The following is a 72,089-nucleotide window of genomic DNA, read 5'->3' as shown; positions in this document are numbered from 1 at the left end:
CTTCCATCTCTCTATCACCCATCTCTCTATAATTCTCTTTTTCTCTTCATCCAACTTATTTTCTATCCACTATTATGTGGCAAGTGTTAGTAAAATTGGTAGTACCCAGAACTCCCTGATGTCAGCCCTTTTATACTATTTGTCATGAGTCCCTCTTCTTCAAGTCACTTGTTCTTGACACCCATCACTTACACAGACCATTGTCCTTCTCTGTTACTATCCATCACTTCATCACTCTCTATTACCCTTTCACCCCAATCACTTTATTTCTACCATCACTCTCTTGCCAGCTCCACTCAATCATCCTCATTCTTCAATCATCAATTCCTCTTTTAGACAACCTCTTGGTCACTTCCCTTGAGCAAACAAATCCATCATAGAATAGTGATGATTAAAATGTCCACTATCCTATGATTTTTTAGTCTTACAGGATGCAAAAATTCAGTAGTGCCAGTGCCTTGATAAAATGCACCCAGTACTCTTTTTAAAGCAGTTAATAAACAAGTGAAGATAATATTAGATCAAGAGAACACTTTTACTCGTGATTAGGATATAAAATTGAAAGGATCACTTTTTACCACCTGGGACGTAGTCAGTCCACCTGTGCATACCTTCCTTATTGTGACACTTGAGAAGACCTGTTGAGACAAGTGAAAATCAAAATCAAAACCAAATCAAAATAGATGTACATCAATGGAATTTGTATCCTATTTGTATCCTTTATGGTACCAGTGCCGGTGGCACATAAGAAAACCATCTGAATGTGACCGTAGCCAGTACCGCATCGACTGGCCTCCGTGCTGAGGGCACGTAACAAACACCATCCGAGCGTGGCCGTCTGCCAGCCTCGTCTGGCACCTGTGTCGGTGGCACATAAAAAACACCATCCGAGCGTGGCCGTCTGCCAGCCTCATCTGGCACCTGTGTCGGTGGCACATAAAAAACACCATCCGAGCGTGGCCGTCTGCCAGCCTCGTCTGGCACCTGTGTTGGTGGCACATAAAATCACCCACTACACTCTCGGAGTGGTTGGCGTTAGGAAGGGCATCCAGCTGTAGAAACACTGCCAGATCTGACTGGCCTGGTGCAGCCTTCGGGCTTGCCAGACCCCAGTTGAACCGTCCAACCCATGCTAGCATGGAAAGCGGACGTTAAACGATGATGATGATGATGATGATGAAATATGTTCCAAACATATTCAGACTGATCTAAAGTCTTGTTTATCCTGCAACACTACTTTGCAAGCCTTCTATATAATTTGTTCAAGCCTGGTGGCCATTTGCTGCAGTTAGTGAATATTTTCTACTGATTTTCTATAAGGAAGCTATGATTTCCAAAGTCATTTCAGGGTTATCCTGCTTGGAATCCAGTGCTGACAATAGTTAAGGAGCTTGAGATGCATTCATCAGTCCACAGGGAGCACTTTAAATGGCTGTTCTCTGATGCAAGAAATGTTTCCTTGGCAAACCACAATAAAAATGATATTTTTACAGATCAGATATGTCCCAAACATATTTGAACTGATCTAAGTTTGTTTCTTTCACAACACTGCTTTGTGTGCCTACATTATAACACACACACATATGCACATACACATGTGCACACACGTGCACATACACATGTGCATATGCATATGTCTTTAGATGAGAGTATTGCCTATCATATGATGCATAACTTTGGAAATATATTTTTGTCTCATCAAGAAATATGGCTTACATACAATATTATAATTTAACTTTCATATATAATTTCTTGTTACTTATACAAAATTATGAAATGAATACTAATTGTGAAAAAAAATGTTAATTACCTTAAAATAAAAATAAATTTAAAAATTTCTCATTTGAATAATATCTCCTATAACTAATCTGTCATTTGCTCCCTCTCCCCACTCTATCTTTATGATTATTTCTCACTCTCTGTGTGTGTAGTGTTCTTTTACTCTTTACCTGCCACCAAACCAAGTATGTGCACTCATCCTGCACCTCTTATATTAACTCTCTCTCTGTACCTCACTTTTACTCTCTCTCCTCCCTTTCTATATAATGCAAAATGTGACTGGAGAAATCATCCAACAAAGCAACATTTATATCCACTATAATTATAATTTCATCTTTTGTAGCCCAGAAACTTGGTATTGTTGAATGCCCAGCAAAACGGTTATCAGAATTTGACTGGAAGACTGTAAAAGAGAAATCTAACTCAAGACATGATTCTTGTCAACCATGTGTTATCTGTAAAGAAAATTTTGGAGAAGAATCTCAAGTTTGTTGATTTAAGAACAAATATTTTATAAATAGTGATGTTTTTTTTAATATTTTTCAGACTTGAAAATCTTAGCTAATCGTTTTGATGTAGCTGTTTCATTCTGTCCTTAAATGTCTTAATTCCTTGAACTAAATTTCGAAAATTCAGACACATAATAAATAAGGTACTATAAGGTTGTCTGGAAAGTTCTGAGTATTTTTAAGCTAAATTTCTTAACATTTCATTGAACACACCTGAAATGTAACACAGTTAAAACTTTGGCATTGCTTGAAGTGGTAGTGCATCTCTTCTTTGTTCCTGACTAAAAATAGATTTATCTTTCATTCTTGTTACTCCTTATTAACATTTGAAATAGATAACCAAACATTTTCTATTCACTCTGTCATGCTTTTCGGTTTTTTTAAAAGGAAAAAATTCTGCAAAGTCTTGCAAAAACATTTGTGAAGTTTATGATGATGCTGCTGTAGGTTAATCAACTGTTTGAAGGTGGTTTGCAAAATTTAAAGCTGGAGAGTTTAGGTTTGAAGATGACAGTCACAGTGGAAGATCTTCAAAATTGGATGAAGATGTTTTGAAGGCAAAAATTGAAGAAAACTCAAATATCACAACTAGAGAACTTGCAGAGGAGTTGGGTTTCTAGAAGTATCGCTCATGAATACCTAGTGAAGCTAGGATACATTTCACGCTATAATGTATGGGTCCCTCACAAACTCTCAGAAAAGAATTGCTTGGACTGGTATTCCGTTTGTGATATACTTTTGAAACAGAACGAGAGCATGCCTTTTTTGAAACAACTTGTGACTGGAGATGAAAAATGGATTGTGTATGGAAATGTGTGTAAAAGATCCTAGAGTTTGTGTAAAGATCCCCCAAAATAGCAACTAAAGATGAATATCCATGACAAAAAAGCTATACTTTGTATTTGGTGGGATCATAAAAGTATTATTTATTATAAGCTTCTCCTACAAAACGAGACCATTAATTCTGACGTGTATTGTCATCAGCTGGCTAATTTGAACCAAAAAATCAAAGAATTGAGGCCAGAGATTGCCAACAAGAAAGAGGTAGTGTTCCAACAGCAAAATTAACTTGCTCTCAAGTTGGAATTGAGACAATATTGCTCCTGAGAAACAAAATTGTAGACTTATCCTTTGTAAATGAACCATCTTGTAAGATACTGTTCTATTTTTACAAATTGGCATCGCCATGATTTCAAAACCTTGCATTACTCTCCAAGTGGAAAGGAGAGGAGTATAGTTCATTGAATTTTCCCATTTGTATGACGACAATGACGACCATCATCATCATCAGCAGCAGCAGCAGTAGCATAATCTTGTTTATTATAGGTACAAGGCCAGAAATCTTGGTACTAGACAAATACACCAACCCCAGTGCTCAACTCACACTTAATTTACCAATCCAGAAACAATGAAAGGCAGTGAAATTTGAACTCAGAATGTACAGACATACAGACAAAATGCCAGTAAGCACTTCATATTGCATGCTAACAGTTCTGTCAGCTTACTGCGTTAATAATAATAAAGCAGAGACACAACAAGGTAGCCAAAACCTTCTCTGGCTACTATGCCAGAAGTATGGATACAAGGCAACAGGTGCTTGGTACCAACATACATTGAAAAAAGTAATGAATGAAAAGAGGAAGGCAAAGATCCTCTAGGACTTTGACTTCCAGACAGACAAGGTGTTAGAACATCAAAGGCCTGACATAGTAACCTTTAAGAGGGACAAACAAGAGTACCAAATAACTGATGTGGCAGTGCCAGGAGATCAGCATATTATTTTGAAAGAAAGAGAAAAGATTGATAAATATGGAGATCTGAGAATTGAGATCACCAAGATGTGGTAGCTCTGAGAGTCAAACGTAAAGGTTGTCTGAAGAAACATCTGGAAACATTAGAAATACCCTACAATCTATGTGTATTGCAAAAATCAGCTTCACCTAGAACTACATGCATATTGTATAAAGTACTGTCTGTTTGAAGTCCTTGTTATGACTTGACAGTCAGTACAAACCCTTGGTAAACACAATATCTTCGATCAACAACATCATGGTATTGAATACTGTGCGATATCTTAAGTAATAATAGTAATAGTAATGGTTTCAAATTTTGGTACAAGTCCAGCAAGTTTTGGGTAAGTGGGTAAGTCGATTACCTCGACCCCATTGTTCAGCTGGTATTTTATTGACCCTGGAAGGATAAAAGGCAAAGTTGACCTCAGCGGAATTTGAACTCAGAATGTAAAGATGGATGAAATGCCACTAAGTACTCTACCTGGCCTGCTAACAATTCTGCCAACCCTTCAGTCAGTTATGAACGTTACACAGTCACTTTCTCTTTGTGTATAAATTTTCTAGCCTCAGTCTAAGTAAGAATTCAATGTTAATATTATTATTATGAAAGCAGCAGCTTCTGCTGAGGTCAACTTTGCCTTTCATCCTTTGGGGGTCGATTAAATAAGTACCAGTTGAGCACTGGAGTCAATGTAATTGACTTAATCCCTTCCCCAAATTTGAGGCCTTGTACTTCCAGTAGAAAGGATTATTAGGACAACAGCAGCAGCAATAGTAGTAGTGGTAGTAGTAGTAGTAGTAGTAGTAGTAGTAGTAGTAGTAGTAGTAGTAGTAGTAGTAGTAGTAGTTAGAATATATGAATAAATTGATCAGCAAAACTTGAGTTGATGAGTAATCATTGGATGAATCTGTGTGTATTATCTCTGTTATGTATTTCAGGTGCTGCTTTCTTGTTCACACGTCTTCCATAAGGTAACTATAATTATTCAAAACAGATTTGATATGTCTATAATTTCATGTCACTTCAGATAGTTAATCTCTCTCCAGGAAGCAATGCAATTAATATTTTTGGTGAGTAACTCTGGTTAGCTTTACTCAAGCAGACTTAAGCAACTGAATTTTTAATTACTGGTGATAATGTGTTAAAATTTGTAACATTTGATATCATATACATATAACTGAAGATTTATTAGCATTATATTAGGTTTCATTTTATTTTTAAATACCAAATCCCAATGCAAGGCAAAACAACATACATTTTCTAAGGTTTTACATCAAGTTTCCTAAATGATGTAAACATATTTGGTACAAATTGCTGGTGTAACTTTTTTTAAAGATTTTATAAATTATTACTCAATAGCAAAAGAGAAATACTATATTAAATACTAGCAGTATCACCTAGCGTTGCTCGGGTTTGTAAGGGAAATAACTGTATAAGCATTTTCAGAGATTAAAAATGCGGAAAAATGATGGTAAATTTTTTTTAAATCGTAGACTCATCGTAGACGCGCGCTAATACCCAGAAGGGCTTGATATGAATCACAACTATAAGATACCCGCTTTTGGTTAAACTGCACCGCAAAATGTGGGAGTAGTTAGGAATCTAAATCGGAGTAGACAGACTATCACACAACTTCACTTTTATATATAAAGATTAGCCAAATAAAGAAATGTATGATGATGTTTTCACTAAGGCCAAAGCAGAACATCTATAAAAGAATTTACTTCATGAAGCATTCTAGCATCATAGCTTCATAGCCATATTCTTTATAATTGTGCCTTAGAAGCCAAAGTTGAAGATTCTTCTTTTTGCATGATGATCTTCATTTAGGAGAGATTATTGAATAATCACACACTGCTTATATTCAAGATGGTTTTCCAGATAATTAAGAAGTTTGATGTGAGGCTGTTCATATTCTTTTTCAAAATGGAATTTGTTTCTAAACAAAATTATATATAAACACTTCATATTCAATGGGCAGAGGTCTGAATAATACCTTTTATATTATTACATAATAGACTTGTCTCCAGGCTTTTGAGAAATTCAGTAACAGGAAGTCATGTCCAATGTGTCGACAGCAACAATATGAGACCAGGGTAATACACGAAGGTAGAAAACAGCACTACCACAAAAATGCAACCATGTACGTGAGTACATCATCTGAGCCATAGTACTAAATGCTAGATGCCATTTTTTTAAAAACTTTTAAATGATTATATGTTGAACTTTTAGAACCAGTAATACATTTTGTTTGAGTTGATTAAACAAGGATGACCAATCACTGCTAAGGTACAAGATTAAAACAGTGATGTTTTTAAAGGCCAGAATTGAAAATCCCTCATACTACACAAGCCTTTTCTCATTTCTGAAGTCTTGAGCAAAGTCTTGTGTGTAGTGTTTGAGGGAATGAGACAAATGTGGATGATGAGAGATTTTCAATTCTGGCCTTTAAATACATCACTGTTTTAATCTTGTACCTTAGCAGTGATTGGGCATCCTTGTTTAATCAACTCAAAGAAAGTGTATCACCTTCTGAAAATTTTTCTATTCCCATTTTTCCACTCGTCAACAATATGCAAAAGTTGAAGCTGAACATCAGCTGCATTGGCTACCTTGTCGGAGGGTCTACAAAGGTGTGCGCTGCTACATCAGAATACATGGTAAATTGTTTTAAATCTCAGTTTGCCTTCAACTGGTTTATAAAGTTGAAAGAAAGCTGCTCTAAATTCTTCAATGATTATTAGATTTAATCGGTTCGTTAATATAATAGCTATGAAATGTAGGTAGTTTGTTTTTAGGGTCAGCACAATTATGAAAACAGCTGAAAGAAGCTGCTCCCCGAAAATAATGATGATGATGATAGAATTGATGATGATGAAAGTGATATTGATAATACTGATGATGGTTTCAATGCTATCCAGATAATTAAATGTTGTTATTTACATATTAACATTGCTGACAGAATTCAAGCAGCATGGCGGGGTTATGTTGTCCGCAAATGGTACACAAAATTAAGAGAAACAACACCACCAAACAATCCTATCTTGAGAAGACGATTTTTTGAAAAAAAGGTAAATAGAACTTTTAGATATATATATACTAAACTTAGGTTTTGGGTAATATTGCTTCAGGCAAAAACTAACTGAGTAGCACAACATACACACACACATATATGTGCGTGCGTGTGCACACACACACACACACACACACACACACACACACACACACACACACACACACACACACACACAGGTACACAAACCAACAGACAGACACACACACACATGTACACATATGAAGTGTGAGTGTGCATATGTGTGTAGACTTTGTCATCTCACGCAGTTGGTTGTCATTCTTTTGACCTGCTGTCTGTCATGCTGTTATTTATTCTTTCTATTTCTAATAGTTGGAAGAAATTGTCGACAAGACACTTAAAAGTTACGATATTGGTGTTGATGAATTCTTGGAGGAAATGGATCAGAGTATTGCAGCACACCGTCAACTGTTTAATTCCTTCAATCACTGCCAGATTGGCTTGGAAGAATGGAAAAAGATCAAATCAAAGGTGAGTAGAACATTAGCAAAATAATTTCAAGTCATAAAATTCTCCTGAAGAATAATTTCAGAAAGATGAAAAGTTTTGAAAGATCTTTTTGAAAATAATTTTGAAATAATAAAAGCATACAGTATCGAAAAATGAATTTCAAAGATAATCATTGCATTACATGGTGGTGCTCTATAATGTATAATATTGTCCTTTGCCTCCAGAATTGGTTTATTGTGTTAAATAATCAATGAATATTTATTATCTCATACTTGAATGAAATAAACATTGGTTATACTTGCATAACAAATGGAATAATTTATTTGATGCTTCCTAACTAGATGCTCCTTTGTATTACCTCTATTGTCATGCAGAGAGTGACCTTTCCATATAGTGTCCATGGATAAGTTGAGCTTATTCTATTTCATTTTTGACAGGTGGCTTGATACGCTATAAACTCAGTCAGTGACAACTTTCTGCTAAAGTTAGGTAGTAGAAAATTTGATGTAATAAACTAAAAACATTTTAATTAATTAAAATTATACACTCAGTGGTGAGAACAATCATAATCTAAATGATTAGTTTTGATTTTTAAAAAAATAAGGGGCACAACTTCAAAATTTTAATTAATTAAAATGAATTGAATATGGAATGTATCCAGGAGCATTAAATTTGTAAAATGCTTATATTTTATTTAATCTCTTTGAAGAATGTAAGCAGAGTTAAATAAACATGACTAAAACAACAAAAAGAAATAAGTCTCAGGATTCTTCAGAAACTGCATTGTATGTAATACATTAGTGATTGACCAGATTGCAAATATCTTGATCCAGGTGCCATTACACTATATTTTATAGTATGTGGGGTTACATTCGATATCATTTAATAGTAACAAGACAATTTTAGTTTAGATCAACTGTATGCTATTCATATGTAGCAAGCCATACTAATTATTTTCAGGTAAACATTGCATTCCAGGGAGTAAGATTCTAAATTTAAGATGTCTCCTTTAGAAAGACACTTGCTTACAGTTTGCATATGGCTGAATGCCTGATTACACTGTGCAACAAATTTCAGGTTCAAAAAAAGTACAAGTGAAGTAAGACTTGTTTCTGGGTCAAAAGATTGTCCTGATTCTGATTCTGACCTTTATTTCTCCAGATTAGGCACCGTTTTCCTGTACCATGAACCATATGTTTTATAATAAACTGCATAATATTGCATACTGAACACAACGTTGCAAATGCTGAAAGTTACAAAAAACAAAACAAAAATTTAGTTGGTATAATAAAACATATATTGGCTATGAATTAAAAACACACCTGTCAGTTTAAACAACTTTTGTCCTTCTAAGCCTCTTGTGCGGAGTGTGATCTTTTTTTATACCCCAGCAGTAGTCTGCCAACATACCAGAGTTCCATTTTCCTTTGAATCATTGCTCCATCACTGAAATATCCTGATGGAATCTTTCGCCATGTTCATCACTCACATTACCAAGATTTTCCACAAAAAAATCCAAATGAGAGTGAAGCACATGAACTTTTAGAGACATGTTACATCCCATATCATGATACCAGGCACTCAATGTCTTCACACATGTAAGGCAACACACATGAGGCGCCCATGACTTATCCTGGTCTCCTAAGTAACAATCGAAGTATGCCTTGTATATTTTCTTGATATGGCATGTGCTTTTCTTTAGCAAAAGTCACTCTATGTCACCACCACTGAAAAAGTTTAAGATGCAAAAGTCAGCTGGTAAAATCATGGCGTCTGTCTTTTGGGATGCTCAAGGTGTCATTCTGGTCAATTTTCTGCCAAAAGGAAAAACAATAAACTCTGAGGCCTATATTGAGACCCTAATGAGGCTCAGAGCAAGAATCCGATGAGTAAGACCCAACTTGCCAATTGACAATGTCCTCCTTCTGCATGACAATGCTCAACCACACACGAGCATCAGGACAAGAGAGACAATGGTCTCATTTGGGTGGAAAACTTTACCGCATCCTCCATATTCACCTGATTTAGTGCCTTCAGACTATCATCTCTTTGGCCCCATGAAAGAGGGTTTGAGAGGCAAACATTATTCCAGTGATGAGGAAGTGAAAACTGTTGTGAAGAAGTGGCTCAAAGAACAGCCAACAGAATTTTACGGGGCAGGGATACAAGCTCTCGTTCAAAGTGGAATATAGCTATTGTGAGAAATGGTGACTATGTTGAAAAGTAGGGATGTGATCCACAGAGGACCAGCTTCATTTTAATGTATGATACATGTTCCTGTGTTGGTAATTATGCCTGTCCTAAACAAAATGGCATTACTTTTTGACTCACCCTCGTAATACCAGACTAGATCCAAAGTAAGAAACCAAAAGTAATAATACTCTTCTTCACTACTAGTATATGCATCAGTGGATAAGACTCCTAATTTATTAATAAAGATTGTTATTTCAAATCCATTCTAATACTATCCCTTTACTAGTTTCAGTCACTGGACTGTGGTCATGCTGGAGCACCACATCAGAGAATAAGATACTTAATGATGCTTAGAAATATAAATGTAATGTAGATGTAAATATTAAGAAAAGGTAATTAAAATCAATCTATAAAGATGAAGTTAATGACTGAAAAATTGAAGAGCATACTGCTAAAAGTGCCTGAGACATTTATTTTTGTGCTTTGTGTGATTTAAAGTATAGGGCTTTCAATTATAATTTTTTTAATAACAAATCATCTAAGACTTAGGTATCACTAAGAGAATATAAGTTTAAATTACTTTTTAAAAAACAATCTCTTTTTTTACAGGCTCTACAACGTGAACATTTGGACTGTCCCATTTGTGTTACTTCAATAACTGTTGATAATGGACCAATTCCTGAAACAAACTCTATATTTGATTTGGAGTGCAAATCTCAGGATCTTTCTGGAATACCGTACACTTCAAATTCACCAAAACGAGTAGCTTTGCTTTTGTCATGTTCCCATATTTTCCATAAAACCTGCCTAGAGACATTTGAATCTTTTATGAGAGATTCTGCTCCACTGGTATGTCCTGTATGCAGATCATCGTACAGCAAAAGGTTATTGTCAGCCATCTAAATGAAAACAGCCATGATCAATGCAGCATATTTATATCAGTGCACAAACATGCATGTATACATGGTAATCCTTAAGCTTGTGGAATGTTATCTTGCTGTGAGAATACTTATTGAGAGACTTATGTATTTCATTTACAAAGCATTGAAAGACAAATTAATTTTATTCTTGACTATATTCCACACAGTTGATACTTGATTACTACTAAGTAGGGATGATTGTTTTTTTTTTTTTAGATGAATATAATTAAAGTGTACAAGATGTAATGTCTGAGCAATTGCATGATAGAGGTTATAATGATGATAGGTATCGAAACTGTAAACACAGAGAAAAATGTTTCTATTGAGATACTTTCTTCACTTTGTACAAAAAAAATAAATAGATAAATATGAAATAAAAGATAATACAAATATCACACAGTCTACATAGAAAAATAAATCGGATGAAATGAAAGTGAAGTCCTCTTTCATATTTATGTGTGTACATGTATTTTATTTCTTTATATTTTTTTCACATTTTTCAAAATCCTTGCTTAAACAGAAGGAACAAAATGGAGACAACCTAGAAATGCTTTAGCTTTATCGAGGATAATTTTTCTAGTGTCAGTAGCATTATAAGATGTACCCAATCTATGCAGTAAAGTGATTTGTGTTTAGAAGAACATTCAGCTTTAAAAATCATGGTGAAAAAAAGCAACAAACAGTCACAATGCAGGATAGAGGAAAACTCCTTTAACACTGGTGAAATGATAAAATGCCCCTCCCCTGTAAAATAGTTGATGATGGAAAAGACACCAAGCCATAGAAGCCATGTGTGAAATTATAATATAGGCGCAGGAGTGGCTGTGTGGTAGGTAGCTTGCTTACCAACCACATGGTTCCAGGTTCAGTCCCACTGCATGGCATCTTGGGCAAGTGTCTTCTACTATAGCCTCGGGCCGACCAAAGCCTTGTGAGTGGATTTGGTAGATGGAAACTGAAAGAAACCCGTCGTATATATGTATATATATATGCGTGCATGTATGTTTGTGTGTCTGTGTTTGTCCCTCTAGCATTGCTTGACAACCGATGCTAGTGTGTTTATGTCCCCGTCACTTAGCGGTTCGGCAAAAGAGACCGATAGAATAAGTACTGGGTTTACAAAGAATAAGTCCCAGGGTCGAGTTGCTCGACTAAAGATGGTGCTCCAGCATGGCCACGGTCAAATGACTGAAACAAGTAAAAGAGAGTAAAGAGTATACCAACAACAGAGCTGGCTGAGTTTTTTTTCTCTGTTACTGTTTAAGCAAGATTACAAAAGATGGTGTGATGCAGCAAGATGTTTTTGAGACTCTGCCAACCCATGCCAACATGGAAAAATGGACATAAAATGATGATGATCAAATATCAAACATATAAACCAATCTATACCAATTATGATCAAACACTTGAGTTATTCAGTAACAAACTTCTTTTTTAGAAAACATTGTAGTGGTTTGCTAATGCAATGCAGGATGATATTGCTTAACTGACAACAGTATAATGAGGCCAGCAAAGGTCATAAGAACCATCTATCCTCCTTGAACTTAGGGGGCTCAGTCTGAAGCCTTCTATTTTAGATATAGTTTCAACTGAATTGATGCATGCAATATGAGAAGGAAACTTTCATGAGCTACAATAGAAAGAAGTTAACAAGAATGGGTATAAAAAAATATATTTTCATAGGTAATGTTACTAAATTAAGTTATATGTTCTTAAAGTAGATTTGAAGACATACATGTATTGTTTCTAATTTCGGTACAAGGCTAATAATTTTGGGAGATGAGGTTAGTTGTTTATATTTACCCATTATTTTTTGGCCTTTATTTCATTTTTCTATTTTATATGAATAAGAAAAATTGCCAAACATTTTAAGATAAATTTTAAAATCAAGACAAATTACAACCAGTGAAGTCAAAATAGTACTGGACAACTACGCTGCAGTTCTAACCATCCTACTCTATGCAGATGACATCAGCCTGCCATCTAACTGTGGAAGTGAGTGCAAGAGCTCTTGAATAGAGTTTTGATGGTTTACCAAGGTTGATCTTCAGTTAGTTACTGTAAGAACCATTCTTGGACTATCCATCTCTAATGACAAGAAGCACTGCTCTGTGTGAATGACTTCTAATACCTAGGCTCATGAATCAACTCATCAGAATAAGACCTAATAGTAAAAGAAAAGGTAGAGAGGGGATCAGAGGGTGGAATGTGTTGGCAAGGAGTTTCATGCCAATCATTTGAATGGCTTAGTGACTAATACTAATTTAATCTACATTTGGCAAGTATGGATGACAATTGTGGACACGTTTCAATCTCAATAAAAAACAAAACAAAACAAAAACGTAACTTGACTGTTATGCCACATACAGATGGGGACCCAAGTAATTTCCCTGTTTTTATTCTTTGATTTACAGGGTGTTAGCATAGACCTACTTGGTTGCCGTTGAAGCGCTATTAAGCAGTTGTTTCAACACAAACATAAACAAATATAACAGGATCTTCAATATTTCCCACATGCGCTACTGTCACTCATTTCAATGTATATCATTCATTTGAGTCAAAGACCAAGTAAACGTATAAGATTCTACAGAGTTGCTTGACCTGCTCAACCTAACACCTAGTTTTCAAACTTTTCTGTATAGTTTCCAGACTGGAAACTACACTGATAATATAAATGGTAATAACATTTTATTAGTGTCTTGAGTATCAGAATGTTGAAATATGTTCTCAGAGGCACCCAAGTTTTGATTTACAGTTGTACCTCTTTCATTTTACATGGTAATGGTATAAACGTAATATTGGAAAATTGTATTTTAGTCTTCAAAAAAATCGCAGGCTGAAGTGGATAAAAGAATTATTAAAGTTTTATTTTCTTATAGAGGAAAAATTGTTTGCTTACTTAGGAAAATTTTTGACTGAAAACTTAGAAATGATACAATGATGAATCAAGATGGAATTGGATTGAAAATGTCTAAAGTTTCAAGTAGTATGTTTCTGCATACTTTTGTGTGAAATAACTGAAGATTTATTTTATATATTTTGAAGATATTGAAGTAAAAAGATTCATTGTTTTGACCTTTATTTTAATGTAAACACCCATCACAATTTCTCGTTTTTTTTTTATAATAAGAGTTTTACAATTTCTTGAATTTAAAAAACATTTTGGATTTTTACCTTTTGACCTACAGATTTAAAAAATAATTTTTTGTAACTAAACACTTTCAAACTTCATATATTGGTAGAATGTGTCTCATAAAACATCGTTTACTCTTGGCAGTCATCATCATCATCATCATCGTTTAACGTCCGCTTTCCATGCTAGCATGGGTTGGACGATTTTGACTGAGGGCTGGCAAACCAGATGGTTGCACCAGGCTCCAATCTTGATCTGGCAGAGTTTCTACAGCTGGATGCCCTTCCTAACGCCAACCACTCCAAGAGTGTAGTGGGTGCTTTTTACGTGCCACCGGCATGGGGGCCAGTCAGGCGATACTGGCAATGACCTCGCTCGAATCCTTTTACACATGCCACCAGTAAAGGTGCCAGTAAGGCGACTTTGGTAATGATCATGCTCGAATAGTGCCCTTTTACGTGCCACTGGCACGGAAACCAGTAGGCTGCTCTGGCAACGATCACACTCAGACAGTGCTCTTGGCACCCTACTAGCATGAGCACAAGTGCCAGTAAGGTGACGCTGGTAATGATCACGCTCGAATGGTGCCCTTTAAGTGCCACTGGCATGGAAGCCGGTTAGCCGCTCTGTCAATGATCAAGCTCACTTGGTGCTCTTTTGCACCCTGCCAGCACGGATGCCAGTCATCGAATTTGATTTTGATTTTGCTTTTGATTGATTTGAAAAATCTGCAATTTGTAAGTTATTTGTTAAAGTTATCGTATTTCGGTAATTTCAACCAATCACTGACGTCTATTGAGGTGAATACAATTACTGCTGTTATTTGTCAACAAGAAGTTCCGGTGGTGTATATTTCGTTTGTCACTGTTATTTCTGACATATTTTGTTTGAGATACACGTGTGTATAATTTATTTTGTTTGTTAAATTATTTTCATTTGGTTTTAGCATTTCAGTTCATTTTGTTTATTAAAATATTTTCGTTTGCTTTTAGCATTTCAGTTTCTTTTATTTGTTAAAGTATTTTCGTTTGGTTTTAGTGTTTCAGTTTATTTTGGCTGTGGAGATGTGCATGGCGGGTTTGTTTCAGAGGAGGATGACTGCATTGGATTAAGGAGCATTGAAGAATGTAGCTTTGGAGATTCGCATTGGCGAAACTTAATAAAACTTACCGACAGCCTTCACAAAAAGAGACCTAGCCCTTTAATCTAACTCAATAAACATCTGACAAAGTGAGAATTGTTTCCGTTGAGGATACCAATGCATTTACAAATGCTTATCCAAAATCTCATTGTAAACAATATTGCGGGTTTTACTTCCAACACGGGAACAGGCAACATAAAGTTGCCCATGCGAAAAGCCGGGCTTGTCCAAATGTATTCCTGTAACTGAGAGTGTCTGTCCCTGTGATTTGTTAATTGACATTGCAAAGCAAGGCTTCACCGGAAATTGCGTCTGGCGGAACATGAAGGGAATGTTTTTTTAATGGCTTTCTGGGGTGACTGGGGAAATGAATAGATCTTCACGACCACCCTCAGTCAGGGCTAGGGTTTTAGGGTTAGGGTTTTACGGTTAGGGTTAGGGTTTTAGGGGTAGGTTTTGAGGGTAGGGTTTTAGGGTTAGGGTTTTAGGGGTAGGTTTTAGGGTTAGGGTTAGGGTTAAGGTTTTAGGGTTAGGGTTGTCATAAATAACAGTGACAAACGAAAAATACACCGTCAGAAGTTCTTGTTGACAAAGAATGGTAGTAATTTTATTCAGCTGAATACACGTCATTGATTGGTTGAAATGACTGAAATATGCCTACTTTAACGTGAAATTACTTTGTAAATATAAGTTTTTCTCAAAAATGCTAAGAGTAAAACATGTTTTATATGACACATTCTACCAGTGTCCGAAGTTTGAAAGTGTTTAGTTACAAAAAATTATTTTTTAAATCTGTACGTCAAAAGGTAAAGAATCAACATTTTAAATATATATATATATTGGAGCATATTATGAATATAAACTTCCTGATTGTAGATCCGAAGTCAGCCTACTAAGTGTTAATATATTCAAAATATTTCGTGAAGGCACTTAGACATTATTAGAAGTTTAGTGGGTTCTAAGTAGATACAGCTAACGACTCTGTGAAATAATGGTTGACAATTCTGCTCAGCTTCTGCCAATAAGTCCATACCGCAAAATGGCTGCCAAATCCGGCATGTAATATCTACGTTAGCACCTAGTTTTGATCAGTATCTTCGGTGAGTTTTTGCGATTTCTTTTTCATTGAAAATTGACATTTATATTCGTAGATATAAATTTACAGTACTTTATTTTGTCTCATCGTGCATTGTATTTTTTTATAGTTTCATAGTGCCGGTAACTGTGATTACACACCTCACCTTTACTCCTGTCAGTTGATATCCTTCATAAGACATTAATTTATAGCGAACATTTCTTTTTTGTTGGAATATAGCATTTGCACATTACTAATATAATAAATATATGTGTGTATGTATGTATGTATGTATGTATGTATGTATGTATGTATACACATACATGCGTATATATATATGTGCGTGTGTAGATAGATAGGTAGTTCACATATATGTTTATACGTCGTGTTTTCTAATAGATGCATTAAATAAAACTATATATTTTGCTATTACGTTTTTGTTTCTAATCTCCTGATCGTCATATTTCACCCAATTTCTTAAAGATGGTTTAACAGCACTTAATTTGAGGGCCTAATTGCAGTAGATTATTATTATTGTTATTTGTCATTTCTCAATGATATAGATTGCTTTGTTTCCTCCCACTAAACATCACTTTTCTATTGTCATCTTGATAAGTTCTTCAGTATTATCCTAATTTTTAACGATTTTGTTTAATCGATCGTTTTGTCTATCTTATAGTCCAGTGTATGTTTTTATTCCGATAACATTGTGTGATTTTCGGTCGGGATCAGCATATCTAGTGATTATATACACAAAGTCAGTTTAATAGAGTAGATCTGAGGTGACAAGGGTTCCAAACATGACCATCATGTCTTTTTTCACGCAGCGTACATAGGACTACTTTATCCAATGTCGTCTCGCCTCTTTTTTTAAGACGACACAGTATGCTTTAAGGGACTTTTGGCTGCTATTTCTAGCATGTTGAGCGATTACATACAAGCTCCTTTTTTTACTTATATATATATGGACATTTCATATAAACTCTAGATCTGGCTGTAATAGTCGGGCTGTTTAAGTCGTCTTTTAATCTACAGAATGGGTAGAGACCGAATTGAACTACAGCTACAGACAGAATTACTGTGATTCTCTTTCCGTCCCTTATAATTCGGTCTACCCATACCACATTCTGTTGATTAAAAGACGACTTAAACAGCCCGACTATTACAGCCAGATCTGGTGTTTATATGAAATGTCCATAATTTTGCTTATTTAAAGATTAATGATATTTATAATAACTCAATGCAGCTTTCACTTCAGATATTGTTTCTAATTTTTATTCTATGCCTCAATAAATACTTTACATTCCTTTGAATTTTGCACAACTTAATTATCTATGCAGAATGTCGGGTGATCGTTTCAGTGATTTAAAGAAAATATGTTAATGTTTATATCATTACATTTTATATGTCGTAATTATTTTGAAGTTAGATGATTTGTTCACTAAAACAAATAAGCTTTTGCGTTTATCGGTTGTTTTGAATTATCTTTGTTTAAAATCCATTCATATTCCATGTCACATATCGTTTTACGTGACCTCTTGTCATTCAGTAAAACTGCATAGCTTCAAGTTTTTAGATTAGGCTAGTTTCAAGTTAGCTATTTGGATTTTATTTGTTAATTATCAGTATTAGAATACTGTCCTTTTGTCATGAAAACACTTGAACAAGTCTCTTTTCTTATTCGAAATCCTGTCGCTGACTTTCTGCAGCACTACGTCATTTCACATGTTCAACAAGAGATAAACTTGACACTTTCGAAAGGGGAAGAAACTAAAGGTCATATGAATATATTTAATCGAATATATTACGAAAGTATCGACGAATTCTAACGTTTTAACTGAAAGCTGATAACTTACTCGGGATATTTTTTTTTACTGATTATTGGGAAGTAAATATATATATATCAAGCACATCTAAAAAAATAACCATCAGCTATTGCAGGATTTTTTTCCTTGTTGCTTTCCATCACCTGCTCCCACCTAGCGATGAGGTGTACGTCCTCCTTTGATGATGTTTAGGTTTATGATTAAAATAAGTTAATGTATTTTTGTACAGTTTTGTTTATTCCATAGTTAAAAGAAGATCAGTGTCCATTGAGTTTCCAAGTCTCTCTTTGTCTGGATAGGAAAAGCTAGATATCGTTCAAATAGTTAGTGAAAGGGGCGGGTTTTAAACACAGGTAGAGTAAAGGTTTCAAAGAAATGTGGCAGACTAAACATGATGTGCGCAATGGACCTCATATCTTTTTTTTTTTATGTTGGAGAGAGGCCTCAGTTATATGCTGTTATGCGCCAATTGGCAGGGGCAAGTTTACAATTTTAGATCCTTAATTACATAGTAGCGTTTCGTTTCTGAGAAGCCTTGCTTTTTTCATGAGAACTTGCTGACATTTAGTAGCACAAACTAGCAGGTGAAGTGTTTAGATAATCTTCATATCAAATGTTAATTTTATTTTAATTATTGTTGTTTAGCCCCAAGTAGGAGCTTATTGAGCAGATTTATGATCAAAACTATTCCAGCCATAAACGTTTTGTCGTCCTCTCATATTCAGGGAATTTAAGGCTACATTAACCAAAGTGTCATTTTCTAAGATGATAGAGTGTCAATGTAGGGAATTTGAATGTTATTTTTACCTGGTCAAATAAAAAGTCGAGAGAAATATGAGCAGTTCTGTTCTCATATAATTACAGTAGCTAAGAAATAGCGTTCTAGTTATATATGTGAGGGAGGGATGGAAATTTCAAAGCTGTGTTTCTGGGAAGTCCTGACAGGTACAGATTAAGTGTGGGGGCGTAGACATTAACAATATGCTTTTGGGAGCACAACAAACCACCTTTCATTTTGGTCGTTGTCATTTCCTTCATGAGCCTCAACAACCTGAGGTCAGATTCTACATCTTCCTGGGTCTCCCTCTTCCACGAATTCTTTCTACATTTAGTGATCAGCACTTCTTTATACATACGTATCATATGACCATATTAGTGTAGTCTTCTCTGTAGCATACTACATCTGATGACATTTTCCTTAACATGTTTTGCACTGTTGTACATGCACACTGGCACTGCACATCCAGTAGAGCATGCTAGCTTTATTTCTATTTAGTTTTTTTAGGTTTTTTTGCCTGTCTTCTACACTCACGGCTCACACTTCACTACCATATGGCATTGCTGTTTATAATTCATCATACAATCTGCCTTACATTCTGAGAGAGAGGCTTTTGTTACCAACAGAGGTAACTGCTCTGAACTTTCTCTGGCCAGTTCGTATCTTAGCAACTACACTTTCAGAACACCCTCCTTCACTGCTAATTGTCACCTAAATAACATAAATTGCCTAATACCTCTAAGGATCCTCATAGGCATTTGAGAAAAATCTGGTTTTTGTGTCTTCTTAATGTTTACATTGGATACACCATATGAAATTATTATCTACACCATTTCTATATTTCAAACTGGGCCATTTTCCTGAAAGGATAAGTGTACCATCTGTTTTCCTGTTTACTAGGGCTTTAGTCTTTTCTAAGTCAACTTTAAAACCTTTTAATTCCAGAAATTGCTTCCTCACCTGGAATTTGCTACAGCTTTAACTATAAAAACAAGTTCAACAGCATAAAAGCTCTCATGGGTAACTAGTCTTAAACTCCTCTACTATAGTCTGGAGGGCTATGATATATAGACGGGATTGAGAGCCAAACCCTGGTAAACTTCTACCTGCTCACCAAATTTTCCACTACTCATTTTTAACTCTCACCTTACTACCATCAGACTTGTGCATAGTTTGGATGGCTCTCACCAGCCATTCATACTCCTAGCTTTCATAACAACCACCAGATTTGGGAATGAGGCACCCTGTTGAAGGCTTTCTTCAGGTTGATGAAAGCCAAATACACTGGTTTATTTTTGGCTAAATACTTCTTGTGCAGTTGCCTTACTAGGAAGAGAACATTAGTGGCACTTCTCTCTAGCCCAAAACTGAACTACTTCTCACCTACTTATCCTTGGTAACTCTTTCATTAACCTAAGCCCTGGACCAGCAGTTGATACCTCTGAATTACTCTTCTCTAAGGTATCTCCTTTATCCTTGCTATTCTCCTAGATGGATTGTGGAACGACATCTTGCTCATAAGTTTTATCTTTGGTTTGATTTCTACAGCTGGATGCCCTTCTTAAGATCAGAGTGTTTGGAGTACATTTTTTTCATGGTACCTGCACTAGGGTACTTATTATGTTTTTGACAAGACTAAAGGATCCTCCCAAGTTTATACTTATCAGAGTATAATCAATGCATTAAAGAGGATATGAATGAAAGAGTGATGGATGGCAAGAAGTTGATGACAAATAGCAAGAGTGAATGATGGATGTTGATACCAAATGATTAGTGGGGTGTATAGTTAGATTGCATGGAGTATATACAAACCTGATGGGGTTCCTCAAGATGATGAGAGAGTTGGGCTATAACAGTTTCCTCATAAATTAATAACCTTATTCCATGAGCTGTTGTACTCAGTTCATTCCTCTCCATTTATTGTCAGTCCTTTATATTCATTACCAAAGTTGTACATCTTTTACTCATCCATCATATAGATAGTATGTTGTACAGTAATGATCCCCCACCTTTCTGCTATAGTCTGCTGAAGCAGAGTGGACTGGAGCTATTCAACAATAAAGTATGTTTTTCAAACCTCCCACACTTATATTTATTTACTATAAACTAAACATTATGTTATGTTCAGATTAGTTATTTTGGCAAACATCTTTCGAGATAAATGTGAACATAAAACCTTTTTCTTTTGATTAATATGTTGAAGTTTTATATTGAAAGCCCAACTAATTTTGAATGGGAGTTCATTCAGGTTTTCATTCCTGACTCAATCAAATGGAAAAATCTATTTTCAGGGTATATATATGAAGCAATGTGATGATCTAAGAGTGCACATTTTCCAGTAGTGTTTAACCCTTTAGCCTTTTAACTAGCCATATCCAGCCCAAATATTCTATGTGTTTTATGTTTAAACCAGTCAGATCTGGCCTTTCATAAATACCCTATAATGATGTGTGAGTGTGTTGCAAGAGTCAGAAGCTTGTTTACCATGTGATTGTTGGGAGTAAGCACATCATGGTAACTTTGTTAAATGTACAGTTTGGATAATTTATTATATAAAGAGATTTAGTTGTGACGCTAATGTGTCACTTATGGTGTACTCCTTGTGTTATTTTTATCATTTTTGTATTAGGATATAGTATGCGCATTAACCTTTCAGCATTTAAACTGACAATATCCAGCCCAAATATTCTAGCTATTTTATGTTGAAACTGGCCAGATCCAGCATCTTGCACCTACCTTACAATGTCAGTCTAAAAATAAATTATCACATCATTGAAATATTGAAGCTACAAGATAATGCATGATTCATTCAAAACAATGTGAATGAATAAGCATTACATTTGATAGAGTAATCTGAATGCTAAAGGGTTAATATTTTAATTTTGTTCTTAATTAATTCAAATAAACCTTCATGCTAAAATTAATTAATCTTTTTATATTTGTTTTTGTAATTGTATTTTATCAAATAGATTGTGCAAAGATCTTTTTTCTTTTCCAGTTTCAACTATTTTCTATGTTGACTATGTGGAGACAGCCATCTGCCATCCAGGCATATGCCAGGACTGCATACCAGTGTCATCGGCAACAGATTTCGGATGTTTGTAAAGCTGGAGGTTTGCTAGTGCACCCGTTTCCTCCAGAATTTCCAATGGTTGATAATACTGGAGTACATAGGTATACTACGCAGGCTTTCAAATCTAAAACTGGTTTCCGGCCTGCTGCTCACAGTAACACTGCCAATAGTAATGTTAACCACAATAGTTACCAAAGTGGACACCAAAGTTATAACAATACAAACAGAAAGACAAAACAAGCTGCAGCCAATTTGTACCTGTATGGGAAATTTAACGAGACTGATAACATAGAATTATTACTAGATCAAGTACATTTACGATCATTAACTGTTCAAGATCTACCACAGTTTCTGTCCAAGATGAATAATTTGCTACACCATCAAATTGATCTTGATGTTCTTCTGAAAGATGATCGTTTTGACAAAGTTAGTAGCACTCTGCACAATAATGTACGTGCCCTAAGCCCAAGTAGTTTGCTACAATGTCTGGAAGCTTTATTTCAGATGAGCAACAAAGATATTTATCTGATAGAATCTTTAGAAAAACAAGTACAATGGCTTCTATGGAAGATGTCCATTGGAAGTCTTATTAGAACGCTTGCTATACACAAGCAACACCAAGAGACACCATTGCGGAAGAAACTTCTCTCAGAGACACTGGGTGTTATTGAAAAGCGTTGGGTAGAGCTGTCTTGTCCCAAAGATCTGATTACCTTGATGTACATTTTAGATGACAACAGTGACCACTTATTTTCTAAAGTGGAAACAAGGGCTTTTGATTTGGTTGAGAAAATGGAAGTGAAAGAGTTGTATCGTGTGACTTACCTGCTGTCACGACGTAAACATCGTAACACACCATTGATACGTGCTTTGATTTATCATCTGAATAAAAGCTGCCTCAAGCTTAGTAATATGCATCTGGTCAACCTCCTTTATGCTTGCTGCAGCCTCAAGATCTATGATAACCATTTGCTGAATAAAATGTCCAACACTTTGGAAAAAAAGGTTCCCCATTTGGAGAGTAATGTTCTGCTATTCTCCATCTTGACGTCTTTTTCCAAACTTCGTTGGCATCATACACCAGTACTTGATGCTGTATTTAATAAGATTTTTGCTATCCAAGATCACCTTGGCCCTAAAGAAATATCACAAATTGTTATTAGCTTTTCTCATTTAGTCTACGACAATAAGGATATGGCAGCCATTTTGCCTAATTTTATGCCTCGTCTTCATACTTTCCGTGAACATGATCCAATGCAGTGGCTTGAAATTGTCTGGTGCTTGGCTGTTCTGAGACTTTGTGACCAAGAAACTGCTGCAACGGTGTTGAATTCACACTTTCTCCATCACTTAGACGGTATGTTTTAAGAATTGTTTCTTTGTGGCTCATTCCATCTCTTTAATATTAGAGATGAATACCAGTTGTGTGGCTCACTATATGCACTGCGTTTTAATGTTCATTCGGTTTCAGGTTCTCAATGTATCTACTTTTCCTTTCTATCCTTTACTTTATTGATGCTATATATAATGAATGTTCAACTTCAGGATCCATTTAAATATGTTCTACATTCTAAATGCACAGATGTGACTGTTCATTTTGCAATCACATGATTTTAGTTTTGATCTCACTGTATGTCACCTTAGATAAGTGCCTCGTATCATAACCTCAGATTGACCAATATCTTGTGAGTGAAACTTTGTAGACAGAAAGCCCATTGTTTATATATATATATATCATCATTTCACTTCTGCTTTTCACACTGGCATGAGTTGGGTGGCTTACCACAATCTGAATTAATTCTTATTTGGAGTTATTGCTCTCCTAGGCATGATCAGTGGATACATCTTGCTGGTATGTTTTCTTTTGGCATGGCTTCTCAGGTTGGAAGCACTTCCTAACACCTTTTTATAGAGTGTGCTGGGTGCATTTTATTGTGACACCCAGTAAACATGTGTTTGTTAGTTTCCACTTGGGTTTGATACCACTTAGTGATGTTTGTTTATGTATGTAACTCATAGACAAACCCCTGCAACCTTCCGAGAAAGGTTTGAGCGACCTACAATCTCATTTCTTCCTGTTGCCTTGTGAATATGTAAAGAATCAATATTCTCATCTCCTTAGTCGTGCATATGTTGAATCCCTTATGCATCATGCATTGATTAATCTATTGCCTGGTTTAATGCCATCACATGGCCACCCTTGAGTGTCTTAAGCAGAGTTTACTCTTGCAAGCATTCAGAGCAGGTCTTTAGTTTAAGGATAACTTCCTCCCAGAAGTTTAGATAACCTTGGAAAAATGTAAAGGTTCAACATTGCAACTCTTCTCTCACTGATATAGCAGTAAAAAGAAAAATTGTTTTTGATTTATAGTTGCAGGCATAGCTGTGTGGTTAAGAAGCTTTCTTCCCTACCATATAGTTTCAGATTCTGTCCTACTGTCTGGCACCTTGGGCAAGTGTCCTCTACTCCAGCGTCAGGCAAACCAAAGCCTTACGAGTGGACTTGCTAGGTGGAAACTGAAGAAGCCTGTTGTGTGTGTGTGTGTGTAATCATTATCTGTTAACGTCCATTTTCAATGCTCACATAGGTTGGACGGTTTGACAGGAGCTATCTAAGAGGCCTGCACCAAGTTTTAGATCTGTTTTGGCATGGTTATTACGGCTGTTTATTCGCACACATACACACACACACATATATCTAATATAATAAATGTGAAAACTAATTTCTGTGTGTCACATTTAGACCTCCCTCTCTCACTATTCAATGACAGTCCTACTATTCCTCATGATGGGGTGAGAGTAATAGTAGGCATAGAGACTGTGAGGGTGGTGGTGAAGACAGAGAGAAAGAGGGAGATTATGTATAACTTTGTTTAACCATGTCTCTTTGACAGAAATTCCTGTTGCCAACGTACTGAACACTATCATTTTTGTTTTTATTTTGCACACACACACATATATAAAATACACTTTAAATTGAAATAAAGTTTCCCCAAAATTAAACGTATCTAATATATGTGAATGTCAGTGTGTCATACTTTTTCAACTTTAATAAATCGTTTCTACTGGAAGCACAAAGCTTCAAATTTTGGGGGAAGGGATTAAGTCAATTACATCAACCCCAGTATGTAGCTGGTACTAATTTTATTGACTCCGGAAGAATGAAAGGCAAAGTCAACCTCGGCTGAATTTGATCTCAAAACCTAAAGACAGACAAAATACTGCTAAGCATTTCGCTCGGTGTGCTAACAATTCTGCCAGCTTGTTAGGGTTGACAACATGTACACAGAAGAATTCAAAGTAGAGGTTGGGGTCCACCAGGGTTCAGTACTCAGCCCCCTCCTATTTATCATAGTCCTCCAGGCAATTACGGAGGAATTCAAGACAGGTTGCCCCTGGGAGCTCCTCTATGCTGACGACCTTGCTCTAATTGCTGAGTCATTATCAGAACTGGAGAAGTTCCAGGTGTGGAAGGAGGGTTTAGAATCGAGGGGCCTTAGAGTCAACCTAGCTAAAACCAAAGTACTAATAAGTAGGAAGGTAGACAATCCACAAATGTCTTCAGGAAGATGGCCCTGCTCGATCTGTAGAAAAGGTGTAGGTAGAAACTCTATAAGATGTACCCAGTGTAAGCTATGGACACATAAGAGGTGCAGCAATGTCAAAGGAAGGCTATCTGGGAAGATAGTTTTTGTATGTGGCAGATGCTCGGGAGCATTAAACTCTGAAAATCTGCAGAAAACAACTTCCGTCACTTTCCAGGGGGAAAAACTAGAAGTAGTTGATAGCTTCGGTTATCTAGGTGACCAAGTCAGTAGTGGGGGTGGGTGCGTTGAAAGTGTAACTGCTAGAGTAAGAATAGCCTGGGCAAAGTTTAGGGAGCTCTTACCTCTGCTGGTGACAAAAGGCCTCTCGCTCAGAGTAAAAAGCAGACTGTATGATGCATGTGTACGAACAACCATGCTACATGGCAGTGAAACATAGGCCGTGACTGCTGAGGACATGCGTAAGCTCGCGAGGAATAAAGTCAGTATGCTCCGATGGATGTGTAATGTCAATGTGCATACTCGACAGAGTGTTAGTACCTTGAGAGAAATGTTGTACCTAAGAAGCATCAGTTGTGGTGTGCAAGAGAGACGATTGCGCTGGTATCGTCATGTGGCGAGAATGGATGAAGATAGGTGTGAAAAAGTGCTAATCCCTAGCAGTTGAGGGAACCTGTGGAAGAGGTAGACCCAGGAAAACCTGGGACGAGGTGGTGAAGCACGCCCTTCGAACTTTAGGCCTCACTGAGGAAATGACCAGCAACCGAGACCTTTGGAAATATGCTGTACGTGAGAAGACCAGGCAGGACAAGTGAGTCCAGCCCACTTATGCATGCCTTTCCTCCCTTGGACACACAAAGACCTGTTGAGGCAGGCGAAGTCGATATCGAACCTCATCCGACGACAGGCACCCATGCCAAACCCCCTTTGCTTGCGAAGACCTGTTGGGGCAAGTGAAATCGAAATCGAAATCGGAATCGAAATTGAACCAATCCTATGACTGGCACCCGGCAGATGCCAGGACCCCTGGACTGGTGGTATGTAAAAAGCACTATCTGAATCGTGGCCGAAGCCAGTGCCGCCTCGACTGGCTTCTGTGCCGGTGGCACGTAAAATGCACCAATCTGACCGTGGCCGATGCCAGCCTCGCCTGGCACCTATGCAGGTGGCACGTAAAAAGCACCCACTACACTCACGGAGTGGTTGGCGTTAGGAAGGGCATCCAGCTGTAGAAACATTGCCAGATAAGACTGGAGCCTGATGCAGCCTTCTGGCTTCCCAAATCCCCGGTCGAACCGTCCAACCCATGCTAGCATGGAGAACGGACGTTAAACGACGACGACGACGACTGTATGTATGTATGTGTGAGTGTGTGTATGTTTGTCTCCTTGTCTTGACATATGATTGTTGTAAATATGTGTTACTGCTATGCAAGCAGTGTCATTCATTTTCAGTATTCTCTGAAAGAATATCTGGCTATGGGAAAGTATTACCTTGCTTTGAAACAAGTTAGGATTAGACAGGAAGGGCATCTTACTATAGAAAACCTGCTTCAATACTTTCCATCCGACCCTTGAAAGCAAAAAAGGGTATGTTACGCTGACGATGATTTGCTTGAGGATATATTTTGAAGATTTAACTTTATTACTAATGGTTGTAACAATTTTAACAACTTTTGAATATATTTTCAGTTGTGCTTTGTATCTATTCATATGTTTGAGCTTTAATAATTGTTATTAATATATTAACCATCTTTTGACAACTTTAGTAGGCTTTGTATATTTATTTTAACTAGATCATTACTCTCACACCTGGGATAGTGTTACCACCATATAAGCAAACATCATTGACCATCATCATCATCATCATCATTATTTAACATCTGCTTTCCATGCTGGCATAGGTTGGACGATTTGACTGAGGACTGGTGAACCAGATGGCTAAACCAGGCTCCAATCTGATCTGGCAGAGTTTTTATAGCTGAATGCCTTTCCTAATGCCAACCACTCCGAGAGTGTAGTGGGTGCTTTTATGTGCCACTGGCAACTGATTGACATGTTGTCATTTACCAATACACTTCAACCATTGTCTCACAAATTTACTTGTCTCTTCATTCTTCTTATTCCTGCTACAGTGGTCTCTGTTTCTTGGAGATGGTTTGTCTTGTGTCACCTTTGCCCAGGCTCATCCAATTCACTTGTTTCTCCTCTCATCACCCATATTGTGTCTACTTACCCACCTACATTAATTGCTACATTTATCCTTCCTTCATAAGATCATAAGATATGTTTTCCCCGCAGTCATTGATTTGTAGATGACTGCATTGTAGGCACAGGTGTGGCTGTGTGATTAAGAAGTTTCCTTTCCATCTGCATGGTTTCAGGTTCATTATTGCTGTGTGGCACTTTGGGCAAGTGTCTTCTACTATAGCCTCAGGCTAATCAAAACCTTGTAAGTGGATTTAGTTGATGGAAACTGAAAAAAGCTCATCATATATACGTATGTCTGTATGTGTGTGAATGTTTGTGTCCCCCTTGTCTTGACATTGCATAACTGTTACAAATGAATATCACTCATTTCCAGTATTCTGCAAGTACATGTCTAGCCATGGGGAAGTAATACCTTGCTTGGAAACAGGAAAGGGTTGGCAACAGGAAAGGCATCCAACCAAAGAAAATCTCCCTCAATAAACTCTGTCTGATCCATGCAAGCATGGAAAACTGGGATTTAAAATGATGACAAGACATCACTCTCACCAGTCTTGGAAGGTTTGTTAAGGCCATAGACAAAGATCTTCTAGAGCAAATCATTTGAAATCATTGGGAAAAAATACTATCTACTTATTTTAATTGATTCTACATACTGTTTCAATTGTCTCTTGTATATTATTTTATTTGGCCTATGTATACTATATGCAGTATAATTGGTCCCAGTATACTTAATTGACTCATATATTTTTTTAATTGGCTCTATACACTATTTTAATTTTCCTTCATATTCTTATTTTAGTTGGCCCCTGTGTACTTATTTTAATTATCTCTTATATAGTTATTTTAATTGTTCACTCTTTCAAATATATTGTTTTTCTTTATTAGAAACAACTCCTATACTTTTAGGGAAGGCAGTTGAGAAGCTGTGATATTCATGTCTTTTTCAGGGATATGAGTGAAGTAAAATAGTTCTAACTAGAGATTAGAACTATAAAATTTGCTTTGATTGTATAGATTTTGCTACATCTTGATAAAGCCATATATGTAAGCGTTTATCATTTTAAATATATAAATTGATTAAATTTATATGAAATTATGTCATCAGTTATATTAGCATAATATTTATTCTCAGTACTAATAACTGAGTTAACCTATACAAATTTATTTAACCCTACTAAATGTTGACAGTCAGGGCAAAAAGTCCCCAGACATTTCAAACATTTTGTATGATGATGTTTTAATTAACTGGATTTTTTATTTCTCTGAAAATAATAGTATAATCCTTTGTTGTCTGTTGGTAACATATTGCTTAGATGCATAATTAGTTTCAAATTGACTACTTAATTAATCCATGGACTTATAAGCCAGCTTTCACTTGTTATTTTAATTAGTAATGCTTTCATTTCTATGAGGATTTAGAATAACTAAACAATTTTCCTTACATTTTTTCTCCTACATTGGGTGGGTTGATTAGTTCTACAAAGTCAGACACCTGCACAAAATGTTAATTCAGGCTATAGCAGTGTTGACACTCTGGTGAAATAGCTTCAACATTCATTGAATCGTAGTCCTATAAAACCAATTAATCAATCATCATATTTTGCTTCTAAGTTTTAAAAGATGTTAACAAACAAAATTAACTGTGTAAAAAAAATGGAATATGAGAATAGCAAGTATGACTTTAATGGAATAGAGGAATATCAAACCTAATTCATATGCAAAGAATAGCATAGACGGACTTCTTTAGGACAGTAGTTTATAGGTTGCATAAACATTCTTAGTTTATACTCTCAATAAAGGCAATTATTTTGAAAGGATAAAAACTTATTGTTGTTTTATAGATAATGCTATGTTTGACCATGCATAAGTAATTGGAGGTATATATCTATGAGTAATCAACGTTATCGGTCTTTCCACAGAAATACAATAAAATACTGCATTGAGTTATATAGCTATGTGGTTGAGAAGTTTGTTTTCCAACCATGTAGTTTTGCATTCAGTCCCACTGTGTGATACTTTAGACAAGTATCTTCTATTTTAGTCCCAGGTCAACCAAAGCTTTGTGAATTTGGAAAATAGAAGCTGAAAGAAGACTGTCATATGTCTCTTCCAACATACTTGCCTGCCTGCTTGCCCATCTGAACACCTACCTATATACACACACATGCACGCACATATAATGCACCCACACACACACCTAAATGTGTGTGTGTGTGTGTGCGTGTATGCATATATATATATATATATATATATATATATAATATATATATATATATATTATATATATATATATATATATATATAGATAGATAGATAATAATAATAATAGTAGGGAATATAATTCCAAGACTTACAGGGAAAAATTCAATTTAACAATTTTAAATCAAATTTTACAATATATAATATATGTATATAATTTAGAGAAAAACCTCTATCAAACAATTCAATAAAGAAAGATGTTATTCACACCATATAGAAAACATATACTATAAAAAAACTTTATTCTAAAATTCAATAAAGTACAATAAATTGTAAATAATAAATAGTAGCAAAAATACTACATGCATTATATTACTATTTATTATACTTTATTGATTTTTAGAATAAGGTTTTTTATAGTATATGTTTTTCTATATAGTGTGTATAACATCTTTATTGAATTGTTTAATAGAGGTTTTTCTCTAAATTATATACATGCATATTTATATAAGGAGAGAGGGAGACACACACACTCACACACAAATACACATGTATGTGTACATGTGTGTTGGTTTACAACTGCAATTGTTTGTACAGAAGTTGCACTGGATGATGGTGTTGTCTGGTCTACTGTCAACAGATCATCCAGTCACTAAGCTTCATCTTCTCAAATCATAAGTACAATCTGCATTAGAGTCTTGCTTACGTATCTGAGACTAAGCATCTGCTTACATGCATATGCATTTAGATTACAACCAAAACTGAAGGCCAAGATTGATTAGCAAATAATTATTCGCTCTGTATATGTATAACTTAGTTTCCCTAGCTGAATCTTTTGTGTAAGTGGCTATGTTTGAGATGCCGACAAGGAATATACCATATGGTATACCTAATGGAAACTATGGGTGCACAAGTGCAGTGGGATCACAAACAGGATGACAGAGAAGAAAGAATTTTTATGTAATAGGTGCACAGGAATGATTAACAACAAGAGCCCTCATAAAATAAATTCTTTCAAATGCTCAGAAAATTCCTCAGAAGTAGTTGATAGCTTCTTTTACTTAGGTGACCTAATTAACAGTGGAAGTTGTTCCAAATGCATCATAACTAGAGTAAAAATGGGGTGGAAATTGTTCAGGAAGCTATTACATCTACTGGCAACAAAGAGATGCTTTCTCTGAATGGAGAGTAGATTATATGTTGCATGTACATGAATTGCGATGTCGCATGGTAGTGAATATGATGGTGGGTGTTTTGAAGATTGGAAAGAAATGAAGCAAGTATTTTCTGCTGGATGTGTAATGATAATGTGCATGATGATAATGATGGCAGCAGTAGTTGTAGCAGTGACAGTGATGATAATGAGGATGATGATGATGATGCAATCATTAACTCCTTGCAATGCTGTGTTCTCTCTCTTCTACTGTCACTACAATTGTTCATATTCCAGCGTATACAGACCCCTACCCCTATTGACAAGTTATTACTTTCTTCTCATAATCTCTCCTATGCTCTCATCCCTTATTAACATTTCACCAATCATTACTCTTCAGAACTACATTCACTAAAACTCGCCTATAAGGATCCGTCAGCAAATCATCACCATCCACACCAGTGTCACCAGACTGGGAAGCTTATTGGCACTGCTCATCCTACATGGACTAAATAATAATAATAATAATAATAATAATAGTAATAATAATAATAATAATAATTCATTTTCTTTTCTTTTTGTCTCTCCCTGAGGATTCAGAAATGTAAACATCCTTTTCATTGCAAAAGTACTACTGTATTTTCCAATTGAACAGGCAAATGAACATCTCAAGAAAAGTTAAAAACTTTAATATATTATCCAAATACATAAACATACCAAAACAGGCAGAACTAGTCATTTCAGTAAGGGAAGTGAAGGAAATCAGCTAAAAAATGAGCAACTGGAAGGCCCTGGGACCAGATGGAGTTTAAGGCTACTGGATCAAAAGATTTGGTGAATGTCTTGCACGAATAGCTGTGCAACTCAACATTTTGTTAAATACTGACCAAGTAACACCAGAGTGGTTGGCATTGGGTAGGACAGTGCTTTACTTGAAAAACATCGAAAAAGGCAATACGGTAGACAATTACAGGCTGATTGACTGGAATACTCGCAGAGTCAATGTATGAACATCTGGAAAAAAATGGAGTCCTGCCACATGAGCAGAAGGGTTACAAGCATAAGTGCAGAGGTATCAAGGATCAACTCCTGATAGACAAAACTGTACTTAGAGACTGAAAGAGGAGGAAAAGTAACTTAGCCATGTTATGGATTGTAAGGCACACAATATGATCCCACATTCTTGGATTATGGAATGTATAAACCTATTTGGTATTGCATCAAATGTTGAGTGATTGCTTGGAAAAAGTATGGCAGATTGGAGGACGGATCTGACAGCAAATGGAAGAAGTTTAGGGACAGTAGAAATCAGGAGGGACATCTTCCAAGGGGACTGCCTGTCTCCACTGATCTTTGTACTGTGCTTTATACCACTAACACTGATTCTGAGAAAAGCAAAAGTTGGGTATGTATTCATAAGCTGCCAACAAAACGTCAACCATTTGTTATTCATGGTAAAGATGAAGCCCAAGTCAGTTCCCTCATTGATATGGTGTATACCTTCAGTGCTGATTTCAGAATGGAGTTCAAACTGAGAAAGTGTTGTGTGTTAGTCTTGAAGAGAGGAAAAGTAAAATGTATGGACAGGCTAACGATACCGTCGGGGGAGGTTATGAAGCAGATAGAAGAGATGGGCTATAAGTATTTGGGGATTTTTGGAAATGGATAAATTAATGGAGAGAGAAATGACAAAAAAATTCAAGGTGGAGTACTTGCGCAGACTGAGACTGATCCTTAAGTTGAAATTAAACAGATGGAATAAGATTGAAGCTATCAACACCTGGGTGGTTTCACTCCCTAGATATGGATTAGGGGTAATGGACAGTAGACAAACTAAACAGCTTAGACAGAAAGACAAGTAAGTTGCTAATTAGATATGGGACACTCCACCCAAAAAGTGACACAGACAGACTATATGTACCAAGAAAAAGAGGGGGAAGAGGACTTATTGGATGCGAACACAGCATTAAAGCAGAAGAAAACAACATAGCAAGGAATTTTTAAAATGCCACAGAACTACTATTAGAAGTAAGAAGGTCAGGCTTGTGTAGGATGAATGATTGCAAAGATAAGGCACTGTACAAGCAATTGAAAATGAATGAAACTGAAAATAGGTGGGTAAAGAAAAGAATGCATGGTCAATATCATAGGGAAGTTGAAGATAAGACAGACAGAGAAAGAAGATGGCTGTGGATGACTAAAAGTGATTTAAAACCGGAAATGGAAGCTCTAATCTGTGCTGCCCAAGATCAAGCACTAAGGACAAACTACATAAAATACAGAATGGACAACACATCAGAAAGTGATAAGTGCAGAATCTGTGAACAAAATGGTGAAACCGTATGGCATATTACCAGCCAATGTACGCCACTAGCCCAGAAGGAATATAAGAGATGCCATGACAATATAGCCAGGCTTGTCCATTGGACACTTTGCAACAAGTATGGACTTGACAGAGCAAAAAATTGGTACGACTACAAATCTGAAGGCTTCAATGAAAATAAAAATGCAAAGATCCTGTGGGATTTTATGATTCAGTGCAACCATGAGATAGAGAATAGGGAGCCAGACATAGTCTTAATTGAGAAAGAAAACAAACTATGCTGGATGATATAGCATGCCCAGCAGACAACAGGGTATGTGATAAGGAAGGAAGAAAGAAAAGTCAAGAGATATGACAGGTTAGCTTGGGAAGTTAAGCAGTTGTGATTGATGAAAAGGGTGGTAGTATCACCAATAATTATTGGAGCCCTGGGAACAGTGAGCAAAAATCTCAAGAAGTACATGGAGCAAATAGGGGCTGCAATAAGGGTGGAGCACTTGCAGAAGGCAGCACTGCTTGGAACCGCTCGAATACTCCGGAAGGTGCTCGAAAAATAAGAGGTGTTACTTTAATTCACTGGTAGTGAACAGCTGATGCCATAGTACATCTCCAGCATTAGAAGCTGTGCAAAGGCAATAAAAAATGTTAAAATCTAGGCAGTCAAATTGAAGATTTGGTAATCATTTAAAATATCAGTTACTCCATATGGTTGTTTTTAGATCATAAGATATCATTTGCCTATTGCTTGTTATTATCCTTAATATAATTTTTCCATATAGATGGATATGTTTGGCTACTACTGCTACATGTATATTTTGAACTAAAACCTTTATACTTGGAGCAAACAATAATATGTGTTTGTTAACCTTAGTGGCTTGCTTTCAGCTGACTAAAATTTGTTTTTAATTACTGAATCTGAGCTTATTTTCTTTTATGATTTTCAAAATAAACATTTACTTCTTCACTTAGAATGAGGAAGCTTGCTTCACTCATTAATGATAGCAGCCAAATTTCCTTCAAGTCACACTAATTATCATGAAACACAAAAGAAAATTGGATAGTGTCAATCTAGATATTCTATGTTTGCTAAAAAAAGATGAGATGGTCACAACTGAAACGCTTATCGTAAGTCTGTGCTAGCAGAGCTGACCTGAAACTTAAAAGCAACTAAGATTTTCAGCCCTTTGTGTACACAATTTATTCATTTTTATACAAATCCAACTAATATAAATAGAATGTTTTAGTAATAGTATAACATTTACTGTAATAAATGCATTTCTGTATATGCTTTGCAATTCTTATTTTAAGCATCGTTTTTAAATTATTCTCATTATTTTGCTGATAGCTATTAAACTTATGCTAAAACTTTTTAGAAGTCCTGTTTACCTGTTAAATGAACCTGAGACAGAAAAGTATTCATCTTCTTTTCATATTTTAAAATCATGAAAAAAGAGATGAATAGTTTTCTAAAAAGTAGTATTATGTCCCATATCATTGGTTGAGCATGTTTTCATATTTATTCAATCTAAGCATATTTTTTTTTAGTAGCGGCTGTTTCAGAGATCTCTGTGAATTGTTTTGGTCATACTACTGTTAAACATTTATGCTTTGTTTGTTTTTTTTTCTGACAGCAAATTTCATTTCCTCTTTGTAATGGTTAGGTTTGGATCCCTTCCGGAAAACCCTGGGCCAGCTACGGTTACTAAATATTGCAGCCGCTGTTCAACATGACCTTATCTCCTACAATGGACCATTGATTCCACATGATTTCATTGATAAGGTGCACCTGAAGGTGAAATATAGCTTTCTATTTGCTGGTAGGGCTGTATGCACATACACACATATGTAAGCTCACACAAACTCAAACTCGCATTCATGCATACAAGTAAGACTACACACACTTTCACAAAAAGATGAGAGACAATAACAGAGGTTATGGTGTTGGACTACTGATGGCATTGTCATTGAGTTGGCCCCATGATAGCCTGCTGATAGATAAATGGTTCTACTCCTATTTCATAGTCTAATGGTTTGTACCATGAAGGGCATACAGTTTTAACAATGTTTTAACAACATGCAAATATAAAATTTCAAACCCTGTGCCATTAAGATTAGCCTGGAAATGGTTGTAAAACAGTGAAAAGAAATCTGAAAACAAAACACAAACAAAAGAAAAGCGCACATTTACACATGTATTCATTCATAATAATAGCTTTGTTTCATTTCATTTCTTATATTTCCAGGCTCTCTCCCGTTCTCAACATGGTTTGGCTGTATCTGTAACAACTGCTCTTTCCAATTTTGCTCCCCTCAACAAATTTGTCAGGACAGATGTGATAACACCATATGGTTATATACTTGGTTTGTAACTCTAACTTCTTTTTTATTCATAAATTCCAAGGATCTAAAATTTAATATACATTTTAAAAATATATTTTTATATATTTACTTTTTATCTCTCTATAGAAAGCAAGATTTTTACAGATGTATTCTTTATCAATCAAGTTCTGGTAACATTTGATAAAGCCAAATCCATTTGGTTCAACTTTTTCAGATAGTTGTGCCAACCAAGGTAAATTACAGAATTGAACAATGTTGACTGTTCATCTGTGAGGTGGTGGTGACATCCATTTCTAGATTAATATACCTTGCCTGTATATGCAGTAGCAAGGTTTGAATAATAATTCAGGTCGCTTAACCATCAGCATAACAATCACTTTCCATCATCCATCTACATTTATTTCCAATATAATGATTATCCAATTAAAGTTTTATTTTACTTGGGTCAGAATGGATACTTTATATTTTGTAGGTCAACTTCATTTCTTCAGAATTGATAGATCAGTATTGGCAATTCCACTGAGAATGTATAATTATTACTGGAGTTCCCTCTTAATGACTAGCAGGAGAAGGAACTTTAAATTACCTTTAGACATTTAGCTGTTCAGTTCCATAAGCTACTGTAGTTAACATAACTATTTGAAAGAATTAAGTTGAACAGATTTGTTTTTAATCAGATGTTATCAGAGCTAGAGTAATTAAATAGAAAGTAGATAGGTGCAGGAGTGGCTGTGTGGTAAGTAGCTTGCTTACCAACCACATGGTTCTGGGTTCAGTCCCACTGCATGGCACCTTGGGCCGACCAAAGCCTTGTGAGTGGATTTGGTAGACGGAAACTGAAAGAAGCCCGTTGTATATATGTATGTATGTGTACGTATATGTTTATATGTCTGTGTTTGTCCCCCAACATCGCTGGTGGGTTCACGTCCCCGTAACTTAATGGTTCGGCAAAAGAGACCTGTAGAATAAGTACTAGGCTTACAAAGAATAAGTCCTGGGGTTGATTTGTTTGACTAAAGGCGGTGCTCCAGCATGGCTGCAGTCAAATGACTGAAACAAGTAAAAGAGATAATTCAGTTCTTTAGCAATGTTATGCATAATGATATGCATTCAAACTTTGAATAGTGTTGTTGTTGCACAATTAGAGATTTAGATTATTTCTTTGTTTAGCTGTTTCCCACACATTTACCAAATGAATTCCAAGGATTCACACTTCTGTTCATTTTCTTGAGTTTTTTTGATATTACTCTTTTACTCTTACTTGTTTCAGTCATTTGACTGCAGCCATGCTGGAGCACTGCCTTTAGTCAAACAAATCGACCCTGGGACTTATTCTTTGGAAGCTTAGTACTTATTCTGTTGGTCTCTTTTGCAGAACTGCTAAGTTATGGGGGACGTAAACACACCACCATCACTTGTCAAGCAATGTTGGGAGAAAAAAAAACAGACACACAAACATATACGCACACATACATATATACGATGGGCTTCTTTCAGTTTCCGTCTACTAAATCCACTCACAAGGCTTTGGTCGGCCTTGTAACTTATTCCAATTGTTGGCTGCTGTCTTAGAATAACTAAATAATCTCCTTTTTCTGTAGCCAAATTAATCTATCTAAACAATGCAAACATGGCAAAATTATTTTAATGATAATAACTACTAAGCAAAAAGCAAATATGATCTAAACTAGTTTTAAAAAGAAAAATAGTCAATTATTATGTCTGATATTGTCACAGTTCTGCTTTTCTGCTATCTTCTTTCTACCCTTCTCTAATTATTAATAATGTTAATTTATATTTTCTTCAGATGCTGTACTATTTGTTGATAAGAAAGGTGAACCCCTTGTATATGATGAGCATTATGGGCATGAGCCAAAACCAGGTGTTAATCGGTAAGTTTGGCAGTCTTTGAAGTGAGTTCTGAAACTGTACAATGTACAATTACATCTGTTATATATCATTTCTGTGATGTCTCACAAGGCCATCTAGCTTCAAACTGCACTTGCTGATAGTTGAGAGATTTGCCTAGTATTAAGATATACCTAGGACCCATCTAATTTGCAATACAGATATCAATAAATGATTAAAAAAAAATAGTATGTAATTTAATCCAAGCAGTGGCACAACGAGGGTTCTCAGTGCTGAGGAACAATGATAATCTTGGTGTTCCCACCTTAATCAACAAGCATGGTGAGAGAGGAAAATTGTATCCCTTCACACCTATGCCTGAGGAACAACTGCCCCTACATCTATTTTTCCTTGCTTTGTCTTTGAACCTAAATCAGCTTTCATTAGGTTGTTTTATGATCAACAGTATTACAGCATGTGATTGCCTTGTTCCATTTTCAGGATTTAAAGAACTACATTTTTTACTGTCTTCCTTTATGATAGTAGGATATGATTTTAAGGAGATTTTCTTGCTATTTCAAACAGATTGAGTCACCACCTAGCTCCTCCCTCAGTAGCTTGAAAATATTATCTTTTCAACTACTTGCACATTCCAATAAATCTTATAATCTTAATTACTTCTAAGAAGTTAATTTTGATTTAACCACTTGTGTTCCTATAACTAGTCTAATTTCTATAAAATAAATCGTCATTATTACAATTTTAATCATAATTATGTTTATTAAGCTGAAATCAAGAGACAAGCTTAGTTTGTAAACAAGTTTTGATTTTCAGTTGGTGCCATTTCAGTTTTGAAAATGGCAAGAACACCACACTTCTCTATAAATCTCAGACTAACATGCTTAAGTAAAAAATATATTATTGTTATTAGTAAGGATGACAGAATCAGTATAGTACTGGACAAAATGCTTTGTGATATTTAGTCTTTACACTCTGAATCTAAATCTTGCTAGAACTGACTTTGCCTTTTATTCTCTTGGGGTTGATAAAAGCAGAACCATTCAAGTACTGAAGTTTATTTAATTTCCTATGCTCCCGCAAATGTTTTTTTGTGCCAGTTCAAAAAAAGTCAATAGTAATATAGGAAATCAATATTTGAATTCAAATAAAATTTTAGTCTTCATTTTATTACATTAAGATTTTTTTCTGCAAAATTTTCTCTTTTAGGATTGCTTTCAAAGTATTAGATTTCCCTGATATGACCCTCTGTACAGTTAAGCCTACAGGATTGCACACAATGGCAGCAAGACACCTCATTCATTTGGATTACATATTAATACAGGTAAATATTAACCGTGTAACAACTTACATTGTTTATTGTTTAAATTTTGATACGTTGTTTTTCATGTTGGAAGTAAATTTATCAAATGGTCCTTTGCTTGTTTCAAAATAAATAATATTTTCCCATGTCCTGACATGTTTACATGGAAGACTAGAAATGAAGGGCACCAACTGCAAGGCAGTAACATTTACAACTATCATGCGATGTCAAGGCAAAGAGATAGTAACACACACACATGCATGCACACGCGTGATGAGCTTCTTTCAGTTTCTCTCTTCCAAACCTACTCATGAAACTTTGGTTCGCCTGGGTCTATAGTAGAAGACACATGCCTAAAGTGCCATACTGTTGGACTGAACCCAGAATCATGGGGTTGAGAGACAATGCCACATAGTTGCATCTGTGCTTATAATTAAAAGTAACAATTATCATACCAAAACTTAGAAATGGGGTATTGTTACTAATGCAATAGTTATTTAGTCATAAGAACCTTCTTTTCTCAAATGCTGCTTGAAATAGTCAGAGGTGAAATTTATCACATTCATTTAGAAATGCCTTAAGTGCCACCTGACTGGCACCTGTGCTGGTGGCATGTAAAAAGCACCATTCAAGCATGGATGATGCTAGTGCTGCCTGACTGGCACCTGTGCCAGTAGTATGTAAAAAACACCATTTGAGCATGGCCAATGTCAGTGCCACCTGACTGGTACCCATGCTGGTGGCATTCGAGTGTGGCCAATACCAGTGCTACCTGACTGGCACCCATCCCGGTGGCACATGGAAAGCACCATTCGAGCATGATTGATGCTAGTTCTGCCTGACTGGCACGTAAACAGTACCATTCGAGCATGGCTGATGCCAGTACCACCTCACTGGCTCCCATGTCACTGGCACGTAAAAGCACCCACTACGCTCTCAAAATGGTTGGTATTAGGAAGGGCATCCAGCTGTAGAAACCTTGCCAAATCAGTTTTGATCCTGCTGCAGCCTCCGGGCTTGCCAGTTCTCAGTCAAACTGTCTGACCCATGCCACCATGGTAAGTTAAATGAGAGTGATGATGATGATGACTTAAAATATTAGGTTGTCAAGAAAGTTCTTGTGGTTTTTTACCTTTAAATTCAGATGCACATATCTCAGCTCAAACAAAACTTTATCAATTAAAATAAACACCATCAAAATCAACATACTTTTGCCAACGTGAAACAAGTTTATTTAAAAAAAATCCTGCAATCTGGTGGCGATGAAGTCGTTGAAGGTGTGTTTGGCATTGTCTTGGTTTTTGAATCATTTCTCATGCAGGAAGTTGTCAAGATGCTTGAAGAAGTGGTAGTCGGTAGGTGAGAGGTCTGGTGAGTATGGCAGATGAGGCAGAGTTTCGTAGTCTGATTCATTCAACTTCTGTAGGGTCAGTTGTGTGACGTGTGGCTGAACGTTGTCGTGGAGAAGAATTGGTCCTTTTCTATTGACCAATACTGGTTGTTTGTATTGGAGATTCTTATGCATTTCATCCATTTGCTGACAAATCCATCGTAATGGTTTCACCTGGATCCAAAAAGCTGTGATGGATGAGACTGGCTGCAGACCACCAAACAGTCACCATGACCTTCTTTTGATGCAACTTTGGCTTCGGGAAGTGCCGTGGAGCTTTGTCAGCATCCAATCACTGAGCTGAGCATCACTGGTTGTTGTAAAGAATCCACTTTTTATCACAAGTCACAATCCGGTCGAGAAACGGGTCATTCTTGCTGTGTAAAGGAAGGGAAGACGACACTTCAAAGCAGTGTATTTTTGTTTTCCATTCTCTTTCAAGTGATTGGAAATTGTTGTATACTTTACATCTAATTCAGAAGCAAGCTCTTGAATAGTTGTGCATGGATTGGCTTCGACTAAGGCTCTTAGTTGATCGTTGTCAATATCCGATGGCCAACCACTATGCATATCATCTTCAAGACTCTTGTCACCACTACGAAATTTCTTGAACCACCATTGTGCTGTACGTTCATTAGTGGTTCCTGGGCCAAACACATCGTTGATATCACGAGCTGTTTCAGCAGCTTTTCAGCCTAGCTTGAACCAGAATAAGAAAATTGTGCGAATTTGCTTTTTGTCCATGTTGTATTCAACGTTCTGGAAAAAATGGCCTAATTATTCAAAAAGAAAAAAGAGTAACACAGTTAGATAGAGCGAAAAACAGGCTTTAAAATGGTATATAAAGTCAAAGTAATTTAAGGAAAATTAATTTCAAAATACATCATTTAAAACCAAAATTAGAAATTCCACAAGAACTTTCTTGACAACCTAATACTTCATTACTGCATCCACTGCTATTTGTGTTTCACATGGTTCATATGAATAGTTTTCTTTTCTTTCCTTCTATATTACTCATTTTTCTTTTCTTTTTTTATTTTGTTTCTTATTTAATCAAAATTACTTTTTAACTTTGCAGGTCCCTTATACTGAATTCAGTGATCGTTTGACAACTGTGAAAAAAATGCAGTACCTTCAACGTAGGATCAGATCAGCTATTGCTTCTTCCTAAGGAAGAAATGACTGTGAAAACTCCATTCTTATAACATTGGCTCTCAATTCTGGTCTGTTTGTAAGCGAATGTTTTATATAGAGTTTAATGAGAAAATGAAAAAATAGACTTAAATCAGAAACTGAATGGTTGAACAAAATGTGTTTAATATTTGAGTGGTTTTAAAAGTCTATTTAGCAATTATTATTATTATTATTACCATCATTATCATCATGCGTTTATTTATAAAACATTTGTATTTTCTTCTTTTTTTTCTATTTGACAAACTTTTTTTACATTTCTATCATTGTTGCATTTTGCAGTTAGGTAAATTGTGTCATTCCCCCACAGTATCACAAGATCTTGATTCTCCTAAGCTAATTCAAAGGCCATACATGAGATATTTATTCATGCATAGACATATGGGAGAGGCGAAATAGCTGTGTGATAACATATTGGACTGCCACTTCATGGTTAATGAGTTCAAACTCACTGCAAGTCTTTCATTGTGTCTCCTAGGAAAGACACTTTACTCTACGTGCCTCAGTTTACCTAACTGTTGAAAATAGATACCAGATGTCCTGAGAAAGTTACATCAGTAGACTGGAAGGAGAGAGATAGAGAAAGAGAGAGTGTGTGTGTGTGTGTGTGTGTGAGCGAGAGAGAGAGATTTGTCACTTATCTACTTAACACTAGAGAACCCAGAAATTAGTACCAGCCCCTTGAAAGTTGGGCATCAGAAGATGAAACCTCTCTTTTATAATGATACAGTAGTTGTAGTAGACTATAACATTTATAAAATATTTTTTAAAAATCAAGGGTTGAACTGATTTTCTGGAACAGCATCTTGTACTTCATGATGATCAAAGACAACAATAAATACGATCATTAATAGACATCGTATTTAAATGTGACAAGTAAGTCGCACATTTGGAAAAACATGTTTGTTGAATATTTGTTTGTAAAATGCCGAACTGTTCAATATTTAGTGTCAGTTGAAAGAGTATGTATAATGAATGTGGATTAACTTGCACCATGATTAGTATATGAGCAACTGAATATGTCAGTTGTTGAGAGATATAAAGACAACCAGTGTTTACAAAAAGATTTTTGTGTGTGTGTAGTTATTTATCCTTACATACATGCAAAGATATCTTACCAACAAACACAGTGAAACAAATACATTTGAAAATATCAGTGTTTTAATATATTAATATGTGTCTCTAAATGCATGGGTAAACACACATATGTGTATAAAATACTGAGACATTTATCTAAATATATATATCTATATGTTAGTGTGTGTGTATACATATATATGTGTGTGTGTGTGTGTGTATGTGTACACACACATACACACACACACAGAATGTCTATAAATTACTTTTACAATTTTAAAAATTCGGGGAAAAATGGAGAATAAGGCAAATAAATACATCTTCATTAGAAACATCAGAATGCTTCCATGTAGACTCCATTGACTGCATGCAGTTCATCTAGTTGATGCTCAGTTTCTGGCCATGTGTGTTGGAGCATCTTCTCATCAATGTTGGATGTAGCTTGGTGTAATTTTCTTTGTGGTCATTGAAGTCCTTCCTGCACTTTTGTACAATAGACTTTGACTTTATGTAGTCCCATAAGAAAAAGGGATTATATCTGGTGACTTAGGTGAGCTGGACCACCACGTCTTCCACTCCACTGGTTTGGGAAAGTTTCATTAAGAAACTCTCAAACACTCAGCCTTTAATGGGACAGCACACTGTCTTGTTGGAAAATAACTGTTGGATGCAACTGTGGTGCAACAAATTCTTGTAAAAGATGAAGGTATGTGTTGGAAGTATTTGTTTCTTCAGTAAAGGAAAATGGGCCAATCACTCCAAGTATTGACTTTGGGGCTGTTTCTCTCCAGTTCTCTTGTTTCATGTGAGTTTTCTGAGCTCCAGATCCTGATGTTGTGCTTGTTTATCATTTCTGATACATGAAATATTGCTTCGTTGCTGAAACAAATCTTTTGAAGGAAGCCTTCATCTGCAACTAATCAAGCTAACATGTCCACCGCAAATTGTTTACTTAGGGGTTTGACATCTGGTAAAAGTTGTACTATATAAACATAAAGCCTCAAGTTCTTGTGCAAAACTTTGTGTATTATTGACCATGGTAAATTTAACTATCTACTTGCTGTACAAATGGACTTAGTAGGACCACAATGAAATGCTGCCCGAATTCACTCAACATTTTGCACAGATGTTCTAGGTTGTTCAGCCCCTGTTTTCTGTAGGATGTTTCCTGTTTTCATAAACACGGATACTTACATGAGTTAGTGGGGTTTTCTTCCATACATTGTATGGTAATTCTATTGAACCTGAGTGCCTATCTGATTTGGTCTCTATGTACCAGGATACACATGGCACTTTCTCTTGTGGTGTTGTCATTTTCATTAAAAGTCAGTGATAATAATGAACACATTTAAAGACAAAAATTTTAATATTTATTTAACATGCAAAGAAGTTGATTGATGGAGCTCCACATTAATAAATACAATAAATTGTGGAAGTTATGAAGAAAATTTATGAACACCCTGTATGTGTATATATGTGTGTGTGTGTGTATGTACACATACACACACATATATAAAATGTTTCTTTAATAGGTGTGTATATATATGTTTGTGTAGATATAGATTCATATACACATACATAGATATATATATAAGTGCATACATATAATACATGTTCACATATACACATAATTATATATACCAATGTATATATACATGCGTATGTATGTGTCTGTTTATGTCTTCTTATCTTGACATCATGTGATAGTTGTAAGCAAACATCACCCTAATGCAAGCAGTGTTAGTCATTGCCAGTCTTCTGTGAAAAACATGTCTAAGTCAAATTATTACTTTACCTGAAAACAAGTGAGGATTGGTGACAGTAAGGGCATCAGGCTGTAGAAAATTTGTCTCAAAAATGATGCCCAACCCATGCAAATATGGGAAAGTGGACATTAAAATGACGATGATGTTGATATTTATATGTATATTTTGTATGTCATCATCATCACTATTTTAATGTCAACTTTCCTAGGCTTACTTGGCTCAGACAGAATTTGTTCAGGTAGCCATGTTTTTCATGAAACATTGGAAGCAAATAATGTTGCTTGTATGGTGGCAGCTCATTTACAACAATTGCTTGATGTCAAAACAAGGAAGCGTTCCACTCACGAATACATACATATATATGTATGACAGGTGTTGTGATGAGTCACAATTTCATGATTGCCAATTCAAAGCTATCACAATATGGAGGGACATAATACTATCATGTCATTGCCTTGATTCTAACTGGTGTGTGAAAATTTACTTCTTTTTATGAAAAGAGTATAGCTCAAACTGATGTCACTGAAGATACAGGTTGATTGACTGATGATGATCACAAGGCCAGGCATAGAATTTGATTGACTATGTTTGATAAAAAAGACTGAAATAAGTATGTGTGTTAATACATATATACCTAACAGAAATATACATATATGTATATGTTTATACTAGACGCATATAATATGTATACACACACACATACACATATTACAAATAAATATGTCTTTGTATATGTGTGTGTGTGTATATATATATATATATATATATATATATATAGATATATAGATATATATATATAGAGGGAGAGAGAGAGAAGGAGGGAGAAAGAGAGATACATAATATATACTTATTTAATATATACATATATATATATACATGATATAAATAGTTTTATATTTATAGATACTTGTGTACATTTTTACACATACACATGTGTATATTTTTTTTTACATATATATGAATATACATATATGTATGTGTACACACACACACATTCATATATATACGCATATCTTTTCACATACATATATATATGTATGTAGCAATTACAGTGTGTACGGCCGATATTAGCCATTTGAAAACATGCAGAAGCAATTAACTTTACTGAAAATAAAAAAAATATTTTGGTGATATTAATAGTCTTTGTGTGTTTTCAAATGGTTAATATGTGTCTTCCACAGTGCAGTTATATAAGTTTCAACTCACAGTCTCAGATTAAATAACTTGCCTGGCAAGTATACCTCTGAAATGTGTGTGTGTGTATGTATGTATATATATATATATGTATATATATATATATATGTATACCGGAGTAAACACATAAATGTGAAACAAGGTGGAAAAAAGAGTACTCAAATACCAGAGGTAGAGTAATATGCTTTATTTAAAAGCAGCAGAAATTTAACAAAAGCTGTTACTCGGAGTTTCACGTTCTCTACGAACGGGAACGTGAACCCCGAGTAACAGCTTTTGTTAAATTTCTGCTGCTTTTAAATAAAGTATATATATATATATATATATATATATATAGATAGATAGATGTATGTATATTTTTACATGTATATATGCATGTATATACACGTATGTGTGTGTGTGTATGTACATATGTGTATGTGTGTATATATATATATATGCGCACGCACACACACACAAAATGTTTTTATTGTTCATTCTTTAATACATGTATGTGTGTGCGTGAGTGCACTTATATATATATATGTCTGTATATATAAATATCTGCATGTGTGTATACGTGTGTGTGTGTGTGAGTACACACACATGTACAATCGTAGGTACATATGTGTATTATACATAAATTCAATCATATATTAATGAATGAACTAGTAAAAAATTTACGTTGAAAATATGTCTTTTGACATGATCTTTATTTATTCTTATTCACTGACTTATTTTATTCCTACCATTTTCCTATTGATTACCTTTATACTTACATATTTTCTCCACCCATTCAATCTTTCTTTTTATGTAATATTTAACTTAAGGTAGAAGTTCTTTCCCCAAAAATGTCTCTATAGTAATTTTTGTATCAGAGATTTGTTTTAGACCTTTGATACAAAAATTTTAGTTTTGTCTTCTAGACATGAGACTCACTTCGGCTGTAATCACATTTGACTGCTTTCTTCTAATTTGTTTTCCTTATCTATTTCCTACACACACATTGACAGATGGTTACTCTGTAAATATTGCTTTTGTTTTTTGACTTACTTTATTGCTCTTTAATTGATATTTCTGATTTTGGCATCTTGCCATCTAGCTTACACACAATCCATATTACCTTCACCATTATTAGTATTTCTTTTAAAGGTAGCAAGTTGGTTATTGGATCAACTATACCTGTTTCTTACAGAAAATTATCTTGTGTCTAAACACAATTAATCATCATTGTTATTTTATTAAGGGTAGCAAGTTAGCAGAACTGATATAGTGCTCGACTAAATACCCTTTAGTATTTAATTTTACTTCTCTACAGTCTGAGTTCAAATTCCACCAGGGGCAACTTTGCCTTTCGTCTCTTGAGAGCTGATTAATTAAGTACCAGGCATGTTCTGGGGTTGATTAAATTGACTGTTTACTTCTTGCAAAAATGTGTGGCTCCCCAAACTTAGAGACACGCATGCACACACACACATACATACAGACATAATATTAAAATTAACTAGACTGTTTATTTCATATTGCTCAGTGTTAAAAACTAAATAAAATGTAATCATTAAAAAATTGAAAGAAACAAAAAAAAAAAACAAAACAAAACAAAAATGCCTTGTACTTCTTATTTCATCTTCCATATATTTACTTGGCAACTAGTGTAATCCAGGTCATAAAACATTGACAGCAGAAGGAAGAAAGAAAAGAAAAGGAATCCACTGTCACCATCTTCGCTATTAAGGCTTCACAGCCTGGTAAGTTTAATCCTGAAAGATGTAATAAATTAATAAAGGTAGTAATAGTAGGGGAAGACACTACTTTTCTATTGCTATTATAACAATCTTTGCTCTTTTGAATTAGCTAGCTTTATACCCTTTCCACCTGTCAGGTTATTTTTCTCCATTATATTTAATATGCTTCATCTAGACTCTTCGTCATAATTGTAATCTGGAATTTCCTCTCTCTCATTTTTCCAGTTGTCATCATCATCGTTTAACGTCCGTTTTCCATGCTAGCATGGGTTGGATAGTTCAACTGGGCTCTGGGAAGCCAGAAGGCTGCGCCAGGCCCAGTCTGATCTGGCAGTGTTTCTACAACTGGATGCCCTTCCTAACGCCAACCACTCCGTGAGTGTAGTGGGTGCTTTTTACGTGCCACCTGCACAGGTGCTAGACGATTGGATGGTGCTTTTTACATGCCACCAGCATGCAAATATCCAAGCTAAAAATTACCTGCATATATCTCACCACTCTGGAAAAATCTAAACAGGTCATTCTTTTAACTAATAACATATAGGAGTAAAGCATGTATCTATTAAAGCCAAGTTGATTGGATTAATAGCTGAAGAATTTGCAATTGCTAACTCTTCAAAAACCCACAATTCTAAACTGGTGTTTCAGATAGTACATCTTCCCACTGTAAGCTAAAGTGAAACTGAGAAGCTCTTTCACTGATACATTTCATGAACCAATGAGAAAGTGATTCTCATTGATTCAAGGAAAATTTGAATGAGATGCAGTTTGGTTTTGTGTCAGAGAAAAGCACTACTGATGCTATCTTCTTAAGCCAATTGCAGGGGAAGTATTTAGCCAAGAATAACCTCTGTACTTGGCTTTTGTTGTCTTGGAGAAAGCCTTTGACAGAGATCCCCACTCCCTCATATGGTGGTCAATATGGAAACTAAGGATAGATGTGTGGTTGGTTAGAGCTGTATAAGCCATGTACAGTGATGTTGTCAGTAAGGTATAAGTTGGCAATGATTATAGCAATGAATGTAGTGTACAAGTAGGAGTTCACCAAGGATCAGTTCTTGTTTATCATTGTCCTCCAGGCCATAACAGAGGAATTCAAGACAGGCTGCCCTTGGGAGCTCTCTATGCTGATGACCTTGTTCTTGTAACTAAATCACTACCTGAACTAGAGAGGAAATTTCAAGTGTGGAAGCAAGGTCTGGAATTGAAGGACCTTTGAGTTAATTTAGCTAAGACCAAGGTCCTAGTATGTAGGAAAGGAGACAAATCACAAATCTCTTCAGGGAGATGGTCCTGCTCAATATGTCGGAAAGGTGTTGGTAGAAATGCCATACAGTGTACCTAGTGTAAGCTATGGACGCAAGGCACAGTGGCATCACAGGATGGTTAACAGAGAAAGTAGTCATTGTGTGTAACAAGCATGCAAGTAAACTAAACATTGAGAAGGCACAAAGAATAGACTTCCTCAAATATCTGGGGCTTCCTAAGAAGTAGTAGGTAACTTTTGTTGCCTAGATGGCCAAGTTAGCAGTGGAGGAGCAAGTTCTGAAAGCATAGTTGCTAGAATAAGAACAGGCTGGGCAAAATTCAGAAATTTACTACCTTTGTTGGTAACAAAGGCTTTCTCCCTAAGAGTGAAAAGTAGATTGTATGATGCCTGTGTATGTACAGCTATGCTGCATGGTTGTGAAACATGGGCTGTGTCTACAGAGGGCACCACATGAAGGCTTGAAAGAAATGAAGCCTGCATACCCTGCTGGATGGGTAAATTTAAGTGTGCATTACAGCAGAGTGTAAATGAATTAAGAGAAAAATTGGATATAAGAGGTATCAGATGCTGCATGCAAGAGAGAAGACTGTGCTGGTATGGTCATGTGATGCATATGGATGAGGGCAGCTGCATCAAGAAGTGCTGATAACTAACTGTTGAGAGAACCTGTGGAAGTAGATCCAGGAAGATATGGGATGAAGTAGTGAGAAAGGATTTTCAGACTTTGAGCCTCACTGAGGAGATGACAAGGGACCAGGACTTGTGGTAATTTACTGCACTTGACATGTCAAACCAAGTAAAATCACAGCCATCTTTACATACAGGCATGTTCTTTATGGCTATGCCTCCTACTCTCTCTCTCTCAGCTGAGAGGTCTTTGTCTTGTGAGCTTGTGGGTGCTGGTGCCATGCAAAATGCACTCATTTCAGTGTCACATAAAAATCACTTATATAAATGTCACATAAAATGCACTTGTGCTGGTGTCACATACAAAAGAACCCTTGGTGTCATGTAGAAAAGAATCTGTGCTGATGCCATGTAAGTAGCACTTGTGCCAGTGTCACATTGAAAGTACCTGTGCTGGTACCACATAAAAGCACTCATTCCAGTGTCACATACAAAGCACTTATCGGTGCCATGTAAAAAGCACCCAGTACATTCTGTAAAGTGGTTGGAATTAAGAAGGACATCCAGCTGTAGAAACCAAGTCAAAACAAACTATGGAACCTTGTGCAGCTTCTGTCAAGGCATCTAACCCATGCCAGCATGTCTTCAAGCCATACAGGATCTCACTTTGCTGGGTCTAAAGTGAGATCATATATATATATATGTGTGTGTGTATGTGTGCAAGTGGAAGCACATGGCCCTTGGGGCCTACAATTGTGAGGTTGTGAGTTTGATACCTGGACCAGGCTATGTGTTCTTGAGCAAAACATTATTTCATGTTGTTTGAGTTCACTCACCTCACTGGTGTCAAACAGTATCAGCCTTTGTTTTTCGCTTGGAGGGCATCAGTGGCATGGAATAGGGAGACTGGTATGCATGGGCAGACAACCTTGCTTTGGAGGGCAACTTGGTAGGTGAAATCCCATAGTCATTTGTGACCAAAAGAGATTATGTATATGTGTGTGTGTGTGTATATATATATATAGAAGAACAAAATGTGTGTGTGTGTATATATATAATATATATATATATATATATATATATATATAGAAAACAAAATGTGAGCTCGTGTGAACTGTTGGCGATTTTTTTTCCCTCTGTCTTCCCTTCTCTGGATCTTTCCTTCTCCTGTTTCCGACGAAGAGCTCCGCTCGAAACGTTAAACCCTCCTTCTTTCCTTCTTTCCTGAGTGTCCAATAATACTATATTTGTTCCACGTCCTCGCGTTGTGTTTTTTTGTGCTTTCTTGTTTGGATTAACTTTATAGAAGAACAAACTTAGTCAGAAATGGATGCGTGCGTTCTGTCATGTAATAAATTGATAAATAAAACATATGCATATATACATACATATATGTACGTACCTACATCTACATGTATATAAACATGCATATATGGGTACAGGACACAAAAAAAACGTCAAACACAATGAGAAACGAAAACATAAACACAAAACCAAGGAACTGGACATTTTTCTTAAACAATGAAAAAATAGAGTACAGGACAAATAACACAAGGAAAATTCCCCTTCTTCAGTCGCCATGGTTTCATCTACTCCGTGTTTCGAAGGTGAAGGCGAGACGCGACTTCGGCTGAAACATTCCTTCCCGCGAAATACAAATTAAATAAAATTTGAGATTTTTTTGCGGACGGGTAAAAATGGTAACAAAAACAGGACAGTAATGACAGTACAAAATATAAACAATAAAAGACAGGACAAGGAGAATAACAGTAAAACAGATAAGAAGGGCTGTTAAGCCAAACGAGATAAAATATTACGAACGCTATTTTTGAGAACGGCGAAGGAGCCACAGAAAATGCCGTCTACACTCGGGTGAAGCAAGGTCAGAAAAGACAGTAGTTTCCTCATCGCTGACCAGCAACGGAATAGGGGAGGAGGAGTAAGAGAAAGGGAAGGGGAGAGAAAAAAGAGGAATGGTTGTAGAGAAAACCAGATATATATATGCACACACACACACACACACTGCACAACATCCACGTCCAGCAGAGGTAGCAAGGGTGATGTGAATGATGGAGGATTAAAGGTGAGGACAACTACTAATGACATGTTTGCTGGCAAATGTGCATTACAATCTTCTTTTCAGATGTTGAAAGCCACAGTTACCTCCAGCATTCCTTTATGTTCACTCAAAATTGGCACTGTCAGTGTAGGCACATTGAAAGGTAGGTATGGTGAGATTGTTGAGATGCCTGAAAGTGTAAGAAAAAAGACTGAAAAGAATTCTTTTGTACTGAAGTTAAGAGTCTGGATTAATAGATCCATGGAGTTCAGTGTCTTTTTTAAAAATATAAATGGTGTATAAGATATATGATATAGTGCGAAGAGGTTCACTTTCAGCTCATGTCCTGGTAGAAAAATTAATAAATCTAACAAACCATGTGGGCAACATCCCCTTCATCAGGAAAGGTATCCTCATAAAATCACATTCTTGATATCTTTTGTCTCAAGTTTGACCCGAGCACTTCTTTTTAGCAGTTCTATATATTTTGTAAAAAAGAACAATAATATTATATATATATATATGTATGTATATGTATATATACATGCATATATGGGTACAGGACATAAAATAAAATGGTGAACACAATGAGAAACAAAAACATAAAAAAAAACATCGAAACAAACTTTTTTCAAACAACGAAAAAAACACAGAAAAACGAGACATACAACATAAAGAATATTCCCCTTCTTTAGTTGTCCCTGTTTCATCTACTCCACGTTTCGAAGGTAAGGACAAGACGTGACTTCATTGAAACAGTCCTACCCGCAAAGCAAATTAAATAAAATTTGGGATTTTTTGCAGAGGGTGAAAGTGGTAACAAGAACAGGACAGTGAGAACAAAACAGTAAAAGACAGAACAATGTGAACAAAGCAGTAAAAACAAACGATGAGGGCTGTTAAGCCAAGACGATGGAAAAATTATTCTGAATGTTTAAGGAGATGAGCTTATGAAGAGACAGGATAAGCTGGTAATTCTTCCTGTATGTATGAAAGCAGCACGCAAAGGCAGATTACACAGGATGACTCCCTCTTTATAATAAATAAACCCTGAAATAGGAAACTAGAGCTTATCAAGAAAAGACTACACAAATTCTTTAAATTCTTTTGGACTATCTATTTCTATTGAAAAGGAACACACCTCTATTAACCTTAGACACAACTTGCAACCTAGCCACAGGACTCCATGAAAACCCAACACAGACTTCAAATGCGTAAATGCTTCTAGTAACCACCCAAACTTTATTAGGAGAAGCTTAGTACATAGCATTAGCAATAGAATATCATGTCTCTCTTCCAACATAGATATCATTAATAGACATAAAGAAATTTATAACTCCACACTATGGAAAGCAGGATTTAAACAAAAAATCAAATACCTTGACCCTAATCACCCTACAAATAGTCCATATAACATAAACCCATGCACTAATACCACTAACACCAACCACACCAACAATAAGAACACTACGGGTAACCCCAACATAAACAACACCAAGGCCCATACACAAATCACTAATAATAAAAATAACTGCAACACTCATACTGATAAAGTGATATTAAATAAGATTAACAATATTAACAAAACTAATGACACAAAGTACACAAATAAGCCCCAAAGTAACATTAGCTACAAACATAGAATAAACCTACACATCGGTACCAATAAAACTAAAGTCACCCAACGAACTAATATGAACCCTGTTAATAACAAGAAAACCAGGCTCTCTAACCTACATGAACCCTACAATAATAACACCAATAGGACAGGCAAAAGTAACAGGAACGTGAAACCTAACTATGTAAATAACCAAGGTAGACACAACCATAACTTCACACAACTCACAAACAAGGAGGGTAGCTTCAATACTAGAAAAAACAACACAAAAAAATAAACAATATAGTGATGATACTGGCTCATAATCCCATACATCATGCACCTCAAATCAAACATAGTTCGCTCATTAATGAAAATCATAGACAAACACCTAAACGTTAATAATAAATACGCTGAATTATTTAGGAGTAAAATTAGAGTAGGCCACTGTCTAATTAATAACTTAGCCACAATAATAGCCTCAATAAATAATAAGAAACTAGTCAAATTCTATGAAACTAGAAAGATTGTGAACAATAAAAATAAAAACCAACCAACCAACTAATGGAACTAAGTCCACCACTAATGCAGCGCTTCCTGCTAACTTAGATATAGATCTAAATAATAACAGCTCCCACAATACAACATGAATGCAGATATACCTAATTATTTATGTGGCTGCAGGGATAGAACAAAGTGCCCTTTCTCAAATAGATGCAAGACAAATAACGTAGTTTACCAATGTGATGTGCACACAAATAACCAAATGAAATCATACATAGGTGTCACTAAGAACCAAATGATTCTTAGATATAACGTGCACCAATCGAGCTTCAGAAATAAGAGTAAGACCAGCTCAACAGGGCTCAGTACATACATTTGGGAACTTAAGGATAAAAATAGATTATAGATTAAACTGGCGTATACTTACAAAAACAACCTCGTACAACACCGCCAATAGACACTGCAATCTTTGCCTATCAGAATGCCTAGCTAAACTTACGGCTAAACAACCTCTCCTCAACAAGTAATTTGAGAATAACATTTTTTGTCTTCATCTGGGCCTTTATGTCTTTTCAAAATACCAGTAGAATAACATTTTTTGTCTTCAAGTAGGCCTTTATGCCTTTTCAAAATACCATAAATTAATAGGACCCTTTATAAATCCCAAACTAGCATAGTCATCTATATAAGTCTAATTAGCTGGGAACCACCAAAAACACTTACAACAAACAGTCACCCTGCAAACCCACTTGCCCTCCGCATTCCATAAGAATTTACTTTGCTCCTACATAGGGCCCCTTCTAGCACTAAGAACTTCCTAAACTCTAACAATAATATAATTTTTAGCCATAATACAATTTTAACCACCCTACCTAGTCCAATAAAACTGGAATGAATCAGCTCCCTTTTCACCCTAATTTAGAGTTACCCCCCTTTACTTACACCGCTGGTGACTTAAACCAATTTAATACGCACGTGCGATAAAATGTACTTAGTCAAACTCGGAACCCCACACCTAAATAATACGCACTCCGCTCTAATTGCTCAACAAAACTAACCAGTCTTCTACAATGAAACCTCTCTCCAGCGAAAGTACCAGCTCAAGTACAAAGTTCAATGTTAAACTTACTAACTTTGCCTCTATTACCATCTCATATGTATCAATTATTTTTGCATCCTGACCGATATATCAATCTATTTTTCGCATTCTGAAGAGATTTACTAAAACTAGTAAATTGAAACGATCATAAATGCTACCTTCATCATTGCTTCCTTCTTCTTTGTTATATAATTAAATTTAAGGCATACCAGTGAAAACGACAAATCTCCCCTTATTATTTGCATCCATTTTCTTGTATATATGTATATATATATATATATATATATATGTATATGACTATGTGTGTGTGTTTGTGACATTTACCACATGAACTACGATGAAGAAATATGAGAAAGATATGGTATATAATTTTTTTTTGTGCAGGGGTTCCTTGAGACATGTAATTTATTTTAAGGATAAAAAGGTTAAGATACACTGGTCTAGAGGTCCACTACATGGAGCATTCCTAGGAAATATATCTTTGGTTTGTTTCTTATGCACCCTAACCCAATCTATTAATTTTGATCCTGTTTAGCTAATGTAATTCTTATTGTAATTTGGACATGTGATGCTGTAAATGAAATATTTTGTTTTGCAAGTTGTATTTACATTAATCTTCAATTCCTTTCCATTCTTGTATTTTTTGGTTTTACTCTGTTCAATTCATTCACTCAAGAATCAGAATGTTACTCAAAAATACCTCATAGTATTTTGTTTAATCTAGTTGACATTGTCCTTCTTCCCTTACAAGATCAATAAAATATGTACCACTTAAAATAATGGGTCAAAGTAACTGGTTAGAACCTCTGAAGGTGATGCCCTAGCCTGGCTGCAGCACAATGGGTAGGATCAGTGTTTTACACTCCAGTTGCTTCATATCCTCCCCAGTTCCAAAAATCCTCTCCATTCTGTATTTATATTTTACTGTCATATAACTTTAACTGCCTCATATATACATTATAGAGTCTTTTTTTTTGTCTCTGATCAGAGAAACAATTTGTTAGTGTTGAGTAGCTCAGATTCAACAGACCTGGAAGAATATTTATTGTTTAGTCTTAGGTTAGAGTGATGCAGCAAATGTTATTCTATTTTTTTCCTCTCTATCTAGGACTACTATGTGTACTTTTTCTTAAATGGTAGGGTATAATTTGAGGAAATTTGACTGATATTTCTACCACATGAAATGACTACATGGGAGCTTATTCATTGACTACTTTGTTGTTATCATTGGTAGCCATCCCCTGAAATGTATCTAATTTTGAACACTGGTCACTATGTTGGTTTCACTTGCTTGACCTCCAAATAACAAATTTACTGCTGCTGCTGCTACTACTACTACTACTACTACTACTACTACTAATACTACTACTACTATATATATATACATACATTAATTTAACTAAATAGTTTGACTATATTTTGTTATGTGCTTCTGCAGAGAATCTCATTATGTTCTCAGTCAAATTTACTATTTTGACTTCCTTGTGTATCACCTGTGCTGCTTTCACATGCTACCAGTCATCTGCATCATTGTCTACCAGTCTATATACTATACTTAACATTACTTTCAGTAGGATTCTGTAGTACTTTCTCCATGATTGTGTCTATTTCTTCGAGAGTCTTGTAATTTCCACTTTCTAGTGAATCTATTTTAGTTTGACATTAGTTGATAATTCATTGGAATTATCAGGAAAACAAAGTGTAAAAAACAAATATATAAAAGTGCCATAGATTTCTGCATTGATTGGTCCCCAGTTAAGGAGTCATATATTTGTATCCTGTTGCCAGTATTGAGGCAACACACACACAAACACACACATATCTGCACAAAAGGCTTCTATGTGTTTCCATCCACCAAATCTTTACCTTTCATCCTTCTACAATTGATAACGTAAGTACCAGTCTTTGTTTAGGCCCATCTAACTTGATTAAGCAGACCTATGATTATAGAGAGGTTTTCCTTCTTTGACCATCCCATCTTTCCAACGATGACCTTCCAATCTTCAGACATGTGGTGAGCAGTTTGCTTCTCAACCACATAGTTTCAGATTTAATATCATGCTATGGCACCTTGCGTAAGCCTTGTCAGTGTATTTGGTAGATGGAAACTGAGAGAAGCCTATTGTCTGTGTGTGTGTGTGTGTGCGCGCATGTGTGTGTGTGCGCGCATGTGTGTGTGTTACTGTTTCCTTTCCTTTTCTTCTCATGTTCATTGTAAATGATTGTTGCTGTAATGCAAGAGGTGTCCTTCATTTCCAATATTCTGTGACTGTCTGGTCATGGAAATATTACCTTATTTGGAAACAGGTGAAGGTTGACCACAGGAAGGACATCTGGCTGTAGAAAATCTACTTCGACCCATGCAGGCGTGGAAAAGTGACTGTTAAAACGATGATGTTGAGAAGTATAGCCCACACTTTATTATGCAATGCATCCTTTTTTCAAGATGTCTGGTGTGAATTTATTTAGATCTGGGTGCTGATTGAGTGACCATGTATGTTATCTCACACCTGTTAAGTACTGAAACGGATTCAGTTGATTGTTTCATGCATACCTATGATCAAAGACATCATCTTTTGCTGATTTAAGAAATCATTATTTTATTGTTGAGATCAGAACAAACAAGGAATATGATTTGTTTGCTATGTAATTTATTTAAGAAAAAGTACAAATACTCAATTGGAAATGCCAATTTTTTTTATGAAACGCATATATTTTAGAAGCTTGTGTAATTGTTTCTAAGAGCATGGACTATCAAGAACCTTTGACACAAGTTGCTCAGACACCTCTGAGACTTCACCAATAACAACATTTGACATGGATCCTGAAATAAGTTGCAGTTCAGAAACAACAGAATTACTAATGCCATAACCAAATATATTGATGTTATTAGAACGAAGATCCTTAGCTGCTTGCTGAGTCTCAAACAAGTCATCTGACATTCCATCAGTAATGAGGACAACTGCTTGACGTTTGTTTGATCCTAATTTCAGAGTTGCCTTAGCCAACATCAAAGCATTTGCAGTGTTTGTAGAACCAGGAGATTTCTGTATGTTTTGAAGTTGTGCCAATAGGCTTGACTTAGCAGTATGAGTAGTCAGTGAAAACTGCAGGGTAGAGTGAGAAGCAAATGTTATAAGAGCTACTTTAACTTTGTCCAGTCCACTCAATGATTTTACAAACTCAGAAACAATATTCATCTCCTCTGAAAAATCTTTCTTAGTAGTACTGTCTGAAGTGTCGATCAGGAAGACCACATCTGCACTGCCATCCTCACATAACCCTAGTAAGAAGAATATTATTTTTGCATTAATTTTATAAATAACTATATCAATTGTCTTCTGTAAGGAACACAAAGCATAATTTAAAAACAAAATTGTGTTTTTATTATTATGTTTTATTTATTATTAAAAGAGAATCATTAACCTATTATGATCCATTTTCTAATGAAATACACTGTGCTTTAATTGATTTTGAAAATAATCAAGAATTTGAAATGATTTAGAAAAAATAGTTTTGTTATTATTAGGCAAGTCTTTGGAATATAAAGCCCTGATAGAAAAATTATGATCGAAAGGTTTTGTATAAATATAGACACTTTAAACAGATTGTGTAGCATTACTAAGCCAGAGGCCATATGATATAGGAAAAAATAATTTTTTGACTAGGCACAAGGTATTTTCAATTAGAAAAGATGTGTAGATGGTTGAATTAATCACTGTACTATTGGTATTGATTATATCAAATTCAGAAGAATCCATGGCAAATCAACCCTAGTTGACTTGGATTTGGAATTCAGCGAGACAAAAATATTTCTGTTAATATACTATCAATGATAGGCACAAGGTGATTTTTCTGGCGTAAGATGGATTTTTGATCAAAAGGCATTTACTTTCCTACACTATTTTGTTTTTATCATTTCTCTACTCTTGGTAGTTAAAGATTTATGATAACCAAATATTGAATAATGTTAGTGAATTGTTGGTTGTGATTTAACTATTTCTCTAGTCACAGTGTGGAGTATAAAATGCTAGACCAATGACCACATGGGCATATTGCTACAAGTAGCCATGAACATCATTCCACTTTTACTTCATTAATGAATTGTTAGTTGCAGGAATCAGTTTAGGTGCAAAAACAGTTCTCTAACAAAATGCATCCCATTTTTGCTTACATGGAAAGAAGAATATAAAGAATTCAGAAGAGAGAAAAAAACAAGTAAAATGTTTTGCATTAAGGAGGTCAAACTATAAAACCATTGTAGTAGTAATGGTAATGATATATTTCTGTAGAGTTGAAGTAGTGACAAGTTCTGTACCTATCTAACTATGAGTGCAAAGAAATGTATCAAATAAAATGGCAGTTGAGGAAAAAGCATATGGAGAAAGTGAACACTTACCAGTTTGATTCTTGGCATCTTTGCAGATAATTTTATTTATATTTTCCTCAATTAAATCTAAGGTGTGGTAGTCTGGGACCGTAAAGAAGGTTTTTGCTGATGAAGCAATTGCTTTCAGTTCCGTATGATCAGTTGCATTACCCACACCGATAGCATAAACTTGAATTCCAGCGCGCTGCAAGGCTTTGCCAGCATCAATTGTCTTCTTTCTAAACACAGATTGGCCATCTGTAATTAATACCACTACATGGTGTGCATTAGCACGAGCACCAGATGATGTACTAAAACCATTGCTTAAGATGTCTTGCAAGACCAGATGAGTATATGTGACTCCTTGTATCTGAACAAGATTATTCAAAGCATCTAAAATATCTTTTTTTGTTTTATAAGAATTGAGACGGAAGTTTTGAATAGATTTATCTGCAAAAGTATACAGTCCGATATGTACATTGCTGTCACTAATGACTAGCTTATTGTATTTTACAAAATCAGCCAAAAATTTCTGCTGCTTTGCAAAATCTGCTGTTGATATGCTACTTGAAGAATCTATGGCAAATATCACATCGGTGGGCTGAACTTTGCAAACTGGAAATAAAAATCACAATAGATAAAATATGTAGAAAGTCATTAACAGATAGGACAAAAAGTTGTGACATTCATACCTTTTTCAAGAACCTTAGTTACATCAATGCAATGCCTTTAGAAGGGAGTTGTTACCAATTTAGAATCATCTGTTGATAGAACTGATACAATGGCTCATACCTTTCTTTAAATAACATTAACAAAGTTTCATAGAAATAAACTTCTTGAAAATGTAAATCTTTTATCACAAGTTATGAAAACTCAATTTCACAGGTACACATATATATGTGGCTGCATGTGTTTATGCACTGTATAATTATAAAACTATGACATATACAATAGATTCTATACACTTCAAACACAAAGGGTGTCACTATGAAGGCACATGGATGCAATCACACACATGCACGCGTGCCTGTGTTTGTGTGTGTATATACATACGAGGTGGTATCAAAAGTTTCCTGGACTAGTTATGTTTAATAAAAAATAACTTATTTACCTAAGTTTTAACATTATCTCTTTCAAAATAGTCACCTTGTGTAGCAATACACTGGTCCCACATTCCTGCTACTTTTGGAATCTGGCCTGGAAGTCATTTTCTATAAGGGAACCGAGGATCTTTTGCAATTCGCTTTGGATCTTGACAATGGTTTAAAATGGCCATCTTTGAATTGTATTTTAATCTTGGGAAAGAGATGGAAGTCCACAAGTGCAAAATCTGGTGAATAGGGCTGGTGCAGATGCAATGCCATGTTGTTCTTGGCAAGAATCTCACGAATGAGGGTGCATTGTTGTGAAGAATCCAATTCTTTGTGCTCCACAAATCTGGTTGCTTTTGCCATACACTTCAAAACAATGCAGTAGAACTCTCAATTGATGGTCTGGCTCTGGGAGACAAATTCTCAATGCACAATACTACATTTCCAAGGGTGACACTTGCAGCAGGTCTTCCAGATCACTCATGGTCTTCCAGGGATGCTATTCTGCTTTTGAAGCACCCATTGCCTTGTTGTCTGTAAGTTTGTCAAACCATGCTCAATGTCTCTGTAGCAGACTTCCAAAATTTAATGCAAAATTTCATGTTGGCTCTTTGTTCCTGTCCATGATAATATTGCAAACTACAGCATACATGTGATCACAAAAACACAAATTTTGCAACTTGTGAAGTAAACACAGCAACCTTTCATAGTTGTGTCTCCAAGTTTCTCTCCTTGCAGCCTCATTAAATGCTAGTGAGCCATCATCCATGTTTTGAGCAATACGTCTTTAAATCTCTATCCACTCGCAGGATCCTTAAGCTTTCAGACCCTTCTTCTCCATGCTGGTCATCTTCTGGGCATCCATTTAGCCCTAATCCTGAAGTCGTTAACTACTAATCTATGTTGTGGGGTGCATTCTTCACCTGGGAAGGTTTTGGCATTTATAAGTAGCCATCTTTCCCGTTTCCTGGTGAGAATGTAATCAATTTGACTAGTGTGTCCACCAGATCAGTAAGTGGATAGGTGACTGGCAGGTTTCCTGAAGTTAGTATTACAAACCATAAGATCATTTGCATCACAGAACTCCAGCAGTCTGGTTCCTTCCTCATTGTGGGAACCAAAACCATAGCCTCCATGTACGCCATGGAAGCCCTCTGCATGTTGTCCAGCATGCCCATTGAAGTTGCCAGCCACAAAAAGAAGGTCCCTGTCATTCGTCGATGAGGTAATCTGCAAGAAGGTGTCAAAAAATCAGTCTTTCTGTTCATCAGGTAGCCCAGCTAAGGGGCATAGGCCGAGATAATGGTTGCTAAACCATGTTGCAGCACTACATATATGTATATATATATATCTAGTGAGAATTTACAAAAAACCAAATGATGAAGACGGGTGTGTAAACAACAAACAGATGTATTGGTTTAACGCTTGGGAAGTGAGAAAGTCTATTACATTTTGAGCCTATGCTCTTCGACAGAAAGGAACACAGAAATATACAGGGAGAGAAAATAAGAAACGGTTTAGTGCCTTGCTGGTAGAGACACTGTATTTCAATATGCAACCATAATATTCTACCAAGTATATTAAAGGCTTATAAGTCATTGCTGTGTCGCACCTTTGTGTTAGCAGTGCGATCACTTTTCAAAGTTATCTCTACAGATTTTCAATAGAGGTTAGAGCCAGCACTGAATGTTATGACATTTTATATATGAATACATCTCTGTAAACAATGCAATCACAGATAGAAAAAATATGTAACAGGTGTATATGTATATTTCAGGGCTTCTTGCGCCCTCAACACCACATCCAACCCATTAACCATTCACAATCACATTGCTCAAATAAATTCTAAACTTAGCTGTGTAACACAATTAGATAAACCAATTTTACGTATTAAACACATTCCTGGTAACTGGTATGTACATGTTAATTACTGGTAGGGATACAATGTTTCATATTGCAAGTATAATATACTACTAAGTATATATTAAAGGCTTATAACCAAGTATATTAAAGGCTGTTTTAGCAGTGTGATTCTTAAGACAAAAATCTATCAATTGTAAAATACTTTAAATTACAAAAAATATAAATGCATATTTACTTACTTTGTCGGGGAACACAGGTTATTTTTATGATGTGTTTTTCAAGAACTGTCTGTAGACTTTTATAATTTTTTACCAAGTGCATCTTTTCATAAGTTGATGCTAGTTTTTTCAGTTCTGGCTGAGAAATAGCGTTTCCCACTCCAATGGCTACTACGTCAATTTTATCTTTGTGGAGTGCATCAGCAGCCTTAGCTGTCTTGCCGGGGAATATTGACTGTCCATCTGTAATTAACACCACAACACGATGAACACCAGTTCGAGCTCCATTATTTTTACTATAACCATTCTTGAGAACATCATTTAAAGCTAAATGTGTATTAGTTGATCCGTGAAGTCTTTGGATGTTCTTAATTGCTTTCAACAGAGATAATTGATTGCTATAGGTTCCAAGACCAATATTCATAACAAATCCAGAAGCAAATGTATAAATTCCAACTTGAGATTCATTGGCACTGATCTTTACATTGACATTTTTCACAATATCAACAACAAAATTGAGCTGAATGTCAAAATCTTTCTGTAAAATGCTATCCGAAGAATCCAAAACAAAAATCACATCAGTTGGTCGTGTTATGCAAACTGTAAAAATATAAAAATTATTGACTGTGTGATTATTTAGTAAATATTACTATATGTTAAACAGCATTTCCTGTAGCTACAACTGATATTCTACAGTTCTATATTTAGGAGATGAAGAATTATGTACATTATTTACATTTGACAGATATTTGCCCTCATCTTGTTTGTTGTTAATGCAATGTTTCGGCTGATATACCCTCTAGCCTTCTTCAGGTGTCTTGGGGAAATTTTGAGCCCAGGTTTTCATTCCTAAGGTATTTTTCAATGTTATTATTATATAAACTTTGGATTGATTTTGTAAATTAAGATCCATTATATTCCATACTAAATTATGTACTATCTCAAATTTCTATTCTTAAACCATGTGCTATATAATCATTATTACTTTAGTTTACCAAGAGGTATATTTCTCTGTTGATGTGTTGCAAATAAAAGGAAAAATTATAAATAATTCATATCAGTTGCTATGCCTACAAACACTTGAATTTTCTACAGTTGGTGACCCAAACACAATTCAAAAACCCATAAGGTGTTTTCTTCAATTTTGACTTTTATATTCTTTTGTATTGGAAACAATTTATGGAATTTGCAAATGTTGCCTGGTAGTGTTATTTTGTATATGTGTAAGTACTAAAGTTCCAGATATGCATTTGTCTGCTACCTTTTTAATAATGCCCAATGCACCTACTGTTATAAGGTTTAATCCTGTTTTCTGTCTTTGCATTTTAGCAATCTTTATTTGAGTTGTTTCTCCATTCTTTTCAGAGAGACATTATTACCTGTTGGAACTGATACATCTATTAGTATGAAAGCCATTGAAGAGAAGAAAAATAGAATTTCAGGCACTATTGTTCCTGCCACTTTTATGAATTTGAATCTTGCTGGGATTAATTTCATCTTTAAACTATCAAGGAGTTAATAAAATAATTATCAGTCAAGATCAGTTTGAAATTACCGTGACTCTAAATGTTTGTGATTTTGTACCAGAAAACATATTTTACAATTATTATTGCTATTGTTCAATGTAACAAGCTTGCAGAAACATTACCATGCCAGAAAAAATGTTTAGTGGCATTTCTGCCAGCTTTTTTATGTTCTGAGTTCAAATGGTTGGCAGTATTTGACCTCTGAAGTTTGCCTTTTATCCTTTCAGGATCAGTAAAATAAAGTACCAGCCAGGTATTGGAGTTGATGCAATTGTCATATCCTCTCCCTCAAAACTGCTGAGCTTAGAACACATTTGATCAAACCTAGAACACCTTTGATTATGGGTCTGCTGGATCAGGGATGACATCGGGTCAAGCAACAGTACATATGCTTTATTGGTACTGCTTGACAAGAGAAAAAGAAATATGAACTTACTTTCTGTTGGTTGTGGTGAAGGAGTTGGATCAACTGAAAAATAAAATATATCTAATATCAGCATCAATGGTAAAACCCTTCAATCTTTACAGTCATTGTGCCTTATTAAGCATATTATTTATTATATAGAGGAAGTTCACATGCATACATACACAAAGCACATAAGCAACACTCCCACACAATAATTAAGCAAACACAGCAACAACCACAAAATACTCACTCTCTTTTTCTCTCTCTCTCTCTCTCTTCTCTCTCTCTCTCTCACACACACACACACAGACACAAAGAACCTCCTATACACACATTCAGAATAATAATATACATACAAATACATTCACTTTCATAACACCTGTCATACACAGAGACACACACAATCACACATAGACAGGCAGAAGGTTGGACAGATGTTTAGACATGCACATGCACGAGCGCACACACAACACACACACACAATCATCATCTTCGTTATTATTATTATCTTTATTACATCAGTTTTACTGTTTGCATGGTTTGTGCAGGTCGCTTCCATTATAATGTCACACCATTTGTTGCTTTCCTTTGTCATTTTCTTTGTATGGTTCACCACTGCAGCCCATGTCTTCTCTTCTCTTCCACAGTTTCTTTCCACTTGGATCTTTTAGCAATTTTCCCATCATTTATCATTCATCACATTACATGTCTGTTTGACATAGTCATCTCTCTTGTATACTACATCAGATTCCTCTTCTATACAGTTTTTCTCTCAGTTCATTATACCATATCGTTCATGTATTCTTACATTGTACATTCAGTGGAGCATGCTTGCTTCAATGAAGAATATTGTAGGAGTTTCCATACTTATTAGTTATTGCCTCATCACACTTATTCAAATGTACATATTCATTTGTTGCTTAACAATGGAAATTAGGCATGGAAATGTAAGCACTTTTTGAGGATAAAATGGTTATTATAAATTTCCTTCTAGTTGAAAGTTCACAGCAAATTCAATGTAAAATGTAGAGTACTGTCAGGTAGGTGTCAATCAGGGCTTCATTTTCAGTTCCCTCCTGTTTATTATAATACAATAAATCATAACAGTGGAGATTCAGATCAGTTGTCTGTAAGACCTTCTGTATACTGATGACTTAGTCCTCATAGCTGACTCTGTTGAGGAAGACATTCCAAATGTGGAATCAAAACCTAGAATCAAGAGATCTTAAGGTAAACTAACAAAGACAAACGATTTAGTAAACTAGAAAGACAAATTTCTGCTGCCATTTGTGAAGCAGTCCATGATTAACATTGACGAAAAGTAAGTAGGAATGCCATATTTTGTACACAATGTAAGCTATATGTGCACAAAAATGCAGTGGGATTACAGCTTGGGTACAAAGGAAATCTGATCGCTTAAAAGAATGTGTTCTGAAAAACAGTGGCCAGAATGAGAAAAGGGTGGTAAAAGTACCTAGAGCTACCACCTCTACTGCAACAAAAGGATTTTCTCTTTGAGTGTAGCATAGATTATACATTGTTTGTGTTCATAATGAGACTATACATTGAATGCAGAGGATGTGCAAAAGCTGGAGAGAAATAAAGCAAACTTGCTCTGCTGAGTGTACAATGTAAATGTGCACAAGAAAAGTGATATAGAAGAGAGAAACTTCAGAGAGAACTTGGTAAAGACAAAAGTCTTAGAAAGTAAGAAAAAGACAGAACCTTGTTCCCATCATAGAAATGGCTCAACATGAGATATGCAGAAAAGGAATTGGCAGAAATTCCATAGTGTGTACCTAATGTGAGCCTTAACTGTACAAATGGTGTATAAGACCACTTGTTGGCTGACAGTGAATAAAGGCTTTGAATGTGACAGATATGTTGGAATAGTGAACTCAAATCAAATGTTCTGAATACTCCTTAGATATAGTTGATAGCTTCTATTATCTATATTGTACTGAAAGAAAAATCTTGGTGTAAGAGGAATCAGATGTAGTGTCCTGAAGAGAAAACTGAGTTGGTATGCTGGTATAGTCACATGATGCTGAACTAAATCCAAGACATAATTTTCTGAAGTTGATGATCTGTCTCCTCAGCACGAGAGGATTACTGCTTCTACCACCATCACAGATATAACAACACACAGCAACAACAAGCCAGCTGTAATTCACTAGTAATACAATGGTGATTTCCTCTAAATTGGCCGGTCTACCTTTTCATCATTCATAGGAAATGCATTTTCACACATATTGCTAAACATATCAGCATTACTTGAACTGGTAGTGATTGCAAATGAATAATTTTGAATGTTTTGAAAAATGATTGTGCAATACACATTTTTACATTTATTGACAAAACCCTAGTTTATACTTGGTGACATCTGTTCACATACCATTACATTCCATTTAGAAAGGCTTGCATAATGCATATACACACACACACACACACACTCATTAGTATTGTTACACAAAGTTTAATTTACTTCTGATTTGGTGTTCAATCAAGAAGGAATGGATGAATAAGTGTCTTTCCAAAGAGTAGTTTATAAACATTTTTTTGTCCTGCTGTAGAAAGGTTCAATGCCAGGTATGATATTTCCAACAAAGTATTGCTCCTTTTATACAATGCACCAAGCCACTCAGAGAACTTAGATGACCTTTTGTATAATGTGAGAGTAGAATACATCTCCAAGAATACAACTTCTTTGCTCCATTTAATAGATCAATGTGTGATAGCTAATTGAGAACTTTCAAGTGACTTATGAAAGCAAATGACAAGGGGTATGAGCCTATGGTTAAAGGCTTCTGAAGCATGTCAAAATATTGAATTTTATGGATAACATAATTGAGTCATGGGATGAAATCTACATAAAATTTGGAAAGATGTTACAACATTTGCAAATAATGAAGAATTTGAATAGGCTATAGAAGATGGAGTGATTGAGTTGTTAGTGTTCTATGGAGAAAGTTCGTACTGAACAGATTGGTTGGGTTTTTTGCTACAAAATCTTTTGCTCTACAGGTTTTTCCCTGAAATGTGATATCACTCCACATTTTGCCTACAAAGTGTAGTTTTTCACCAGTTATGCCCCATGCAATTTTTGATGTTTTTCTCAACGTAGTTTTCCTAATTCTTATCCACATGTTGGTATTAAAAATAGAGATGATGCTACCAGTATCTAGTTGTAATTTAATATTCACTTCATTTCCTTTTACATGTGCAAATTTCCTCTTTTTGGTGCCGCTTCTACTTTCTGTTGAGAAAACTTTAGAATTTTTTTGTCTGGCCTTCCTAACTTAGCTCTGCAATATGTCTTACTTTTTGGTAACTGTAACATTTTTGCATTTTGAAAGGACAATTCTTCCTGAAATGTAGGGCTCTACATCCATAGCATGGGTTTGGTCTTAACATTTTTTTTGTTTATACATTCCAGGTCAGCATGCTTGTAACTGTGAGAACCCCTCTTCAATTTTCTTTACATCTTGATGTAAGTTTACCATATTTTGAGACTCCTCTGCAATTGTCTTCAGGGTTAAACTTTGGTCCAGTTGTTCAAGTTTCATGAGATTTCTTGCATGTATCTCCACATCTTTGTTTGCCATAATCCCTTGTACAAAAATCAGGCAACTAAACTTATCAGGAGTTAGTTCCTTCAGTGTAAATATTTTGCACATTCGGTTTATGGTCCCAGCATACATGACAAAGTTTTCATTCTCTCTTTTAACTAGATTCCAACTCTCCCATCGAGTGTTAAATAGGGAAACGTTATACCCTCCTCTGGGTAATAACTGATTTTTGTTATAGAGTTTGATATGCCATCTGGTGAAAATGAACTTACAGTGTTTCTAAACTTCTTAAGACACAACTCCATTAACTGTTGTTATTTTCTTGTTGCTATAGTTGTTGTTTCTGCAACTCCTGTTGCTGTTCTTGCTGATGTTTTTGCAACTGTATTAAAGAAGCTAATAAGTCTCACATCATGAACAACTTTGTACCACAAAACTTTGATAACTGACCTGTGTGAGCTTTGAATCCTTGTTGTCCATTATTGTAGTATCGCCACTATTTGTGATATACTTGTTTACACTGTAAGTGTGTAGTAACAATAACATATAACAAAGTAGGGTAACAACAACGTATCAATCTAAAAAAACTCTCCTCAAACTATACACAAACCAACAAATGATATTCCAACAATCTACCAAAACAACACCTTACAACTTCCTGTGATCAATGCCTACTCTCTCTGTCACATTCAGACTGCTACTATTTATAGCAATTCAGTCAAGTCTATTCTCACAAGGGGTGTCATAACTCTCACCACAACATAGTGTAAAGGAGCTCTCAAGAGCAGCCAATCTTAAATTCTTCTGTTATGGCCTGGAGGACAATGATAAACAAGAGGGGATTGAGAACCAATCCTTGGTGAACTCCTACTTTAACATAAATTCATTGTTATACTCATTGCTGACCTTCACCTTACTGGCAACATCCTTGTACATGGCTTATACAGCTCTCACTAACTATTCATCTATCCCTAGCTTCCACATTGACCACTAGATGAGGGAGTGTGGATACTATCAAGGGCTTTCTCTAGGTCTACAAAAGCCAAGTACAGAGATTTATTCTTGGTTAAATGCTTCTCCTGCAGAGGAAGATAGCATCAGTGGTACAAAACCTCTGGCACAAAACCAAACTGCGTCTCATCCAGGCTAACTCTCTTCTTAATTTCATGACTTAGTCCAACAATTTGATATCTATGTATGTTTAGAAATTGTTTTCATGCATAAAAGTTGTCATTTTACTTGATTTTATTGTTGTTATTTTTGAAAAATTCCATTGGGATGCATTATAACTTTATAACATGAAAATCAAAGGGAAAATTCAATTCATGTTCTTGGTTGCATGTGTTGCAGCAAGTTTAGAAATGCATTATTTTTGTAACATGATGGTTTCTGTATTTATATGCTTTTGGAATTAAGTATACAGTTAAGGCCATATATTGATCCAATGAGTGGGATTGCAAATGGATGTTAAGTTTGATTTTAACATGGCAAAATATCATTCACTGTTTTTAAAATGAATGAATATTTTATATTCTAAATCATAGGGGATCACACTTGATAATACTGTTGTAGCTGGAACACAGATTGTCAACAATACTTCATGCATAATGACCAGGGCTATGAAACAAAAAAAGAAAAAAACAATGATAACAAATTTAAAATATAGCACTTACCAATAATGTTACATATAGACTCGTTTATATTTTTTTCAACACCTGACAGTGAATCAAAATCAGACACTAGATGTGAGTATTTTCTCAGCGATGCAATACTCCTTAACTCATTGGGATCAACATTATCCCCAACTCCAACAGTGTGGACCTCAATTTTAGCATTGTGCAAAGCTTGTGCAGCCTGGAAAGTTTTCTTCTGGAATACAGATTGTCCATCTGTAATGAGAACAACAACTCGCTTTGTGTTTTGCCTGGGGCTGCTTTTAAATCCATTACTAAGAATATCTTCAAGGACCAAATGTGTGTTTGTAGATCCATGTAAGGGTTGAATTCCATTTAAAATTGCTAGGAGAGAGTTTTTGTTTTGGTACTGACCAAGGATTATATTATTTTTGAAGGCATCAGAAAATGTATAGAGGCCAACTTCAACACCAGTTGGATTCAAGGTTGTAAGATGACTGACAATGTCTGAGACAAAACCAAGTTCTTTTCTGTAATCTTGATCAGTAATGCTGGTAGATGTGTCCAGAACAAAAATTACATCAGTTGGTTGTGGGTGACACACTGGAAATGTTAAAAAATATTCATAATCATCATACTGATAATCAAAGAAAAATAATCATAACTATAATCATAAGGATAATCTTCATGATCATCATGGTACTCATCATAAGCATATACTTTTCCAATTTCCCATCAATAGATTTGTGAGTGTATGTGTGTGTGTGTGTGTGTGTATGTACAAGGTGCATGCGTGTATTCATTTAAACTTTGATCCACACTAATTTTCTCATTTTTGTTTAGATATCTGAATAAAACAAAAATTTTGGAGCAGGGACAGCGTGAATTATCAGCTCTGTATAAAAATAAACCCTATTACATGTACTCCAGTTTTGGTCACTCTGCTGGCAATATGCACCAAGGAAGAACAAAGGTCATTGATCCAATTTCTCTGCTCTGAAGGTGTGTCAGGGGCTGAAATTCATTGCAAATTTTAAGTACAATATGGGGGCAGTGCTCTATTGCATAGAAGCGTGTATGAATGGATTGAGAAGTTTAAAAATGGCCAGACAAGTGAGAAATACAAAGAGGGAGAAGGATACTGTGAAACTTCAACATGCTCAAAAGTTGGTTTTGGTGAACTGATGAGTGACCATCGATGATTTACAACAATCATGCAATGTCAAGACAAATAAACTCAAACATACTCACATTTACTTATGCCCCCCCCCACATTGTGGGATTCTTTCAGTTTCTATTCACCAAATCTACTCGTAAGGCTTTGGTCAACCTGGGGCTATAGTAGAAAATACTTTCCCAAGGTGTCACGGAGTGTGACTGAAACTGGAACCAAGTTGTTGGAAAGTAAGCTTCTTAACTGCCTAGCCATGCCTGTTATGTCAGTGTAAATTAAATCGATCATTCCATGTCCCAATACAAATGACCTACATATCTCCAATGGAAACTATATAAAATACACAAAAGATCTGGAGAAAAATGCAGTTAACCATAAAAAGTTCCTCTGCTTTTTGAAGTTAGCTACCTTTATGATACCTCCATCTGATATCTCTACCCTATGTCTCCTCCTTTTATCACCCACACTGTATGTCTCCACCCAGGCTCCACGCTATACCCAACTCTTCCTCCTAAGAATATCAACCCTATGAAATTCCCTTCTCATCTACATCCTTTTTACAGCCATTGTCTTACAGCAGCAGTTCAAACTGAACACAGCTGCATCAATCTGACTTTATCTCAGAAGCCCTACAGAGATCATGAATTCAGCTCTTCCTCCTGATTAACACCATAAAAAAAAGAAGAAAACTAAAAATACAAATTACGTTTTTATATTGAAATAGAGATAACATCTGTTATTTTCTCAAACATTAAAGTCTGATTTACGTCTAACTGTTCAGTATATGTGTAATTGATAAAAACATATTGGGCAATTATTCCTTTTATTCATTTTATTAGCTACATAGTAAGATAAGATAGAAAAAGATAAACAAAGCAAACTTCAAAACAATAATTTGTAACATTTGCCAATTGGCAGAATCTGATTTGTGTCTTTAGACAAAATACTTTGCAGTATTTATTCTGGATCTGTGCAATCTGAATTCTAATCCTACCAAGTTCAACTTTATCTTCATCCTTTCACAACCAGAAATAAAGAACTAATCCAGTATAGTTTGATTGGCAGAATTGTTTGAGCATTAGATGAGATGTCCTATTCTTTTATTATTTTATTTGTTTCAGTCATTTGACTGCAGCCATGCTGGAGTACCGCCTTTAGTTGAGCAAATTGACCCCAGGCCTTATTCTTTGTATGCCTAGTACTTATTCTATTGGTTTCTCTTGCCAAACCGCTAAGTGACAGGGACATAAACACATCAGCATTGGTTGTCAAACGAAGTTGGGGGGACAAACAAGACACACAATCATATACATATATATATATATATATATACATAACAGGCTTCATTCAGTTTCCGTCTACAAAATCCACTCATAAGGCTTTGGCCTGCCTGAGGTTATAGTAGAAGACACTTGCCCAAGGTGCCGCGCAGTGGGAATGAACCCAGAACCATGTTGTTGGTAAGCAAGCTACTTACCACACAGCCATTCCTGTGCCTATGGTAATTGTTCCATTTTTTTACATTCTGAATTTTAGAATAGGTTGACTGAAATCATCACCTGGTCTTAGATGCCTTTGGCAGAAATTATTCTGCTGCAAGCATTTAGGCCAGGTCTCTGGTTTGAGGTTAACTAATCCCCTCCCTCCACTTCCTCCAGCAGGTCTTGAATGTCCTGCCCAAAAAATAGGGTTCGGGTACTTTTCTTACATCCCTAACTAAGAGGTGAAAAAGGCCAGAAATCTGTGAAACAGAGGCTTATAAATTGTTCCTTGATAAATGACTGGTACTTAGGTAGGTAGGTATAATTCTTTTTCCCCATCTTCTGATCATGAAAGATCAAGTAATTGACTTTGCTGCCTAGATATTTAGTGAAAAATGTAAAAAATGTGTGTAAATATATATATATATATATATATATATATATATATATATATATATATATAAAATCTTCGATCATGAATGATCATGAGATGGCACTTAGAAAGTTTCCCTCTGCGATACAAGTCCAAGCAGGATTGTTTGTGGAATAGCAGCAG

The 72,089-nt window shown here is 35.6% G+C and overlaps 3 protein-coding genes across 4 annotated transcripts in view; 2 read left to right on the top strand and 1 right to left on the bottom strand.

Annotated features, from left to right (window-relative positions):
• LOC115212759 (RING finger protein 32-like) overlaps positions 1-11,152 on the top strand; it is a 16,463-nt gene extending 5,311 nt beyond the window's left edge. Inside the window, exons 4-9 of the mRNA XM_036503834.1 lie at positions 2,123-2,265; positions 5,021-5,053; positions 6,101-6,225; positions 7,045-7,153; positions 7,489-7,647; positions 10,429-11,152. Of these exons, the coding sequence (XP_036359727.1) occupies positions 2,123-2,265; positions 5,021-5,053; positions 6,101-6,225; positions 7,045-7,153; positions 7,489-7,647; positions 10,429-10,722 (863 nt within the window). The 3' untranslated portion in view covers positions 10,723-11,152. The remainder of the gene's footprint in view (positions 1-2,122; positions 2,266-5,020; positions 5,054-6,100; positions 6,226-7,044; positions 7,154-7,488; positions 7,648-10,428) is intronic.
• A 2,177-nt stretch (positions 11,153-13,329) lies between these two features.
• On the top strand, positions 13,330-43,102 carry LOC115213038 (FAST kinase domain-containing protein 4-like). Of its 2 annotated transcripts, none has more exons than XM_036503830.1 (7): positions 13,330-13,416; positions 21,691-23,122; positions 34,857-34,987; positions 35,439-35,556; positions 37,343-37,427; positions 38,611-38,725; positions 41,173-43,102. In XM_036503830.1, the coding sequence occupies exons 1-7, from the start codon at positions 13,414-13,416 to the stop codon at positions 41,263-41,265; spliced, it is 1,977 nt and encodes a 658-aa protein (XP_036359723.1). In that variant the 5' UTR covers positions 13,330-13,413; the 3' UTR covers positions 41,266-43,102. The 2 variants fall into 2 exon arrangements, with proteins under 2 accessions (XP_036359723.1, XP_029637804.1); XM_029781944.2 differs by lacking the exon at positions 13,330-13,416 and adding an exon at positions 15,884-16,113.
• Positions 43,103-56,833: 13,731 nt separating this feature from the next.
• The window catches only part of LOC115213482 (cartilage matrix protein-like), a 17,721-nt gene continuing 2,465 nt past the window's right edge, over positions 56,834-72,089 (bottom strand). The window contains exons 2-6 of the mRNA XM_029782474.2: positions 68,918-69,481; positions 63,706-63,738; positions 61,765-62,343; positions 58,602-59,186; positions 56,834-57,485 (exon numbers count right to left, since the gene is read on the bottom strand). Of these exons, the coding sequence (XP_029638334.1) occupies positions 56,941-57,485; positions 58,602-59,186; positions 61,765-62,343; positions 63,706-63,738; positions 68,918-69,481 (2,306 nt within the window). The 3' untranslated portion in view covers positions 56,834-56,940. The remainder of the gene's footprint in view (positions 57,486-58,601; positions 59,187-61,764; positions 62,344-63,705; positions 63,739-68,917; positions 69,482-72,089) is intronic.

Source organism: Octopus sinensis, linkage group LG6 (assembly GCF_006345805.1).
Source record: "Octopus sinensis linkage group LG6, ASM634580v1, whole genome shotgun sequence".
NCBI classification, from domain to species: domain Eukaryota; kingdom Metazoa; phylum Mollusca; class Cephalopoda; order Octopoda; family Octopodidae; genus Octopus; species Octopus sinensis.
Note: the sequence above shows the minus strand (reverse complement) of the source record. Positions and strands in the feature narration are given on the sequence as shown.

Bases quoted from the DNA above. Each gene is read 5' to 3' on its own strand.
- LOC115213038 (XM_036503830.1), top strand. The intron at 23,123-34,856 runs GTATGTTTTAAG...TGTAATGGTTAG, and splicing joins CTTTCTCCATCACTTAGACG to GTTTGGATCCCTTCCGGAAA. The intron at 35,557-37,342 runs GTTTGTAACTCT...TATTTTCTTCAG, and splicing joins ACCATATGGTTATATACTTG to ATGCTGTACTATTTGTTGAT.